Source organism: Vulpes vulpes, chromosome 2 (genome assembly GCF_048418805.1).
Source record: "Vulpes vulpes isolate BD-2025 chromosome 2, VulVul3, whole genome shotgun sequence".
Classification (NCBI taxonomy): domain Eukaryota; kingdom Metazoa; phylum Chordata; class Mammalia; order Carnivora; family Canidae; genus Vulpes; species Vulpes vulpes.
The window spans coordinates 19,362,970-19,432,860 of record NC_132781.1 but is presented as its reverse complement, the minus strand read 5'-3'; the positions used below and the strand labels follow the sequence as shown (position 1 = coordinate 19,432,860).

Genomic DNA, 69,891 nt, shown 5'->3' with positions numbered 1-69,891 from the left:
CAAGGCGGACAGGACTGTCCCTGTGGAGGGGTGAAGATGGGCCAGGAGCTTGAAAAACTGAAATCGCTGTTGTGCGGCACGCAGGGCAGGGGAATGTGGGTGTCACCGTGCTGCAAACGTCCTCCTCCGTGGCTGCAGAGTCCTACTGGGAAATCATTTGGGTGAAATCATACTTTGCCACGGCGGGGTGTGGCTTTCGTCCTCGCCTGGTGGGAGGGGGCCCCAGCAGCCCATCTCCCACCAGGCCTGGGTTCAAGGTGCCACCGCGCCCCCTCCGACGTCCCCACGGCCGCGGCTCCCACTTCGCTGGGAGCTCTGTCGGTGGCGTTTTTCCACGATCATAATTCAAATGAGCTGTTGAAGCGGGTCCATGAAAAAATAGCCGCCGGGCCGCACGCGGGCCTGCGGGGGCGAGGGGAGCGCCGGGGCGGCTGCAGGCGCTCTCCGCGGCGGCCCGGCCCTGAGCTCATTTCCTGGGGCGCGCGCGCCGGGCTATTTCAGCCTGGCGCTGTGCAAACAGGACAATTTACTGCGGCCAAAAGGCGCCCAAATTACAATCGTATCACACACAAATATCCGCCACGCCAGGCCTCCGGAGGCCGGGGAGGGGCGCCCCTCCCAGCGCGGGGGGCCGCGCGGGGTCAGGCGGGTCCGCGGGGCTCAGCCCGGGCTGGAGCGCCCGTCCTGCTGCGACCCTGCCGGCCTGGGCCCGCGAGCAGCGCCCGCTCCCCGCTAGCAGGAAGGGGCCCCCCCGGGGGAACTGGTCTTCTCTGAGCTGCAGTGCAGAACACCTCACCTTTCACAAGGGGGGGGGGCGTTCTCCTTGACTTAGGGCTTCACCTAAGTCACCTTGACTTAGGGCTGCTTCTCTGCAGCAGGGATGAAAACCATCCCTCCATGCAGCCACTGCAACGGCTCAAAATCCTATCTCCTTGCTCAGAAAGCCCCGTGCCTTTCCATCACCTTAGAGAGAAGTCCTGAAGTCCTGAATCCTGAGCCTGACAGTCCAAGCACCCGTGTCCTGGCCCCATTCAGTGTCTCAGGGTTAGCCTGTTAGAGAACACACCAGACCTTTCCCCAATTCCGTGGCTTGGCATTTGTTTTTTCACTTTACCTAAATCTTTCCCTTTTTTCTCTTCCTGTGAGCTCTTACACGTTCTTCAAGAGCCAGCTCACATGTCACCTCCCCCATGAAGCTTTCCTTGTCCTCCCAGCACTGTGCAGAGTATATGGTACTTCTCCTGTCCTTTAATTATTTGCTCCCAGCCTGTGACACACTGTCTCCTTGTTCACAAATATTCTCTCCTCCTCTCTGAAGGAGAATTCTAGTTCCCTGATCCAGTGGCCTCACTCAGGCTTGGCCATGTGACTTGTGCTAGCTAGTCAGTGAAGTGGGACGTGTGAGTCAGTGGGGAGTGGAAGCTTCTAAGGCCAAGTGTGGTTCACCGTGCTCTCTTTTCCCTCTGTGCGGAGGGACGGCAATGCCCCAGCCGGGGGCCTTGCTGCCGGGCACTGGAGCAGAGGAAGTCTGGGGTGCGACAGGAGCTGACACATGACACCCACAAAGCCTGAGAGAGAAATGAACTTGACCATGGTGGTTGATGTCCCTGAGACCCTGGAATCAGCTGTTATTGCGGCACCAACCAGCTGATCTGGACTTCTACAACCTCTGCCTCTCTTTCCAGGCTTTCCCGTCACAAAATCAAGAATCTCCTCTGACTCAGACTACATGACTGCCTCCCCCCCAGCCCAGGTTCTTGGAATGGCTGATAATGGTAATGGCTAAGATTGGCTGAGCGTCGATTGCGTGCTTGCCCTGTGCTGTGCCCCTGCCAGGTGTCAGCCCCTTATCCTCCTCTCAACAGCACACCGTGGGGTGGATGCTCTCACACCGAACTTGCAAAAGAGGAAGGGGCTCCGAGGAATGTTAGGGGCTTGCCTGGGATCGTTGAGTCACGAGAGGGGGGGCTGCGTTTTGAGCTCAAATCCGTCTGATGCCAGAGATCTCGGACTTTCTGCCATTCAAACGGGTGTGTTCTCACTCCAGCCGCACTTCCTGCGGAGGACCTGTGGAGGTGGGGGAGCGTTGGCGGGGCTCTAACTATTGTTGACACCTGCTTCCTCCCCTGGGCTCTGAGCTGCTTGACCCTGAGGGAGATCTTCATCATCTCTGATTTCCTATTCATCCGGTCACCCCACGGAGATTTCTCGAGTGCTCCTCTTTATCCACCTTCTCTGTTGCTCCAGCCACAGACCATTCATTCACAGTTTGGCTGTTTCTGATGGCCCTAGTGGGTATTGCTGCTCCTCTGAAGCCTGGGGTCTCAGCATAGATGCAGGTCGACACGACAGGGCCTGATGCTCCTTTACATCTGTCCAACGCCACCTCTCCAGGCTCCAGGGCAAGTCCTGAGCTAACTTTGGTCTTTCCTAAATCCCAGACTTTCCTTTCGTTGCCACTTTCCTCCTCGTGGAGCCCCCTTCAGGCATTTGATTATCTCCTACATCTTTTTACCTTCTCACCACGGCCTCGAGGGTTTAGGAAAGAATCCTTTATCAGTCATTTACACCTTAGTGAGAATTAATTTAGACCTGTGTGTCTCCTCCCCTAAAGCAGTTACATGTTCAGTCCCCTCTATGATTTACAGAAGGAACATTGGCCTTTTGTTCTTAATGAAATTTCAGGCTCCAGCTTGGCTGGGGAAGGGGAGGTGATAGGACCCCGAAATTGTTCTGCAGAATGAGGCAGCAATCCCTCTCTCCAGAGGCTCTGCTGGCCACACCATCTGTGTTGCTCCTTCACAGGTGGTCTTGGCAGGGGCAAGTCTGGGTTCTTGCCAGCTCCTTACAACAGAACAAGAAATTGTTCTGCTCAGAGGAAACCCTTGAATCAGCATGGCTCAAGACTCAAATGTTCTTCAAAAAGACAAGATCACAAGTGTTGATGAGGATGTGGAGAGAAAGGAATCCCTGTGCACTGTTGATGAGAATGTAATTTGGTGCAGCCACTATGGGAAACAATATGAAGGTTCCTCAAAAAAATTAAAAACAGAGCTACCCTATGACCCAGTAATCCCACTTCTGGATTTATAGCCAATGGAAATGAAATCACTATCTTGAAGAGATATCTTCGTCCCCATGTTTACTGAAAAATTATTCACAATCACCAAGACATGGAAACCACTTGTATCCATCAACAGATAAAGAAAATGTGACGGACACCTGGGTGGCTCAGCGGTTGAGGGTCTGCCTTTGGCTTAGAGTGTGATCCTGGAGTCCCAGGATTGAGTCCCATATTGGGCTTTCTGCATGGAGCCTGCTTCTCCCTCTGCTTATGTCTCTGCTTCTCTCTCTCTGTGTCTCTCATGAATAAATAAACAAAATCTTTTAAAAAAAAGAAAATGTGAAATATTATTCAATAACCAGAAGAAAGAAACCCTGCCATCTGTAAAGGTGGATGGATCTCGAAGGCACTAGGCTAAGTGAGATAAAGTCATTCAGAGAAAGATTGATACTGGATGATATCACTTATGTGTGGAATCTAAATAAGCTGAACTCCTAGAAACAGGGAGTAGAATGGTGGTTACCAGGGCCTGGGGAAATGGGGAAATGTGGATCAAAGGGTACAGACTTCCATTTATGAGATAAGTTCTAGGGGGCATCTAAGGTACAGCATGACTAGAGTTAACAACACTGTATTGTATACTTGGAAGTGACTGAAAGAGTAGGTCTTTTTTCTTTTTTTAAGATTTTTTTAAAAATTTATTCATGAGAGACACAGAGACAGAGGCAGAGGGAGAAGCAGGCTCCCTGCCCTGCAGGGGAGCCTGATGTAGGACTTGATCCTAGGACCCTGGGATCACAACCTGAGCTGAAGGCAAACACTTAACTCACTGAGCCACCCAGGTGCCCCTAAAAGAGTAGGTCTTAACATCACACAAAAAGGTAGTTATGTGAAGTAATGGAGGTGTTAGCTAACTTGATCGTGGTATCGTTTCATAATATATACATGTATCACAACATCATGTTGGACACCTTAAGCTTACACAGTATTATTTGTCAATTATATCTCAACAAAGCTGGAAAAAAGATTGGCTGTATATCTTTAAAGGGAGATTTTGGGGTGCCTGACTGGCTCAGTCGGTAGAGCATATGACTTTTTTTTTTTTTGAGCATATGACTCTTGATCTCAGGGTCATGAGTTCAAGTCTCTCATTGGGTCTAGAGCCTTCTTTAAAAAAATTAAAAAGGGCATCTGGGTGGCATAGTTGGTTTAGCATCTGACTCTTGGTTTCAGCTCAGGTCGTGACCTCAGGATTGTGAGATCGAGCCCCATGTCAGGCTCTGTGCTCACATAGAGTCTGCTTGAGATTCTCTCTCCTTCTCCCTCTGCCCCTCCTGCTTGTGCTCTCTCTCTCTCTCTCTAAAGCAAATTTTAAAAAAACCTTTAAAAATAAATAAATAAATAAATAAATAAATACAAATAAAAAAGAGAGATTGTAAGTGCCCCAGAGAACATCCAACAGAGGGAACTAGGAGTTCAAGTTTATTTCAATACCCCAAAGCTAAAATTTCTTACCTCTTCCTAACTTTAATGGCCTGAGAATTTGGCAGCATCTAGGGGATTTCTCTCCTCTGAAGTCAACTTGGCCACAAAGTCATCCATTCAACCGTCACTGATTAAGTACTATGTGCCAGGGAGAGGGAAAGCAGGAATGAGTAGGGTCTGTCCTCAAGGGGCTCAAAGTCCATGGGAAGGAAGGACCTGGAAACAAATTAGAGCGCAATAGTATGTGAGTGACATAGTAGAGCCATGTGCGTGGCTGGTTGAGAAAATACAAAGCAGGGAACCACCATCATTTCTTCTTCTTTTTTTTTTTTTTACGTTTTTATTTATTCATGAGAGACACAGAGAGAGAGAGGCAGAGACACAGGCAGAGGGAGAAGTAGGCTCGATGTAAGGAGCCTGATGTGGGACTCGATCCCGGGACTCCAGGATCACCTCCTGGGCCAAAGGCAGATGCTCAACCACTGAGCCACCCAGGGATCCCAGAACCCTCACTTCTTATGGAAAGCCCAGGAAAGTATTCAGATGAAGTTTGAATTGAGCTGAGCCTTGAAAGTGGAAAAGGACTTTCTCACAGAGAGAAGATGGAACAGTGTCCCGAATATACAAGGAGTCAAAACGTCAAGGGCTTACCAAGCTCAGATAGGTAACATACATGGATGGGCAAGCAGGAATAAGGCAGCAGGGATTTCTGGAGGTGGTGAACTGGAAGGCCCACATTCTGCCTACAGGTCCTCTCTGCTGGGCAGACAGCCTGGTCTGGATCACCTCCCATTTGCCCCATCTGCCCTGTGCCTTTGTGCAGTGTACAACCCGCACAACCCCACATGGCTGCCCTGACCATCTAAAGATGGCCATCAGCTGCATATTGCCCTGCTGAAGAAGAGAGCTTGGTTTTGCTACATCTTGCTTTGTCAAGAAAAGACAGAAACCCAGATTTTCATGTAGCGTTTTCCAATTTGTCGAACACTGTCGAGGCCAAACAAAATCTAACCTTAGACTGGATCTACCCTAGAGTTCTGGTTTGCAGCTCCAATGGGAACCAATCCCCAGGACACATTTCACCCTTTCTCTTTCCCACGTGCATCACACAACACAGCCTTTTGCTGGGATTTGACAGGGAAAAACACAATGGTTTGATGGTCTCCCTACAAGCTGCTGCAAAGCCCTGACAGAAAAACCAGATTGGCCACTGAACAGGAGGAAACAACGTGAGGCTGCCCAACAGCGGCCACCCCACGAGATTAATGGGTAAAACTTTAATTTATCTAGGCACCTTGCTTTCAGAGAGCCGCCCCTGCCCTCTTGGCTGCCCCTACCCCAAACCCCTCCTGTTTTGCTAATGATAAATGACAAGTAGTGGACATGATTAATTAAACCGCCCCCAGTAGCCAGTGGTAAAACCCATGGCCACAAGCAGAGGAGACATTCAAAGCATTCCCACTGCCCCTGCCCAGGGCACAGGCCCCAGGCTCCTTCCTGCTCTGGCTAGAACAGGCCCCAGTGGCCACGACCTCGCACAAAGGGCCTTCCTAGGAACTGTCTGGGCTCAGCTCTGTCAAATGGAAATCACCAATATGGGCCACACAGTAATTAAACTCCTGGCATTCTTTTGACAAAAAATGTTCCTCTTGGGACATTCCCACAGGCTGCTGAAGGACTGTCGGGGCCCTATAAGCTCCCAGCTGATTACCAAGGGATTTTTGAAGTTAGCCTTGACTGTGGATCAAAAGGGGATGGGAGTTCACGGGGTGCTGGTGGGGATGGGAAGTGCCTTGTAACAGAATTTATCATTTGATCATTTAGCTTGAAGCATCAACCCTTGCTTCTCCAAGATCAAGATGGGCAGAGACAAAAACAGATGTTTGAGGCCCTTTTGTTTATACTTATACTGTTTGTTCACTGACGTAGCCTGAGCACCTACAACAGAGCCTGGCATAGAGTAGCTGTTCAATAAATATTTGTTGACTGAGCAGCTGGAGATGTGCAGATGCCACTTCTTAAAAGCAGCAACAAGGAGCAGTTCCTGATTAAGTCCCTAGAACCAGTGGCTTCTAATTGTTTGTTGCTGCAAGACTGTAAATGTGGTAAGGACAAGGCCAGCATCTTATTCAACTGACTGTCCCCAGAACCAGGGCCTGCACGCAGTGCTTTCGACAGTATCTGTTGACCGTACAACTGGGGGGCAAAGCACATTCCCGGGCTGGTCCAGCAAAGCCCCACTGGGGCCTGACCTGGCTGTCCTTTGGCAGTGTCTTGAGCTGCAGCAGCATTGGCTTCTGTGGTAGCGACAAGGTCAAAAAGGCCAGGAGTCAGAACAACAGCAGACATCACAGCTGGAAAGGCCTGAGGTCCCAGCCTGCCCCTGACTGGACAGCAAAAAGAAATGATTTAGCTACAATTTAGAGACTACTAAAAGATGCAACTTCGTTTTCCTCTATCTTTATTTGAGACCCTCACTCTGCCTGGTAGCAGCAAACAACTTCATCATTGTCAGCTGAACTCCATAATTCCAAATTTAAATTCAGTCTTTCCAGGGTTTTGTCGTGTCCCCCGCCCCCCCAGCTCAGCGCCTTAGTTCCAGGGGCTTCTGTGGCATAGCAGAGATGGGGATAGGGAGTGCTGAGCCAAGGTCATTGGCATCTGTCTTCACCCGTCTCTTGGGCATGGTCACTCTACCTCGTTGGTGTCTGCTGCTACACCCATGTCCTTCTTCCTGTGATCCTCAGTGTCCTCAGTTCCTGTGTATCCTCCTGATCCTGCACAAGAGGCCCTCCAGAACCACTCATCCTTGCCCAGCACCTGCCATGGCCTCCTTGAAAGTGTGGGGAAGACAGCTAACTGCTCGTTACCCACCTTGAGAGATTTGGATTCAGTCAATCTAGAGTGAAGCCCAGGCACGTAAATTTTTGAGTTCCTTCTGGGGCTCTGGCACACAGGGTTCACACCCTAGCATTTGGGTACCACAGCCTTAGAGCATCCTGTCCGGTGTCCTCAGCAGACAGAAGAGGACACTGAAGCCTCGGACTGTGGACATTGCCCTTACTGCTGTCAGCAGCCTCAGCCCTTGGCCCTTGGCAGGCAGATGGGAGGGTCCATATAGGCGCTCAGCCTCTGCCGCTGACCCTCATGACCAGCTGTTTCAGATTCCAGGGGAAATTCTGACTTCCTCTTCTCATTGAAGAGGGGAGCACAAAGTCATGGGCAGGGGAATCAGATTGGATGCTTAGACTACCAGCTCTACTACCCACTAGCAGTGGGACCCAGCAGCTTTGGTCAATAATTGGCAGATCATTAAAAAAAATTAATATATATATATTTAAAGATTTTATTTATTCATGAGAGACACACACAGAGAGGCAGAGACTTAGGCAGAGGGAGAAGCAGGCTCCCTGTGGGGAGCCTGATGCGGGACTCAGTCCCAGGACCCTGGGATCACGCTTGAGCAGAAGGCAGACGCTCAACCACTGACCCACTCAGGCATCCCTAAAAATATATTTTTTACATTTTATACTTTTAATAAAGTCTTTAGCATACTGAAAGAGGAGGGAAAGCTAGGATACTAAAAGATGCAAACAGACAATTAGGCAAATCAGTCATTAGATAAATTGGCTGCAGCTAATGGTTTGGTTCCCATGTCATTTGATGAGTTTCTTGTCATTCCAAACCCCAGTTTCCCCACCTGTAAAATGAAGCTGATTAAACCTATTTCACAGTGTCGTTGTAGGGACGTGGTAAGGTGGTGTGAGTTACGTGCCGGGTAAACATTCAATAAATTCGACTTCCCTCTCTTCCTGAGCATTCGGACCACACAGAGGCCTCCCCTGCTCTTGGCTTTGGCTTTAAGGAGCTTGTGGTCACGGAGAGGATTTCACACTGGAGGTACATGCATTCCAAATTGATACCTAACTGTATATTTTTTGGTGTAAACTATATGTCGGCTCTAACTTTAGCCTGGGGGAGCTTTGTTATTTGTTTCCCTTTCATGAAAGCTATAATAGAGGAAGTGAAAACCTTGCCTTGTACATTCCAATTCCTAAATACACAATTTACAATTTTCGGGGATATTATTTAAGTTTATTTTGATTCTGGAGTCTCACCATCCCCGTGGGTAGCTTATTTAGGTTCCGGGTGGACTCTAGAAGGGCCTGGAATGTCTCAAAGGGAGGGAAGGACGATCTTCATGTTCATTCAATAGCAGAACCTAGGGGCTTTGCAGGATCTTGGAAGCTTCCCCAACACCAGCTGAGGGGTCTTAGTGTGGGGGCTGGATTTCTCATGGCCCGGAGCTTTGGTAGTTAGCTTCTTTCTGGCTTTTCCATTCACTGCTCAAACTGAGGCCAACAAGGGACATGCAGGACCATGGTCTGGCCAGGGGTTCCAGTTTCTTCTCTTCTTTCTGGAGGTGATTATGGGCCTCTCTGTTTGTATCTGTGCCCCATGTGTGAAAGACCTGTGAAATTTGTCGGGTTCTCAGAGGGCTCAGGAGACACCTGAGGAATAAATGACACCAGCCGTGTTGGTCAATGTCTACCTGTATCCCACCCAAGCATTGTCCTTGAGACCAGGCCTCTGGCACTCAATGGTAGGACCCCAAGGAAGGCCCCGGCTTTGCTGAACATCCTCCCAGGGGGACTTTCATTCCTGGCCCTGCGAGGAGTGCTGCCCTTGTGGTGGAGGATGGAATGGGCCAGCATCATGGGATCTCCCTCCCTGTTCTGGCTACAGATAATAAATTCCTATCCTGGAGTTCCACACGAGTATGCTCAAACTTCAGTGTACAAAAGAATCTGTGTGTGCGTGTGTTTGAGAGAGAGAGAAAGTGAGCATGAGAGAGAGAGAGAGAGAGAGAGAGAGAGCATAAGCAGGGGGAGGGGTAAAGGAGAAACAGATTTTCCACTGAGCAGGGAACCCAATGCAGGACTTGATCCCAGGACCCTGAGATCATGACCGGAGCCGAAGGCAGATGCTTAACCAACTGAGCCACCCAGGCACCCTCAAGTGTGTTTTTCAAAGCACCCCCAAGGGATTCTGATGCGGGCAGTCGCTTGGAGAAACTCTGGTAACTACAATTGCTATAAAGCTGTTCCAAGTTGCTGGATGTCTTTGAACTGTCCCAAGTCCAAAAAAAAAGGTGCCTTTAAGAAAGCTGATTGTAAAGCAGAAGACCCACTTCCAAGGAGAGCAGAATTTGTGCACATTATTATTTATTAACGTTATTAACAGGAGCAGCAGCAAATGCTAGGGTAGCACCATTGTGTTACAGACCACAGGCCCACAGGAGGCGCTCTTCACATTTTCATTTTCCAGATGAGGAAACAGGCACAGAGAGAGGTTGAGTGTTGTACACAGGCTCCACAGCTACTCTAGGGCGTCAACGTAAGAGATTGAGGGAGATATAACCCAAGTACATGTAGAAAATGGCAAGAAGCTCTCTTGTGGACCTTGATCGTTTCAGGTTAGGGGCTGGTCATCTGAAAGGCTTGGGACTCTGAACCATGTGATATCAGCCTGACCTCTGGGGAGGGAAGGGGGCTGCAGATTGAGTCCAGTCATGCAGCTGATGGTCTAATCATTAATGCCTACATAATGAACCTCCCATAAAACTCTGGGGATTAGAAAAAAGTTTGGTTGAGTTTCCTGATTGATGAATACATTGATGTGCCAAGAGAATGATACCTCCTGATTCCATGGGGAGAGGACATGGAAGTCCTGTGTGCAGGGCCCTCCTAGACCTCACCTTATGGATATCTTCATTTGTCTTGTCCTGATTTGCATCCTTTATAAAATAAAGCTGTAATTGTAAATAAAGAGCTTTCCTGAGTTCTGTGAGTCACTCTAGCAAATTATCCAATATGAGGGGGTCATGGGAAACTCCAAATGTATAGCCAGTTGGTCAGAAGTTCAGGTGACCTGGAGACCCCAAAACTTGCAACTGCTCTCTGAAGTGAGAGCAGTCTTCTTGGGGCCCTTAACCTGCAGAGTCTAACATTAATCCTGGGTGGTGTTGTATTGCACTGCAGTATCGTTATGCTAGATTCATGAAAGCATGATTCAAGAGCTGGACTTTATTTGCTTGGTGGCTGGGAGTCATAGGTTTATGAGAAGATGATTTTCAGGATTAGTAACTGGGATTCTGGAAGAATAATCCAGCAGAGATTGAGGCTGGCCAGAGTTCTCCCTGAGTCCTAGGCACCCTTGGTCATGTAGTCACAACGAGGATGTGCAAATGTTGGTTACCAACAATGCTTCCTTTCAAAAAATAAAGAGCAGCTACAAAGCAGCCAGCTTATATTGGTAGGGTTGGAATCACTCCAGGTAGGCCAGCCAAGAAGCTGTAGAAAATTCTCACTTGTAGGAGCAGAAGAGCAGTTGGTTCCTCTTGGTTCGTGTTCTGCAGACATCAAAGCTCATTAAGAGTCCAAGATGCAGACCCAGCCCAAGCCTTCTCTTTCAAACACAAGGGATGTAGCCACAGAACTCAGGGTACAGCTTCCCCTTTGGTATTTGGGAAACCTGGAGCCCCTTTTAAGTTTCCTGTGCTCTCCAGCCTGCTTCTTTCCAGCGACAGCTAAACACTGGGAAATTGTATTTCGGTATTTCTTGAATATCCTCTGCAAGCTGGCCATTGCGCTGCATGCTCCCCCTCTCTGGATCTGATTCAGCCTTCACTGAAACCCTACCAGAGGAGATGACTTAATCTCTGGGCCTAGTGAGTGGAGCCACGAAATTCAGATGAATTTTGCAAGACACAAACCTAAATCTATTTTGTGGCTGCTGATACACATTCCAACTTCACCACATCCGCGGTCATTCCAACCACAAACACAAAAGGTGCTATAAATTCATTTCCATGCGGTATTTCATTGTTTCTGGCATCACTCATTTCTTGATAACTCAGCTGGTCCAAATAGCCCATCCAGGTCTGTCATTGATCCCAAGAGCCCCATCGTGGTGTCTTTGATTTACTGATGGTGTTAGGCCTTAATGGCTTACAGCTGTTTCTTTCCACGAACTGTTTTTTTCTTATTGAGTTTGATGAGAAAAAATTTTGAGAGAGATACTAGACAAAAAGTTTAATTGCACTCACAGAAGCAGCAGCCTTTTTGCATTTTTTATTTAATCTTTGTGTTATAATGGTCATCAGAGAAACTAAAAAAAATATGTGCATACAAAGAAGAAAACAAAGCACCCATAATTTCATGGCCTAGAGATAATTGATGTAACATTTTTGGGATATTTTCCATGTCTTTTTTTCCATGCACACAGACACACACCCTAGAACCTACCTGGGATTACCTCTCCATGATTTTTGCCCTTGGTCCCAGCAAGCAGCAGAGGAATCATGTGGAAGCTCGTTGAAAACGCAGAATCTCAAAAAAATTTAAAAAAAAATAAAAATAAAAATAAAAAAAATAAAAAAAAGAAAAGAAAATGCAGAATCTCAGGACTTGCCCCAATCCTACTGCATCAGAATCTGCATTTTAACAAAGGAATTCTGGGTACAGGAAACGTTTACCCCATGCTGTTTGCACTCATTAAAAAAATTCTTCTATAATATGATTTTTAATTGCATAACATTCCATCATGCATATTCGCTTGCCTCTTCTCCTCTTGTCTTCCCTATTATAGGGAACACTCCAGGGAACATCCTTGAATCCCCTTTGCTTCCTATCTCTGATGATGTCACTGGGGCAATTCTTAGAAGTGAAGTTACAGAGGCAAAGGCTATGATACTATAGAATGTTTTTCATACTTCTGGACTGCTCAACAAGATTGCGAATCCGAGAAACCACGGAGAAGCCACACCGATGCAAACACACGAGGCTTGATTTACAAGCTCGAGCTGGCGTCCAGGTATACCCGACACAGAGGAGCAGGGACTTGGACCCCGAGCTCATTCACTCATCAGGAAATGCATCTTTATGGATTTGGAAAGAACTGAGAGACATTATTACCAATAGACCTATTATTTTTTTTTTTTTAAATATGGAACGCTTCACGAATTTGCGTGTCATCCTTGCGCAGGGGCCATGCTAATCTTCTCTGTATTGTTCCAATTTTAGTATATGTGCTGCCGAAGCGAGCACCAATAGACCTATTATTATGTGAAGGATTCTTCCCTGAGATTCTTCCCCTGTTTCAACTGACACTGAAACACTGAACTCTTTGGACGACAAATGTCAAGGAAATAAATGTTATGCTTTGCTAATTTAAAAAAAAAAAAAACTTCTTGAACTTCACTTTCTTGAAGTTCCTCGAAGCTAAGGGTCAAGCCTGTGATCTGCACTCTGCTGGTGAGATGCTCCAGTAAGAGTGATTCGGAGGGGAGCCAGAGAAGGGGGAGGCACCTGGTAAAGTCTGCTCTGTCGGGAGCTGGAAGGGGCAAGTGAGGGCCAACACCTTTCAGGAGTCCAGGCTTCTGGGTCCTAGACCCAGTCTGCAGTGTGATCTGATGTCTGCAGTGGGCTCTTGCCTGGAGCCTTGTCCCCAGGCAGCTTGGTCTCTGGCCTCCTGGGGGTGGGGGGAGACTGCTCCCTCAAATCCTTAAACTGGCTAAGAACCTGGCTGAGGGGTGCCTGTATGGCTCAGTGGTTTACAGTCTGCCTTTGGCCCAGGTCATAATCCCAGGGTCCTGGGATTGAGTCCCACATCAAGCTCCCTGTGGGGAGCCTGCTTCTCCCTCTGCCTATGTCTCTGCCTCTCTCTGTGTGTCTCTCATGAATAAATAAATACATAAATAAAATCTTAAAAAAAAAAAAAACTTGGCTGACCCACATTTTTAAGACTTTTTATTTTTATTTTTTATTTTTTTATTCATAGACACACAGAGAGAAAGGCAGAGACACAGGAGAAGGAGAAGCAGGCTCCATGCAGGGAGCCCAATGTGGGACTTGATCCCTGATCCCGGGTCTCCAGGATCACACCCCAGGCTGCAGGAGGCGCCAAACCGCTGCGCCACTGGGGCTGCCCCATATTTTTAAGACTTTAGATACAAGTGGCTGAAAATTTTGTATACATTCTTTTTTTTCCCCTTTTACTTATTGAAATTTAATAAAACACTGATACAAAGGGCAAACTTAACTCAAAAGTATAAGACCATAGGAACCGCTTTTCCTGCTTTCTGCCATCACCTTCCAGGCTAAGCTTGAGACAGTGGCCTTTTGGCCTAGCACAGCTTTCGCCATGGCCCTCAGCGATGCTGGACGTGCAGAAGCAGATTAAGCATACGATGGCTTTTATTGAACAAGAAGCCAACGAGAAAGCAAAGGAAATAGATGTGAAGGCAGAGGAAGCGTTCAACATTGAGAAAGGTTGTCTTGTGCAAACCCAAAGACTGAAGATTATGGGATACTGTGAGAAGAAAGAAAAGCAGATTGAGCAGCAAAAGAAAATTCAGATGTCTAATTTGATGAATCAAGCAAGGTTCAAAGTCCTCAGAGCAAGAGATGACCTTATTACAGACCTAATAAATGAAGCAAAACAGAGACTCAGCAAAGTGGTAAAAGATACAACCAGGTACCAAGTGCTGCTGGATGGACTGGTCCTCCAGGGTTTGTACCAGTTGTTGGAGCCCCGAATGATTGTTCGTTGCAGGAAACAGGATTTCCCTCTGGTGAAGGCTGCAGTGAAAAGCGATTCCTATGTACAAAATTGTCACCAAAAAAGATGTTGATGTCCAAATTGATCAGGAATGCTACCTGCCTGAGGAAATAGCTGGTGGAGTGGAGATTTATAATGGGGATAGTAAAATAAAGGTTTCCAATACTCTAGAAAGCCACCTGGACCTCATAGCCCAGCAGATGATGCCAGAAGTACGGGGAGCCTTATTTGGTGCAAATGCCAACAGGAAGTTTTTGGACTAAACCTTTGGGAGAGGTAGAGTTCATCCACTGCTCTCCTGCTGTGGCGTGGAAGTTTCTGATATTTGAAGAAACAAGATACCTGTGTGGCTTCCTCTTGCCTGTTCTCATAATCTGTATTTGTCAGTGGATACTCTGTGTAGCTAATGGCCTTATCCTAATTGTTAACGATAGAGAGAAAGTTCCACTTCATATAATCAGGAAGGCTCCTTCTTAGCTTATCTAAAAGTAGCACAACTTTTGTCAGCTTCTGTAGTGTGAAGGTGAGGGTATCAGATGGTGGTCACAGGAGCTTCACCAAGTCTCCACTCTTCCTCCAGTCCTCTGCTTCCAGTTCTTGAGCCTAGAGGTGATGTGTACGGTGTTCTCTGACATGAAGTCTTTGCTCTTAGGCTTAAAGTGCATGGGGGCGTGCATTCCTCCCAGCAGTAGTCGCTTCACCACTAACCTGTTTGGGCCTAGAAGTGTTCCTCATCTGTAAATGTGATTTTTTTAAAGATTTTATTTATTTACTCATGAGAGACACACAGAGAGAGAGGCAGAGACACAGGCAGAGAGAGAAGCAGGCTCTGTGCAGGGAGCCCAACATGGGACTCGATCCCGGGTCTCCAGGATCACGACCTGGGCTGAAGTCGGCGCTAAACTGCTGAGCCACCCAGGCTACCCTGTAAATGTGATTTAAAACCTAAGCCATGAATATGTCTTATTTATTAAAACAAAAGGTTTATGTGGAAAAAAAAAAGACCTTAGGAACCTTTCCATACACTTACACAGAAGCACAACACCCATCTTAGTGTGTAAGCAGCCCAGTTACTAATTTTACAATTATCACGTCCAATAGGTTGGGTTATTATATTAGAGAACCCATTATCCATATTGGATAATAGACACTCAATTATCTCCAGTGTATATATAATGCAGCTTCTACATCAAGTCAAAAGAATTCTCTGAGACCCAGTTCCAGATTATGTCAGATGTTGTGGATTCTGTATTTTAAAATTTATTTTATTAAGATATAACTCATACACAGGGCGCCCAGGTGGCTCAGTCAGTTGGGTGTCAGACTCTTGATTTCTGCTCCAGTCATGATCTCAAGCCCTGCATCCAGCTCTGCGCTGGGCGTGGAGCCTACTTAGTTAAGTTTCTCTCCTCCCCAGCTCTCTGCTCAGCACCTGAGTAGCTCAGTTGGTTAGGTTAAGAGGCCAACTCTTATTTTGGTTCAGGTCATGACCTTGCGGTTGTCAGATTGAGCCCTGTGAGGGGCTCCTGCTCAGTGCAGTGTCTGCTTCTCTGCCTTCCCCTCTGCCCCTCCTCCCCCAAAAGATATAACTCCTATACCACAAAATTCACCATTTTAACGTATACAGTTCAGTAGTTTTTAGAGTATTCCCTGTCCCACATTCCCTGGCAAAACTGATCTCCTTTCTGTCTCTCTGGATTTACCTATTGTGAACGTTTCACATAAACAGAATCATACCAATACATGGCCTTTTGAGTCTGGCTTCTTTCACTTAGCATCATGTTTTCATGGTTTGTCCATTTGTAGGATTATATCAATACTTCATTTCATTTTATGACTGAATAATATTCCATTGTATGGGTTTACCATATTTTGTACATCCATTTATCAATAAACAGACACTGGGCTGTTTCTACTTTTTGACTATTAATAAGGCCACTATAAACACTTGTATACAGGGTTTTTTAAAATATTTTATTTATTCATGAGAGACACACAGAGAGACAGAGGCAGAGACACAGGCAGAGGGAGAAGCAGGCTCCATGCAGGGAGCCCAATGTGGGACTCGATCCCGGGTTTCCAGGATCACGCCCTGGGTTGAAGGCGGCACTAAACCGCTGAGCCACCCAGGCTGCCCAGTGTACAGGTTTTGTATGAACATATCTTTTCAGTTCTTGGGTGTACACCGAGGGGTAGAATTGCTAGGTCCTATAGTAACTCCATGTCTAACTGTATGAGGAGCTGTCAAACTGCTTCCACAGTGGCTGTACCATTTGACACTCCCACCAGCCATGTATGAGGGTTCTAATTTCTCCACATCCTTGACAATACTTATTATTTTCCTTTTTAAAAATTTTGACTTATGGCCATCCCAGTATGTGTGAAATGGTATCTAATTGTGGTTTTGGTTTGTGCTTCCCTAATATTTCGTGATTTTGAGCATCTTTTCATGTGCTTAGTGGCCATTTGTCTATATTCTTTGGAAAAATATCTGTTCAAACTCTTTGCTCATTTTAAAACTGGGTTATTTGTCTTTTCATTGTTGAATATTCGAAGTTTATTATGTATTCTTGATGCTAACCCTATAAAATATGAGTTGCAAATATTTTCCTTGTGGTTTGTCTCTTCACTTTCTTTTTTTTTTTTTTTGTCTCTTCACTTTCTTGATAGTATTTCTTTGATTCACAGAAGTTTTTAATTTTGATGAAGTACAATTTACCTATTTTTTCTTTTTTGTGTATGTGTTTTGGTGTCATCTCTAAGAGATCATTGCCTAATCTAAGGTCGTTGAGATATACAACTATGCTTTCTTCCTTCTAAGAATTTTATCCTTTTAACTCTTTTTTAAAAAAGATTTTATTTATTTGAGAGAGCATAAACGACGGGGAGGGGCAGAGGGACAGGCAGACTCCCCATTGAGCGCAGGGCCAATAAGGCCCAATGTGGGGGTCAATCCCAGGACCCTGAAATCAGAATGTGAGCCAAAGTCAGATGTTTAACCAACTGAGTCACCCAGGTGTCCTTATACTTTTAATTCTTACATTTAGGTCTTCCATCCATTTTCTAGTTAATTTTTGTATATGGTATGAGGTAGGGCTCCAAATTCATTCTTTTGCATGTGGCTATCTAACTATCCCAGCATCATTTGTTGCAGATTATTCTTTTCCGATGAAATGGTCTTGGCACTCTTCTCAAAAAGAATGAAATACTTAGGAATAAACTTAACCAAGGAGGTGAAAAATCTGTACATTGAAAACTACAAAGCATTGCTGAAAGAAATTAAAGAAGACACTAATAAAAAGACATCTTGTATTCATAGATTACAAGACTTAAAATCATTAAGATGTTAACGCTACCCAAAGCAAATCTACAGATTCAGTGCATCCCTTATCAAAATTCCAATGCTTTTTTCTTTTGCCAGTAGAGAACAATCCATCTTAAAATTCATATGGATCTCCCAAATGAGTATGAATAGCCAAAATAATTTTGAGAAAGAAGAACAAAGTTGGAGGTTTCACACTTTCTGATTTCCAAACTTACTACAGAGCTACAGTAATCCAACAATGTGATACTGGCATAAGTCAGACATACAGACCAATGGAATAGAATAGGGGACCCAGAAATAAACTCTTATTTATATGATCAAATGATTTTTGATGAGGGAGCAGGACCATTCAATGAGGAAAGAATAATCTTGTCGACAAATGCTGTTGGGAAAATTGGATATCCATATGCAAAAAAATGGAGTTTGACCCTTACATGAAACCATATACAAAGATTAACTCAAAATGGATTAAAGACTTAAACTATAGTTTAGTAAGAACTAACACTATAAAACTCTTAGAAGAAAACACAGAGGAAAAGCTTCATGACTGGATTTAGCAATGAATTTTTTGGATATGACACCAAAACACCCACGACAAGAAAAAAAAAAATAGGTAAATTGGACTATACCACACTTAAAACTTATGTGAATCAAAGGACACAATCAGCAAAGTTAAAAGGACAATATGCAGATAGGTAAACAAAATAAATGGACAAAATGAATGACCGATGAATGAGTAAATAAAACCTAGTTACAATGGAATATTATTCAGCCTTAAAAAGAGAAATTCTCACATATTCTACGATGTGCATGAATCTTGAGGACATTACATTAAGTGAAATAAGCCAGTCACAAAGGACTGTGTGATTCTGCTCATATGAGGTCCCTAGAGTAGTTGAATTCATAGAAACATAAAGTAGAATCATGGAGCCAGGGGGATGGGGATATGAGAAGTTATTGTTTAATCGATATAGAGTTCCAGTTTTGTAGATGAGAAGAATTCTGGAGATGGACAATGAGTATGGCTGTGCAGCAAAATGTGAATATACTTGATACTTTTGAACTATACATTTAAAAATGGTGAAGATGATGAATTTTATGACGTGTTTTACTACAATTAAAACATTTAAAAAATCAGTTGACCATACATGTATGGGTTTGTAGAAGCTTTTTAAAAATACAATTTAAGGGGACATCTGGGTGGCTCAATGGTTGAGCATCTGCCTTTGGCTCAGGGTGTGATCTTGGGATCCCTGGATGGAGTCCTGCATTGGGTTCCCCACAGGGAGCCTGTTTCTCCCTCTGTCTAAGTCTCCGCCTCTCTCTCTCTGTGTCTCTCATGAATAAATAAATAAATAAATAAATAAATAAATAAATCTTTAATAAAAGATATTTTAAAGACATCTTTTAAATGCACAGAGTACATATTATTTGTTCAAATAAGTGGTCATACCCTGTCAATCTGACCTAGGATGTGGCAACCTCCAACATTTTAGCAGCTTGCCTCAATCCTAGCTGTTCTTTGAGCAATTATGTCTCTCCCATTCCATGCAGTCCTGATGCTACTGGGAGTTGTGGAGTGCTGGCACCCTTCCACGGCTGCCCCAGTTAGAGCAATTGGGCTTGTCCCCCAGGCATCTGGATCTGGAGGGAGAGTCATCAGTGGGGAAGAGCAGTGATTCCTGCCACAAGAATAACACTGCAATGTCAAAGCCTTGTTGGATTTCTGAAAACCACATCCCATCTGCCCTGGCTCTAAGACCTGCAGACAGCCTTTGTGATATTCACTTATCGATTCAGTTCAGCAACATCTACTAATGACCCTTAAATCCTGTGCAAATGTATTTGAAGTGGCCCCGAGGGTTAAACATCTGGCAATTCTCTCCAGCAACAGCATTGCTGTCCCACAGCCTGTGAAAATCCACAGGGATCTTCTGCTCTGCTCGCTATTAAATATTTAGGTATTGCATATTAATGTATACCAGAAACGGCAACCTCTTTCAGCCTGCTTGTAAAGTGGTACCTATCTTCTGGAAAGCTGTCAGGCAATATAAGTCAGAAGCCACAGAAATATCCCCCTCCTGGGAAAATAGATAATCTTAAATACAGAAAAACCCGTTTGGGCAAAGATGTTCAATGTCCACATTGGCATGACTACCTGCCTTGCATCCCCCCAGCCTCTGAGTGGGGGTCATGTGACATGGTCATCTTCTTTCTGGTTAGGGTGGATCTTCAATGTGCCACTCTAATGATTTATGATGTTAAAAGACTCCCTCTCTAATAGGGATGAGGACAGAGAGGGGAAAGAGAGTAACAGGGCCAGAGAATCCCATCCACTATATTTACAATTATAAAAATATTACAAACCATCCAGTGTTTCAAATGCCCTCCTGCACAGCCAAGGGTATAACCAGGGTAGGATCCCAAGGGCTTGGGCTGGGTGGGTAAGGTACTCTAAGCAACAAGGCATCAGATCTGAGAATGGCAAGCCAAGGCCAAGGGCCAATACTAGTTTTTTTTTTTTTCTTCTGTTAGGTATCTTGGCGAGGGGTGGGGAGAATTGTCTGGAGGGCCATGGGTCTATGTCTAATATTCTCAGTGGGTCTCACATTTAGCCTTCTACTATTCTTTTCTTTTTAAAGATTTTATCCATGAGAGATACACACAGAGAGAGGCAGAGACATAGGCAGAGGGAGAGGCAGGCTCCCTGAGAGGAGCCCGATGTGGGACTCCATCTGGGAACTCTAGGATCAGGACCTCAGCCAAAGGCAGATGCTCAATCACTGAGCCACCCAGGCGCCCCTTCTACTATTATTTTCAAATGCAATTGCATGCTTAGTGCTAGACAGCGAGTCTGACAAGACCCAAAGAAGACATTTGTCACTTGGCCTTGATCTTGTTAGTATCCCTGGACAGTTAGTACCCCTGGACAATCAGTACCACCTGTGTGCTGCCTTATGAATTTTTCTTTTCTTGTGAGTTTCATAATCTTGTTTTACCATATTATTATCTAATAAGAACATCCAGCTGTTCAATGTAAATATTAAAATAGCTGGTGATTTTTAATAACCCTCTTGTGGCATATCTTCATTTCATGACATACACTAAGAGTCTCAAAAATGGTAGGGAAATCAGGCTTTTTTAGTCTTTGAGAGGGCATCCTCTCAGCTGTCAGATCTGAGGGTGTGAGTGTGATGCACAAACTGGGAGACAAAGCAGAGTCTGCAGCTGTGGGGCCTCAGGAAGAGGTCAGGAAGGAAGGAACAAGATTGAGAGCACCAGGACTTGGGGCTTGAACAGGGCTGGGTGCATTGAGTGGGGCCTAGCCCTAACCTGGCTCCAGGATAGGACACAGTGGGCTAACAGAGAGGGGCGGGGGTCAGAAGACCACAGCCTACCCTTAAGGAAACCATGGACCATCATCTCAATGGCCCAGGCAGCTTTTACGAATAATGGTTATGAAGCCCCTGCAACAACATGGAAAATGCTTCTGTTAGTATGCAGAAGACATCACTTTGTGGACCTACAACACACACACACACACACACACACACACACACATGCACGTACACACAGAAAACAAGACTAGAAGGAGTTACTCCTAAGTGCAAGCAGGGCTTGTGTTGACTGGGAGGGGTGGAATTGTGGCTGGGTTTATTTGTTCAGTATTTTAAAATAAAATAATGGTGTAAATTAAGGATAACTGAGTCACTATCTCATCCAGTAGCCCTCAGACCCCTTGGGAGAAGCCCAGGGTGTGCCAAATTCCCACAACATGGCCGACAAGGTCTAGGAGGGCTGAGGGTCTTTCTCTCCCTCTCCTGGGGCCCTGAGCCACATCCCTTGGGGGACCAGGCAGGAATTAGGGGCAGATCTTAAAGCTGGCAAGGCCTGGCTGTATGGAAGCCAACATGCTCTGGCTCCTGTCCCAGTTCTAACTCCTTCACTGTCAATCTAAAGCAGCTTTGAGGCTAGTCACCCCCACTGCTCACATGCCCACTCCCCCAGCCAATCAGTCCCAAGGTGCCTCCTGTACAGTGTCTTTCTCACTGATGTGCTGGGAAAAGAATCTACTCCCTGTTCTAGCTCCTTGGGAGACCTGCATGGGAGGTCCTCAGGGCATGGGCTGCTGTGGCGCCCCCCCTCACATGGCCCCCCACCCACCATCCACTCAGCTCTTCCCAGCTGGTTCCTTCTCAGGACTTCTCAGCATTCCTGGGAAGGCAAGGAGACTTTCTTGGGGCCAAGGCATTGCTGAGCCTCTGTGTCCAGGCCAGGCCCCTGGCAGGGCTCCATGCCTAACCTCCAAACTTAGCCTCTGCCTTTTCCCTGGCGGTCCACCTTTAACCCTTTAAGGAACGTGGGAACATTTAAATCCCTTCGGGGCTTTCAGTGAAAACAAATTATGGTCTGTAGGGACTTATAAATATTTTGACAGTAATTATTGTTTTAAAAAACTATGTAAAACTCATTAACTTTTCTGTTAGAAGAAACAGAAGTTTCTTCTATTAAAGAATTAAGTTGGATGAAAGAATCCAACTTAAACTATAAAAAAACAGATTCGGCCCAGAGTCAACCTGGTATGGTGGACTGTCTGCATCAAAATCACTTCATGGTGTTTGGTTAAAAAATGCAGATTCCTGGGCTCAGCTCCAGAGCCACTGAATCAGAATCTCAGGGAGGTGAAGACTGGGAACCTGAACAAGCTCCCCTAGTCATTCTGGAGGACAGCAAACTGGTGGTTGAGTGACTTTTGTGCCAAGGGAGCTGGGTGCTGGCAGCACACACCTCCTGGTCCTCAAGAGACTCTGAAATGTGCGGGTGCAGTGGGCAATGGGGAGCTGCAAAATGGGTTTGTACCAAGTCCTCCGGGAGCACAGGAGAGAGCAGGACTCAGAGAAAGGAAATGGGGGAACAGGTCTCAGGGACCACATCTCAAGGTGGAAGTAGAGTTGACCAGCTAAAGAAGGGAGCAAGAGGGTTCCAGATCCAGGGCACAGCATGAGGGGGTACACAGTGGGGAGGTGTAAAGAGCTCAGGGCCAGGGCCAGAGCGGGGGGTGGAGGTCGGGGGAGGGGAGCAGAGGAGGCCCAGGGAGCTGGGTGGGGCAGCTCTGTGTACTGGCTCACACTGGTTCATTAAGTTGAGAAGAATGCTTCCCAGATCCCCCTTCTCCTTGGGGGTCCAGGGCAGAGTTGCTCAGAAGAGGAACATCTAGGAGATTTGGAAAAGAGAAGCGGAGCAAAACCACGACTCTCAGAGGGTTGTCTCCGTGGGCCCTGGGAGAGACAGAGGTGGGGTGTCCCCGCTGTGCCAGCTTGTCCTTGCGCTCCTCGCTCCTCAGCACCCTGTCCTGCCCGCCGGCCTGGCTGAGTAGCGGCTCCCTTCCCACTTTCCTTGGGCAGCTAGACGTGCTTGGCTTCTCAAATTTCTCTGCCAGCTCCAACTTGTCACTCATGGCAAGACTTTCTCTGATTGTCCAAATCACCTTTCAGAAACATCACTGATGCAGCTCATCCAACATTTGGGTGAGGTCTAATGCTGGTAATAATTCTTTTATGCCCATAAACACTGCTGCCCTGACTGGATCCTTTTCAGTCCTTATCGTGAATCTCTTTTTAGGAGGAGGAAAAACCTTTTCTGTAAGCATTTCCGCCAAACACACAACAGACAACACATACACACACACACACACACAGACAGCTCAGCTCGGGTAGGAGAGGTCCCTCCTATCCTCAGATGTTAGGAGAGAGGTGCCCTCTTCTGAACCACCTGCTGGGAGGAGGAGGAGGAATCCAGTCCTTCTGTGGAGGGGCTTTCTCTGTGTCAGGTCCTCTCCCGAAATCTTGGAGGGCTGTCCTCTGGTGTGTACTGCTGGAAAGCAGTCGGGCCTGCTTGAAGACAAGATCAGACAACTGGTTGCCTAGGGCTCTTTTTCCCCCTAGGGCTTCTAAACTCAAATCAGTTTCCTCCAGGGAGATCAGATCTTCCCAGCCAAGGATTCCAAGGTGAAGATGGTTCAATTTATATCCTTCAAGTCTGGCTGCTTCTGCATGTCCAAGTCACAGGATTTTCAAATCAGGGTCTTTTCTTCTCTGCAACCCTGAACATGACAGCCACCCCTGGTCCTTGTGAATTGGTGATTACAGAGCATCATACCCGGGAACCTGGGTGGCTCAGCGGTTGAGCTACTGCTTTTGGCTCAGGTTGTGATCCTGGGGTCCTGGGATCAAGTCCCACATCAGGCTCCCTGTAGGGACCCTGCTTCTCCCTCTGCTTATGTCTCTGTCTTTCTCTGTGTCTCTCGTGAATAAATAAATAAAATCTTAAAAAAGGGGGGGGGGGGACATCGTACCAAGAGCAAAATGAAGGAAACTACACCTTTCCATGAGAATAAAGCAGAGGATCCTAACCCAGGTAGGGAGGCTCAGAGGGGGACTTCCAGGAGGAAGTGTTGTAACCTAGGCAAGAGCAGCAGATGAGGCAGGAGAGGCTCTCAGGTAAGGAGTGAGCTGCATGAAAGCAAGAGGTGAGGGAGAGCTGGGCTGCAGGGAACTGAGTGGGGCCCAGTGAGGCACCTGGGAGGTGGCTGGGCAACAGGAAGAGAAAGGACTGGAAAGGTGGGAGGTCTGATCGGGTCTGGCCCAGAGCCTGGCTGAGGTGAGGGCTCACCATGCTGGGACCACAGGGTTGAGCAGAGGAGGGGCAGAATGAGATTCTGCTCCTTTGGGAAGACTGGCATGGAGCGGTGAGGCCAGAGGCCAGAGAACCTCAGAGGCAGCTGAGCCAGGGGGTGGCACTGGAGAGAAATGAGTGAACTGGAGTGACATTAGCCAATTGGATGAAGGGAGAACATGTATGTACGTGGTGATCAATGGGTTGTGTGCAGGGGGTTGTGGGGCAGGAGGAGTAATGGGGACCCCGGGTGTCTGGCTGGAGCCCCTGAAGGGCTTCAGGTGCCCAGTTGGTCAGCCAAGCAGAAGCTGCCCTGTGAACAATATTGTTAGTAAAATGAAGCCTCTGGTGAAGGTATGAGAAAGAAAGGAAAATAAGGTGATTGAGGGAAGGGAAGCATCTCACGCATGAAGAGACTAAGAATGAGAAAAAGAAAAGCTCCAAATGTTGTTCAAGGTCTGGGGTCTCTCACCCCTGCTCCAGGAGGAGGGCCTCATGGACCAACAGAGGCTCAAAAGTGGTCAGGATGTGGTATTTAAGTGACACCTGCCATGGTGGGTTAACAGCGGTGGCAGGGCTGGTGGCCACTTCCCCTTGCTGGTTCACAAGCTCAGCAAACATTTGCTGAGGACCTGCTATGTGCCAGGCTCCGTGGTCTTGCCACGGCCACACCAGGGGGAGCAGGCCCTCAGTCCCCGCCTGGTAGGGCTTTGGGTTGAGCAGCAGAAGCAGACGCAACGCGACACTGGTACAAAATGGCAAATCATGATAAGGGTTGGGAAAGAGAATAGTGGAGTCTTGTTTCAGATGGGGAGGTCAGGCCTCTGAGGAGGTGACATCCGAGCTGACATTGGAAGGCAGAGAATTCAGTAAGAGCATTCCTAGGCAGTGGGAATAGCATCGCTCAGCCGCCCTACCCTACCAGTGCTTTCGAGGAATGAAAAGAGAGGCAGTGTGGGTGGAGAGGGGCCAGGGCTGGGTGGGGGTTGGGGATACTGGCCGGAGAGGAGGTGAGGGCTGACTGTGCAGGGTTCCGAGTATTTTAGCAAAGTCTGGACTAAATGATGCCTTGGGGCCCTCATCGCCCCAGGTTTCGAGGACATTCTTCCTGGTTCCCTCCATCACAACAGGCTCTGGAGTCTGTTTCCATCTCCAGCTCTCTCCTGAGAAGAGGGGCCACTCGGGCTCTCTTGAAACAAGTGACCCAGAAGATGCCCCTTGGTGCCCTGCAAACTGCCCAGCAACATTTTTAGAAAAGTCCCCTTTTAAATTCAATTTGTCTTCGCCAAATCGACCAGGGCAAAATAAGTCCCTACAAATAGCGATCACCAGCGAATAAGGAGAGTCATTATCTTAAATTGAGGCTGGTTTCTAAGAAAAAAAAAAAAAAACCAAAAAACAAAAACCAAATGCCACTGGCCAAAACCTCACCCCCACCCACCCCCAGCACAGACGTGAGAGTCCGGGCCGGCCTCTGGGTGAGGGAAGGAAACAGGCAGAGGAAGGAAGGCCAGAGATTAGAGAAACTGACAGATGTAAATAGCCTCAGAGGAGCCACACTGTCCCGGCGCTCCTCCCCAGGGAGCCTTTTGTACCAAGGAATCTGGTTGCCTGAATGAAAAATGATATCATTTATTTCTTTAGTCAGAGCTGAGCTGTTTTCTTCAGACATAGAAATAACTTAACACCGCAACACCAAATTGTTGGCCAAGTGATAGAGATATCTGTAATTTGGGCACTTGGTAACATCCTAGGTAAACAGCCAGGGACTTGGTTTCTTGGGAGGGGCCCTGTTCCCCCACAACAATGCTACAAAGCTCAGAGGGACACAGATGGAAGAAAAGCTTTTGAAAATGTTGTTCCAGAGTTCTCGCCTGCTGTCGAGCTCCAAGGAAGCTGGATTTTTCATCCCTGCTGCTCAAACCATGCTTTGCCAACCAAACACCTATTAATTCAACAAATATTTACTGAGCACTGACTGGCTCAGCCTGTGCAAAGGCACTGGGGCTACCAGTGTGCAAAAGCTGGGGCTCTGCCCTCAAGAGACTCGGTCCAGAGGGGAAGCAGCCACATTCAGCCCGTGTGGCAGCCCCTGTGATGCAGTATGTGTTTGGCACGGTGGTCTGCCCCACAGAGGACGCAGTGTTCGATTTGCCTTGAAAACTTGAAGAGGACTTTCCAGACCAGAGAAGTGGAAAGAGGATGTCCTAGATGGCATGAACAGCAGGTGCAGAGGCACAGAGGCTTTGAAACGACTTGGACTCTTTGGAAATTAAAAGAAATACAATATTTCAGGGAATAAAGTGCTAAAGAGGCCAGTGGTCGATGGTGTGACTGGACAGGTAGGCAGGAACTGGATCATACCTTTGTGAGCTAAGGCGTTTACAGTTTATCCTTTAGGTAATAGGGAGCTGAGGAGGAATCTTGAGCTCTGGGAAGTGGTATGATTAGATTTTTGTATTAGAGCATTCAATCCTTTCTGTCTCGGAGAAACTCTACCATATGTCATATCAGGAAACTCATGCAGGCAACTTCTCTATGGCATTGCTTGTGAAAGTGAAAACCCGGAAAACAAAATAAACATCCAGCAGTAGAAAAATGGATAAACAAACAGTGGTATAATCATAAAATGCAGTAGGGCTCAATAGTTAAAATGATCCAGCATGGCCAGATCTTAAAAGCATAATTTGAGGGGCACCTGGGTAGTCAGTCAGTCAAGTGTCTGCCTTTGGCTTAAGCTGCGAGCTCTGGGTCCTGGGATAGAGAGCCCCATATCAGGCTCCCTGCTTAGTGGGGAGCCTGCTTCTCACTCTCCCTCTGCTTGCAGCTCCCCCTGCTTGTGCTGGCTCTCTCCATCAAATGAATAGATAAAATGGTTTTAAAAATAAAAAAAGCCAAAGATCCACCTGGCAGTGATGTAGAGGATAAAACGGGAGAGACTGAGAAGGGGGCCCAAGCTAGCCTTGCTACATCCACACAGCTCCCCTCCTAATTGGAGGAGAGCTGAGGGCTGATCTGGGGAGCCCCCAAGGGCAATGCACAAGAACATTTTTTCACCTCATTTTCTTGGGCCACTTTTAGCCTCTGGGCAGAGCTTATGTGCAGTTCTGGCCTCTCGTCTGGTATCCCTGTGTTACCCAGATCTGATGTGAAGCATGGTTCACGTCCCCAGATGCTCGTACTGTTCTTAGACACCTGCTAACCAAGGGGAAGAAACAGGAGGCTCTTAGAATACCTGGGGTTGTATGCTCAGAGTAGAGACGGTGTATGTTTGTGTGCACACACACACATGTGCATGCATGCAGACACGTGTGACTGCATGTGTAAAACCGAAGAGCAAGGTGAAAGCCAATCTCCTAGAAAAGGGTTTGGAGTGGATTCTGTGACTTGAGTGTGCTCACTGATGGGAATGTTCAGGGAAGTAAGAATGCATCTTTCCAGGAGAAATTCATTTTTAGATTCATTCAGATCTCCATCCCCTGGTCTAGCGGGAATACGGTAAACACACATGCATCTGCATATACTTATATGCCTGGGCTAGAGCCATGGCAGGAAAGGACAAACCATATGTTTATGTTTGTGCTTCCCGGGCCAAGCTAATCCTCGCTTCCATCCCAGCCTGGATTTTGTGTACATCCAGTAAAGGAAAACTGTGACTTTTCTGCAATTACATATGAATTTCATCACATAGGTGTGTCTTAGAAGGAAGACACCTGCCCGATGCCTTACTTAAACACAGCCTTACTTAAACAGACCTATCATGCTTTTTAAGAACAAAGGCATCCATAGCTACATAATTAATAATATGCAAATTATTCTTCTCTGGGGGCTATCAGTTGGTCTTTAACATACAGAGCCAGGAGAACATACAAATAGAGACTCACTCCCTTTTACACACACACACACACACACACACACACACACACACACCTCCCCACTATAATTATAATTACTATGCTGGTTTCCGATCAGGGGTTAATAGCCTTGGCATGGAGACGCCTGAAAGGCACCCAAGGCAATTAGTGGTATCCCTTCACCACCCCCTACATACTGTCAGAGCCTTTGCACTTTCTGTCCTCTCTCTGGCACATGCATCCCCCAGGTCTCTCTGTGGCTCACTCCCTCACTGCATTTAGGTCTCAGCTCACCTCCTCAGAGAGGCCTGGCCTGGCCACCTCCAAGGCTCTCTGTCTGCTTGCCAGCTATATATTTTTTTTTCCAGAACCTTTCATTCCTGGGCATTATGCTGTGCATTTCTTTAAAGATTTTTTAAAATTTATTTATTCATGAGAGCCACAGAGAGAGAGGCAGAGGCATAGGCAGAGGATGAAGCAGGCTCCCTGTGGATCCCGGGATCATGCCCTGAGCTGAGGGCAGATGCTCATCCACTGAACCACCCACATACTGTGCATTTCTTTGTTTATCTAGCATTCATCTTCCTGCCGGTCCCAGATCATGAGCTTCATGAGGCTCCGTCATCACAATCACAATCCTGAAGCCTAGGGTGGTGCCTGGAGCTCAGCTGGCATTCTGTCCATATTAGCGGGATGAATGAATGAGCACCCCTCTTTTCTTCTCTATGCCTGCCCTCTTCTTTCCACCCCTGCTGCCATCTCTCCAGCCTCCATCTTAAACCTGCTGGCAGGATCAGCTCTCAGGAAGTTGTTAGGCAGGTGAGGTTTGAGGCTCCTCTCCCCATGTCCCTTGCCCAACCTCTCTCCTGAGTATCTCTCTCCCACCTGCACCTGCCCATCACCAGCTCTGGCCTTCCTGGTGGGCAAGACCCAGGCTCAGGCACCTCAGATGATTGTAGGGAAATTGGGAAGTGGGGCCGGAGGGAAGGTTGTAAGAAAGGCAGGGCTGCCAGGTCATAGAGAATAGAAGGTCGTGTGGGGCATCCTTTAGCACCTGGACCCAGCTTCTTGCCTTTCCCACAGAAATCAGCACTGGCATTGTAGGGACTCAGTACCTCCCTCCTCCCTACTGGATGCCTCCTCCCTCCTGCCCTGATCCCACCTGCTATTCCCACCTCTCTCCTTCCTCGCTTCTGCTTCTTTGTGTAATAAACTTGGGCAGAGAGAGCCAGCTATGTACCAGGTCCCACACTGGCATCACCCCAGCCCACCTGGTGTGCACCCCCTTTGCTCCTTTTCTTCCACCGCCTCTCCTCCCTGCCCCTCCTGGTCCTAGCAGCCTGCAAAGCTCAGCTCAGCTGGATGCCCCCTGCTCCCCTGGAGCCTCACACCCCCTCAGGTCTCTACCACTATGGTGGCAAAATACTCCACAGCAGTATTTTCCACTTGACTCCCCAGAAAAGATTAAAAACTTTGAGGGTAGGTGCTGCATCTTAATCTTAGAGACCCAATCTACAAGGACCCAGGCAAACAGCTTCTTTTCCTAGAAGCCAGCTATTCCACTCCCTCTTCCCATGGTCATCCATACACCCCAGTCCATTCTGTCCACCTAATCTCGTGGGAGAAGGAATCCTGGATACATTGAAAACTATGTAACCAGAGTGCGCATTAGGCACCTACTGTATGCTGGGTACTGGGGGTGCCCTGGTGAGCGGCGACAGCCCGAGTCCCTGCTCTCCTGGGTCTTACAATCAGGGGAAGGGGAGAAATTAATCAAACAGTTATATGAATGAATCTATCACTGCGTCACTACTAAGGTGAGCTCTCTGAAGGACTGGAGCATTGCTCTGAAAGATAAAGCATGGTTTGGTTGGTCAGGAAAAGTGGCACTTGGCTGAGACCAGCAGGAAGAACACTCCTTGAGTATCAGGCATGCAGGGAGCCTCCCAGAGGGGCCGGCATCTGAAAAAAAGCATCTGAGTCCCAGCCATTCCACAGAGAGCTGTATCTCTTATACTTGCATCTGTAACACCATGTAATTGATTGCTCGAACAGGATATTTTTGAGGGTAAAAGTGGGAGCTGTTAATAATTTCACTGGGCCAATAGGTGTCAGTGCCTGGACAAATCAGGCACGTGGTTGCATTAATTAAGAGTGACAATCCCCCTGCTTCCTGCCTCTCTAGCGATGACAGGAACTTCAACTGTTGGTCAGAGCTGCCAGAAGGCTGACCTTTCGCCTGCCCTTAGACAAGGGAAAAGACAGAGGATGCTCTCCAGGAACATGGAGGTGGGGAGGGGGACCCAGAGCTAGAAGCAAGGATCAGGAACTAGGGCAGGCCCGTGTCTCAGGGGGTGGGATGTGGGCAGGGGGCACCAGTTTCCTGCTGCAGTGACTCTGAGCTTGGTGTGTGAGCTCTCCACCATCCCCAGCTGCCCAAGTCCTGCCTGCTTTGGGGCAGGCAGGGGAAGTTTGGGTTCTCGTGGCTTCTTTGAGTTTCTTTTGCTCTACCTCCTTGTGTAAAGATGGCCTGATTTGTATCTGGAGTATAGGTAGAGCCTGATGGGTTGTGTGTGCATGTGTGTGTTAAAGGGAGAGAGAGAGAGAGAGAGAGAGATGTTGTTTCCCTCTGCCCCTCTGTCTGACTCCCAAGACTATTAATACAAACCCCAGTCTGGCTGTGCCACCAGAACATGTGCTCCCCACAGCAGAATGCCACCCCTCCCAGCTGAGCCTGTTGTCTGTTCCGTTTCTGATCGGCGCCAGGCTCATAGACCCCATGTAGGTAGAATATAACTTTCCATAAATAACCCCTAGCCTGACCTACAATTTAGGCTTTGGGTTTTTTTCCCCTCGTGGTAATAGGATTATAGCCTGGGCTGATCCCTCCTGGGTCTTGGGGTCCCAGAAAGCAGACCCTAGGTGTATCGGGCTGGGCATTGCTTGGAATTGCCAGTTCCCCCGTGCCTCCTGGCACATGGTGAGGACTTGGAACGTGTCGAGGAATGTGGCGGATGAGTCTCGTGCCTCCACGAACAGCCGCGCAGCTTCAGCCCTGGGACACCTAAGGTGGCACTGTGCCACCTTCTCCACCGGGCGAGCTTCTAAGCAGCACTCACCTCTGTGAAACCTTCCCTAAGCTTTCCTCCTTGCTCCTATCACTATGTGAATTGCCCTGTGCTTGATCCCATAACACTTTGTACAGACAATGTGACCTGATGGCTTGCCCACATGCCCACCAGGTTCTGAGCGGCTTGAGTGGGGGTCAGAGCAGGAACTGCACCCACATCTGGCTGTGGGCAAACATTTAACCCCTTGGTGCCCCAGTTTCCTTAAGTTCGAACACAAGCCTGGCTCCAGAGCCCGTGTCCCCATTCACTGTACCACACGGTCTCTGGGGGCTGGACCTTGTATCCAATTCCTACCTGTTTTCATTCCCAGCTCTGAGACACTCCTCTCGGTGCATAGATTCCCTGCAGGTTCTTGCTGGAGCCTCCTCAGGGCCTGGAGACAGAACACCCACTGACAACTGTCAGAAACTTGCTGGTGATGATAAGGAATTTAGGAGGGTTCGCTGGGAGTTAGAGTGAAAAGTCATCGGGGTTGGGGAGGGTTTTGGGGTGGGGCCCCTAGAGGGGCTGGACTGGATTCAGAGCTTGGAGTCATCTCTCCTTGTGGCCATTGAAGAGTATTTCTTGTGTGTCAGCTGGTGTCCAGCACCGTGAGACATCTTGGTGAGACAAGATTGAGAGAAGGACAAGACTTTGTCCCCTCTTGTAAAGATCTTACATTTTTACCAGGGAGGTGTACAATTCACGTTTGGAGAAACACAGAGCCATTCCCCCCCACACCCCCACCATGAGCTGGAACTGAGTTGTGCTTGGCTTTTGTCTGTCTCAGTACTAAGCAGGGCTCGGCCAGGTGATGCACGTGAGCCATGAATGAATATTGAATGGAAGGCATAGGATCTGAACCCGAAGTAGTGGCACAGACAAAGGGACTGGGGCATCTGAGGAGCCATGAATGAATATTGAATGGAAGGCATAGGATCTGAACCCGAAGTAGTGGCACAGACAAAGGGACTGGGGCATCTGAGGAGAGATTAGCAGGGATTGCAACATCCCCAATAGCTTCAGGCTCAGAGGTGACAAAAACATGAACTCTATAGTAAGAGCAGGAGTCGTTGGGAGTGGTCTGCAGGCATGGGGGTAAACTAAGGCAGGGATGAGTGTAGTAGTAGAGCGTGGTCATTTGGGAGTCAGGAAGGAAGTTTGGTAGAGTGGGGGCAGGGATGGGAATCTAGCAGAGGAAGGCCTCACAGGTCAGGTGGAGACACCAGAACTCATCCTGGGAAGGAGGAGCTACGGAAGGATTGTGAGCAGGGGCGTGGTGCAATGAGAGCAGTGTTTCTGGAAGACAGTGTGGAGGGCAGGAGGCTTAAGGGAGACCAGGCTGAAGTTATCACGATGGCCGCGGTGAAGGAATGAGGTCTAGGTTTGGAAAGGAAGGGACAGACACGACTTTTCAAAGGGAGGACATAATTGTCACCAGGACCACGGCGGCACAGTCAAAGGTGCCTCCAAGGCTGAAGTCCCAGCAACCAAGGAAAGGATGTTAACTTTGACAGAAATGTCCGTGTGTGGTTGTCAAAATGAGACCACATCCTCTCGGAAATGATTCATTGTCTTTATTAACAATGCCTCTGGATTTGGAAAGAACAGACTGGTATTTCATAAAGCAATATTAATGTTGTCATTTCTCTACAAGAAAACTTTTTTGCATAAATAACTTAAGTGAGAAAATAAATATGTAACTTAACTCTTTTTAAGAACCACTGCTTTCATTCTTGTGGACAAATCCCACATGAAAGGATTGCAAAAATGACCAGCCCGGCAGGCTTTCACATGGCATGTGCTTCTGTTTAAAAAAAAAAGGGGGGGGGTTCTTCTTTTTTTTTTTAACAATTAAAAACTACACAGAAAATAAGAGGTGTCTGGAAATGACTTTCAGAAAGATTTTTGGATGACAGCTATTAGGCTCTGCGGTTTTCTCAGCATATGTACAGCACTTGTCATTTTCCCCCAAGTAATATGATTTTAATGTAAGATATGCCATCACAGGTAACAGCACTAAGAAGCGAGTTTCTAGACAGAATTGTGTCTGTGAGTGGAAGGCAGGCGGAGGTGCCTCCAAATGGATCTGCTTGTCTTTGAATGGGTGGTGGCTGCTCCCTTGGGCCTGCAAGCCCAGTGTCCTGGGGTTTAGAGCTTCTCTGTAGAGGTGACTTTAAAAAGTGGCCATGGTGGGGGGTGCTGTTCTTTAGGAACAGGGGGGTGATTTCTGTCCCCACCCATACTTCTCTCCCCACCACCCCCAGCCTTGGGACCTTCTCCTTTGCCTCAATTGGTGGGATTGTTTGTGCATCCTTTGAGATGGAGGGGTGGAGGTAGGCAAGCATCTGGGGAGGCCAGGCTGGAAAGAAACACAGTTTCTTCCAGGAGTTTGTCAGCCATAAAGAAGACTCCCCCCACCACCACCACTCTTGTTTTTCATCTTTGCCTGTCAGATCAGAGGATTACAACTCTGAATTCTGGATGTGACCATGGCAGTAATTCAATCCAACCTCTCCTTTGCCCATTCAAAAGGCACCCAAGGCCTTGGAATCACATGACATTAGATTCCTCGAGATACAAATCGCAGCCCCACCTCCATTCTCCAAAGAAGAAAACCGAGGATAGAATCTGGACAGAAAAGAGCGTGGTCTAAGGTCTTCCAGCAGGTCAGTGGCAGAGTCCGGACTAGGAGCCCTATCTATGAACCCCAGTCCTGTGTTCTTGGCACAACAAGGCGCTAACGGCTCTATGAGGGGCAGAGGAGTGGAGGAGGAATCTTGGCGAACTTTCTTAACCAGTCCCCGGACTCTCCTCATTCCCCACCGCTCCCTTAGAACCCCCGGGCGGTGAAATGCTTGCTTTTCTGCCTCCTCTGAAAAGGGACCAGCAAAGGTGGGCGGCCCCGGTGGGCGGGGCTGCGTGGCTCAGTGTCTGTGACTCTCGGGGCCCTCCCCTGCCCTGCGGGACCCCCTCCGGACGCGGGAGACTGGGGGGGCTCTGCTGGCACCCGGGATCCGCAGCCCGGAAGGTCTCGGCGCCCCTGCCCTGGGTTGCAGGCATTTACAATGAGATACAAACAATCAGACCGCGCGCAGAGGGCAGAAACCGGGGCGCCTGGGCCGGGGCGCGGGTTGGGGAGCGCGGCGCGGCGGGCGGCCTCTAGTAGGCGTTCTCCAGCTCGGCCTGGTTGGCTTTGGCGCCCCGGGCGCGGGGCCGCGGCTTTCGGCCCTTCTGCGGCCGCGCGGCCTCGGGCCCGAAGTCCTTGAGCTCGGACTGGTTGTGGAAGCGGGTGAGTCGCTTGCACTTGCACGAGGCCACCAGGCGCACTTTGCGCGCGCGCGGCGCCGCGCCCCCGGGACACAGCAGCTGCACCCGCTGCGCGCGGTAGCGGTCGGGGATGCAGCGGAAGTCGGGCCCGCTCGGGCGCCACCACTTGCCGCGGCCGATGGCGTTGGGCAGCAGGCGCGCGGGGCCGCACTGGCCCGAGCACACCAGCTCGGTGACCGGCTTGGCGCTGCGGCACGGCCCGTCCGTCACGTAGCGGGTGAAGTGCAGCTCGCGGCAGCTGTACTCGGATGCGTCTGCGGAGAGAGGGCGCGTGAGACCGGCCCGGCTCCCTCCACGCCACCTGCGCACTGCCCGGCATCCCCCCGCCCCCCTCCATCCCCCTCCACCCCCTTCACCCTGGGCCTTTTCCAAACCTGCCTCCAGATGCGTTTGCCCCTGGGGCTGCTGGAAAGACCTCGGGGCCACCCTTTTCCCCTAAAAGTTTGAACCCAAGCGTCTGTTGCGGTTCCAATACCAACTCCATGGCTGTTTGATCTTGGGCAGAGCATTTAACTTCTCTGTGCTTCCCATCCGTGAAATGGTTTGTCCTAAGGACAAGGCAGGAGACGCTGTGGGCACATAGTAAGACTAGGGGTACTGGCTGTTGTTGCATGTTCTGCTTCTTTTTCTTCTTCTCCAAGGGGGCCTTTTTCTCCAGATAGAAGTCACATCTGTGTCACAGAGTGCCTGGTCTAGGCAGACTAGGTACTAGCCACACCCTTTGCATGGCCTTGGCTTCTCCTAAATTCTTTTTCCAGCCACTTGGGAGGGATGGCCAGGGGATAAAGGAGTAGGGGTTAATTGAAGGTAATAAATCAGGGCAGAAGCTGCAGAGGAGAGAGATGCAAGGGGAGGTGGGGAGGAGTCATTAGACTTGAAAAGAGCCAAAGGCTGCTTGTCCAGCCCCCTCATCATCACTGAGGACAAGGAGGCCTAGAGAGGGAAAAGCACTAGCCCAAAAGGCGGAGCTGAGTGTCCTCACGCCACTCTCTTGGGGCCCCAGCACCTCTTAGTTCCCATAAGGGTGGAAAGGTGCCTGAGCACCCTTGTGGGAGGCTGGGCTGTGAGTGGGGGGCAAAGTGCTGCCTTTACTACAATGACTTCCCTACCAGAGGGCACGGAGCTCTGTCTGAAAACCTACAGGCTCAGCTGCCACAAACACTTATTAAGCACCTGCTGTGTACCAGGGATGCTGCTGGGCACATCTCTTGTTTTGTGCCATTTTAATGGATCCCTAATGGTGACACAGGCTTGCTCCTGGGTTGGGGGTAGATTGGATTCTGAGAACCTGGCTTGGTTCCCTGAAGACACCTTGATCAACTGTCCTGCTGTGCGTTTAGACAGGTGGGGGCTTTTTTAAACAGCTGGTCCTCATGTGAGCACCTGTCTATCCCCCAAGAGTTTCATGGGGACAATTCTCATGTGACACAAAGGGATGAGAAATAGTCCTGGGACCAAGAGCAGAGAGAGGGCAGAGAAGGCCAGGCCTCCATTCCCCAGCCCGTAGGGAACAAGCGTCACAGGGGAGATGTGGGTTTGCCTTCCTTCAGTGGCTGACCTTCTGGTTTCTGGGCTGAGCTGGCATCCTCACCCCTGCTCCCAGGCTGCAGGGGCAGGGTGTGGGGGCGGCCTGTTTGCCCAGGGAAGGAGGCTTTTTAGGCTTTCCAAGAATAGTGCCCCTAGGTGAGGCACTTCCTCTGCAGAGGGTGACTTTGTTTTGAGCTTACAGCTAGCTTCCTTGGGGCCCGTGGCCTCTTATGGGAGCCTGGGAGGTGGACATTTTATACTTGGATCCCACACAGCCCATGAAGCAGTCACCTGAGCTCATTCGATCTTGCCCTGGGAGGAGCAGTGTGGTGGTGTGCTCCTGCCCCTCCATTTTTGATGACTTGAGGCCCCAGGCATCCTGGGGCTGCCCCCTTTGCAGAGCCCCACATTCCCAGCTGGTTAGGGGGCAGGAAGGGCGAGAGGGCCTGGGCAGTGGACTCCTCTCCCACCCGGACGATGACTGGAGGGCAGTGAGGCCCTCACTCTGAAGTGTCATTCCGGCCCCCGCCCCCAGCCATTCCTGCCAGCTGCAGAGCCAGCTGTGCACACCTGCCCCCTAGGCTTCTCTGTGCAGACCTGACCAGGAACCCGGATGTGCCCTCCACTAGGGCTGTTGCCTTGCCACCAGGGTCAGCCTCCCTCCCTAGTAATAATGAGGCAAGGCTGGGTCTGGGGTGGGGACCTGGGAACAGATGGTGCCACCTGTATCCACTCCCTGCATAAAGGCTCCTACCCCTGCCTCCAGGGCCCAGATGCAAGCTTCTACCCAGGCCAGAGGCCAAAACTGTGCCTAATACCTTCCATTCTCTCAAGTGCCAGCTCACTGGGCAGAGCAGGTGCGGCAGCAGGTGTGTCCTTTTCCCACCGCTTTGAGGGGATCTGCTCTGGCTCTCGGTCCCAGCACCCCCAACACAATCCCCCTACCCAGAGCTGTCTTGGAATGGGATCAAACCAGGGTCAAATCTTCTACTCACTACCCCATTACTTAGTGTCTGGAGATTTGGTTTCTTCACTTTCCAACTGGGAGTTCACATCATGGGGCTCCCATGTGCTGGATCCCTGGCGTATGGTTCAGGTACAGCCTGCATAGAGTGTCTACACTGGCAGGTGCTCACAGGGGTGGGGCTCCCTTGCCTTGTCTCTTCTCCAGTGGAGCCAGCTGCCACACCGGACTCCTGGGTTCTCAGGAGGGGATTCTTTGAAACTGTCTCCTTTCTGAGGCTCAGAGACTATCCGAGAGTTATAGTCTCCCGGCCTTGGCCTCCTTCCTGCCCCAGCCTCCCGCTGCCAGCCTCATGCCCCCTCACTGGAATGCCAAGGCCATCTTGGCATGCCACCCTCCCCCCAACTCCCTCCATTAGTGCTGGCAGCGGCCAATGGTCTACCCCAGGCTTCAAAACCTCCCAGAGAGAACCCTCCCAAGCCCCTTGTGCTAAAAATGCTCTCCTCTATCCGTACCTTTGGTCTCAAAGGGATGGTGAGGGGGCCGCCCTCCGTTCTCCGCCCGGTTCATGGTCTTGTTGTTGTCCAGCTCTGGCGGAGGCTCGGGGTACTCGCCCAGCTCGGGGATGATTTCTGTGGCATCGTTCTTGAAGGCCTGCCACCCCTGGCCCTCCACTGCACGGAAGGCTGCATGCACCAGCAAGCAGACGAGACACAGAGCAAGAGAGAGCTGCATGGTGCCAGCCAGAGGAGGGCACCCAGCCTTCCAGCAGCACAGGCTCCGGTCCCCAGCCTGGGACCCGTTTGCCTTTTTAAAGCCCCCTCTGCCTGATGCCAACCAATGAGGACAGGCTGGGGCAGGGCTGGTCCCATGTTTCTCTCAGCCCAGGGGGAGGGAACGGGGTGTGCTCATGGCAAGCCCTCCCCGAAGACTTCTCAGGCACAGCAAACTCCCAAATTGCTGCTGGTGCTCCCAGGTGACCTAGAGGGAGGGGGAGTGTGTGTGTGAGGCAAGCCTGCCCTCCAGCACCTCCCACGTGCAGGCGGCTGTGGTTTTTAGATATCAAAATGAGCTCCAGCTCGTAATCTTTACCTCCTTGGGCCCCTTGGGCTTTCTCAAAAACAAACTTCGGACCAGCTTCACGAAGAAAACGAGAGCTCTGAGCCCACAGGGCTGAGCCCAGCCAAGTCCCTTTCTCAGGCCAAGTTCATTTGTTACCCCACCGATAAATGGCCCAAGGGGTATATCTTTGGCCCCCACAGACCCAGGCAGAAGAAGAAGGATGCTTTTTAAGAAATCGCATTGGTCCCAATTCCATGAGGTTAAGCATCGATTATCCTGACACGAAAGCTCCTGTTGGCACCCTCTGGAAGGCAAGAGAGAAAACTGGAGGGCACACAGGGAGGGCGTCTGCTTGGGCGAGGAGGTGAGGATTCTGGTTACAAGGCTAGGATGAGCAAGTCAACGAGCATTGGCGATAGAGTCCAAGGAGGAAATCCTGGGGCTCCTGTGCTTGGTGACAGGTACTTCTTGGCCAAGACACAGCTGCTGCTTGCAAATTAATGTGCCAAAGGCAGTCATTTTCCTGGCCAGGCTGTGGCTAGGAATGGAGAGCGCAAAATCCCTTTTCTTAGCAAAAGCCAAGACCAGCATTTTTAGTGCTGACATCTTTTTCTTCTTCTCCATTTTTTTTTTTTTTGTCTCCCAGCCCATTATATTTTTCAGTTTTGAATCCTACATGGAAAACCTTACGCATGCAAACCTTATGCATGCTATGGGGTGCATTCCATGAAGCCATCCCAGGTCCAGCTAGCCACAAAGAAACCAAAAAGAATCGATGCCTTAACCCCGGAGCAGAACGAGGGGCCTGGGGGAGGGGTAGAGGCATCAAGGAGAAAGGTTCACACCTGAGGTGCAGGAAAAGAAAGGAGAGCAAGCGGAAGCTTTCACTGCAGATGAAGGAGGAGACCCACCCTGCCCCTGGCCCCGAAGGAGGCTGGGAAGAGGGCTGCAGCCCAGGTCCCCTTGGTATTTTCACTGGGCAATGAATCAGCACGCCCCCACCTGCAGAGCCTCTAGGAGGCCTCTGCCACCTGCCTTGACTTGTAAGCGGCTGTGTCCATCTGCAGCCGTCTGTCCCTCCTATCCACCATCCATCACTCCACACATGAATGCAGCTGCTCTGACAGTTTTACAAGCCAGACAGAAGCCCCTGCAGGAAGGGCCCTCTCTGATACCTGTTTCCTAAGTCAGTTTCCTTCGGGGCAGACGAAAACAGCTGTGGCCATTGTTGGAGGTGATCTATCTCTCCCAACAGAGCCCCTGGGTGTTGTGAGAAGCTGGCCCTCTGCGCCCCCTCCCCCAGTCCCTGACCCTCCAGCCTCCTTTTCCCCTCGCTCTGGAATGTAGGCCGTTAACCCGATCGTGGCCGACAATTGCCTTCTCGCCCTGGATTTGGGAGAAGGCAGTTCCGAGGCTCCATCCCTGGAGCTGGCGCGATGGGCGCTGGAGCCCCACCTGCCGTTGGGAGCTGCAGACCCATCCGTCGGACCCGGAGCCCGTGGGGGCCCATCCTCGGAGCACTGCTGCCACCTGCTGGAGACAGAAGGAAGAGCCAGCGGCTGCAGGATGGCGAGCGGTTTTCTTTCATTTCATTGTCTTATTTGAAACTGAAGTCGTGTTAAAAGAAAAAAAGAGAAGAATCCAGTGGATTTGAGCCTCCGAAGGGTGTCCATCCTTTTGAATTATTCTTTGCCAAGATAGAGCCGTGCTCTTCACAGAATGGCTCACGGAGAACGTGCTATGATGCCATCCGCTTTTTCATTTCATGCTAATCCAGCTTTATATTTACTCACTTCAGGAGTTTGACTTTGTTCATAGTTAAACCCCCAGGGTTTTAGCTGACTTCTGTTGTGAGTACTTTAGATTATGCTCCCCTATCCTCAGTAAGGATGTTATGAACTTCGTTGTGCGAAGTCATTTTGTAAACTTTTTGAGATCATTGTAAATTCACATGTACTTGTGAGAAACAAAACAAGGGAAATACCATGTACCGTTTACCCAGTTTCTCTCAATGGTGACATCTTGCAAAACTACAGTACAACAGTAGAACCAGGATATTGACATCGATACAATCCACCAATCTGATTCAGATCTCCCCGGTTTTACTTGCATTCATGTGCACATGCATAAGCTTGTGTGTTTGTCTATGCAGCTTTATCCCATGTGTAAGTTCCAGTATCCATCACAGTCAAGAAAAAGAACAGCCCTGTGACCACAAAGATCCCTTTTGTTGCCTTTTGAAAGCGGCACCTACCTTCTTCCCATGCCCTTCCTCTTCACCCCCAACCCGTGTCGTGCCACTAATCTATCCTCCATTTCCCTATTAGTGTCATTTCAAAAGTGTTATATGGAATCAAATAGGGGCGCCTGGGTGGCGCAGTTGGTTAAAGAAATCTCTCTTAATTGTGGTTCAGGTCATGATCTGAGAATCCTGGGATTGGGCCCCACATTGGGCTCCCTGCTCAGCGGGGTACCTGTTTCTCCTCCCTCTGCCCCTCCCCCAGCTCTCTCATGCTCTCTCTCTCTCTCTCAAATAAGATCTTTTTAAAAAATAAAATAAAATAACTGGAATCAAATAGTATGTAACCTTTTAGGACTGGCTTTTTTCTCTCCACGTGATTCCCTGGAGATTCATCCTGGTTGTTGCATGTATCAACAATGTGTTCCTTTTTACTGCTGCATAATATTCCACAAAATAATTTTTAAAAGAAAACACCTTTAGGGTTATTTCCAGAAGCAAACACTGGGTCTGAGAGGGTGAACAGTTGGCTGAGTGTTGTAGGGTTGTTCTCCAGAAAGCTCGTCCAGCTCCCCACTCCCACCAGTGATGTACAAGTAGACATATGCATAAATCGGCTAGGGCTACCGGAGCAAAATACCTCAACCCGGGTAGCTCAAACAACAGAAATGCATTTTCTCATAGTTCTGGAGGCTGGAACCAGGAGATCAGAGTGTTGGAAAGATTGGTTCCTTGTGAGGACTTTTTTTTATTATTATTGGAGTTCAATTTGCCAACATATAGCATAACACCCAGTGCTCATCCCGCCAAGTGGCCCCCTCAGTGCCCATCACCCAGTCACCCTAACCTCCCACCTACCTCCCCTTCCACTACCCTTTGTTCATTTCCCAGAGTTAGGAGTCTCTCATATTTTGTCACCCTCACTGATATTTTCACTCATTTTCTCTCATTTCCCTTTATTCCCTTTCACTAATTTTTATATTCCCCAAATCAATGAGACCATATAATGTTTGTCCTTCTCCGATTGACTTATTTCACTCAGCATAATACCCTCCAGGTCCATCCACGTCGAAGCAAATGGTGGGTATTTGTCGTTTCTAATGGTTGAGTAACTTTGTGAGGACTTGTGAGGAGAGTCTTGTTTCATGCCTCTGCCCTGGCTTCTGGTGCCTTTACTGGCAATTTTCGGCATTCCTTAACTAGAAAAGCTTCACCCCAATCTCTACCTTCATCCTCACATGTGTTCACCTGTGTGCTTGTCTATGTTCCAATTCCACTTTTTTAAGGACATCAGTTATATTAAATTAAGGCCCACCCTAATGACCTCCTCTTATCTAATTACATCGGCAACAGCCCTACTTCCAAATAAGGTCACGTTCCAATGTACTTACTAGGGGTTAGGATTCAAGATACGAATTTTGGAGGGGCGCAATTTGGCCTAGAATAGCGTGCATCTCCACAAGGTTGCCAACACTGGGTTTGGGCTAAATATTTTTAAATTGCATTTAATAATTTAACAGCTGTATCTAAATTTCTAGCAAGGCTGTTTTTCTGTATGCTGGTTTTCTTTTTTTTTTTTTTTTTTTAATTTTTATTTATTTACGATAGTCACAGAGAGAGAGAGGGGCAGAAACAGAGGCAGAGGGAGAAGCAGGCTCCATGCACCGGGAGCCTGACATGGGATTCGATCCCGGGTCTCCAGGATCGCGCCCTGAGCCAAAGGCAGGCGCTAAACCGCTGTGCCACCCAGGGATCCCTGTATGCTGGTTTTCATTTCTACCACGCTGCCTGTTCATACGTCCACTTGACAAACATTTAATGAAGCAAGACTTCCTGCCAGGAGCTGTGAACTCATACGTGCTCCCCTCCAGGAGCTCCTGTACAGAGGAAGAAAATAGTTCAGCAAAGAAAGTGGTTAGTGCCACTGAGGAAAGGTTCAGATGCATCTTTTTTTTTTTTAAGGGACAAAGTGTTACGAGCCTTCGGAAGGGTAGAACAGTCTCTTCTGCCTGGGGTGGATCTTGGGATCATCACAGGAAGATGTGGCATTTGGACCACACTTTGAAAGGCCAAATTTGGAAAGGAAGTTATGCTCCTTTGAATCCTCAGGATTATAGAATCTTTGATCCACAAGAAGCCTCCAAAGGCATCTCTCTTCTTGGTTCTCAAGCCACCAGGCTATAATTCATGGGAACTGAGGGTTTTCCATATTGGCTGCACTTCTACCCAGGCTTTGCTCCCACAGGTCAGTGGGGGAAATGGAGTATCTGGATTTGGGAGGGTGATCTGATTATAGGCAGTTGTCTGCAATGAGGGACACCCAAATCAGCCTGCCTTTATTCACAGTTGAGAGCTTGTTCCCTGGAGAGCATAGGGTCTTGACACAGGTGGAAAGTGGACCTCTCCTACCTGTTCATTCAGCAGCTTCTCAGGGACAAAGAAGGGAGGAGTCTCAAAGAGCCTTGTCACTCACCCCGTCCTGCTTAGATGGGCTAACACTTTCCCCAGCGCTAACAGGATGGAACTTCCATGTCCTTTCTGGTAACCAGGCCCTTTGAGGGGGGTCCAACTCATCCCAGACCCTCCCCAACTGCCTCTGCCTGGAGGGCCCGTCTGCAAACCCTAAAGAAAAAAATGTTCGTGACAACTGGTTAAAAACTCGGTAAAGGGATCCCTGGGTGGCGCAGCGGTTTGGCACCCGCCTTTGGCCCGGGGCACGATCCTGGAGACCCAGGATCGAATCCCACATCGGGCTCCCGGTGCGTGGAGCCTGCTTCTCCCTCTGCCTGTGTCTCTGCCTCTCTCTCTCTCTCTCTATCGTAGATAAATAAAAATTAAAAAAAAAAAACTCGGTAAAGATGACTCTGCTCAAGGGGGGGATTCTGGGAATAGGGGTAGGAACCTCTGCACTGGGTCTTGCAGTGGCCAAGAGAGACTGGGCTCAGCTCCGAACGCAATAGGAGCAGGGTGAGGTCAGTGCATGGAAAGTTACTAAGAGGAAACAGGAAAGGTAAGGGAGGATTCTGGCTAAACCAACCTAACCAGCCTGATTGCTGCTGAAAGCAGCCCTGGTGATGGCCTTCACTTGCGGGACGATGGGGGTGAAGAACCCAATTAGATATTGGGGATGATGGGATGTGGAGGTTTTGGGGATGATGGGATGTGGAGGTTGCGGGGGGGTGGTTCTGACTAAAATGGGACAATAGGAAGACAAACATGGGAGTCCAAAAGTCGGGGCCTAATTGAAAAAGAGAGAATGAGTAAAGTGTGGCCCAAGAGAAGCTCTGTCCCCCATGTGTTTGGAGACTGACTTCCCTCCTCCAAGCCCAACTGCACCTGCCTTCTGCTTCCCATTCTCTCTCTCTTTTTTTAACACGTATATTTTTTAATTGGAGTTCGATTTGCCACTAAATAGCCCATTGTCCTCTTGAATTCCTTTTCTGCCCTTTCTGCCTCTCAGGGCATGTCCCAGTGCTCCAGACACTGGGTAAATCCACCAGAAGGCCATCTAATTCCTGGGCTTTCACACTAGCTTTCTCAGAACCCCACATTTCCACAGGGATGTCTTATGGTTTTAAAAATATGTGCATTTCGGAGCGACTGGGTGGTCCAGTCAGTTAAGCATCCAACTCTTGATTTCAGGTCAGGTCATGATCTCAGGGTCATGGGATCAAGCCCTGTGTTAGGCTCTGCGCTCAGTGTGGAGTCTGCTTGAGATTCTCACTCCCTCTGCCCCTCCCCCTGCCCACACACGTGAGCGTGCTCTCTCCCTCTCCAACTCTCTAAAATAAATAAAATCTTTAACAAATAAAAAAAAGTACACCTCAGTTATTTAAAAATATAATAAAGGAAAAAAAGAGGTAAACAAACCAGAGGACTCTTAGCAATAGAGAACAAACAGGATTGATGGAGGGATGTGAATGGGGTAGGGTCTAGACAGGTGATGGATACAAAGGAGGGCACTTGTGATGAGTACTGGGTGTTGTATGTAAGAGTTGAATCCCTGAATTTTACTCCAGAAACTAATACTGCACTGTATGTTAACTAAGTAAAATTTAAATAAAAATATAAAAACACACACATTGCTTAAATGTGGTGTGTATATGCTTTTAATGAACTGGAGACCACCCATTCATTGTGTTGCCTCTAGGTTAAGTCATTTTATTTTTTTTAACATTTTATTTATTTATTCATGAGAGACACACAGAGAGAGGCAGAGATGTAGGCAGAGGGAGAAGCAGCTCCTTGTGGGGAGCCGGATGCGGAACTCAATCCCAGGACCCCAGATCACCACCTGTGCCAAAGGCAGGTGCTCAACCACTGAGCCACCCAGGCACCCTAGGATAACTCATTTTAGTGTAGACTTCCAAAACTGAATCTCTGTGCATTTGAACTTCTTATAAGTGGGTCATCAATTCAGAAGCCCATAGCTCATAGATTGTCTTTCAAAAACATAGGCTTGGGCATGCCACCCCTATAAAATTATCCTTTTTTAAAGTAATCTCTACACCCAGTGTGCGGCTCAGACTCATGACCCAGAGATCAAGAGTTGTTCACTCTGATTTGAGCCAGCCAGGCAGCTCCTACTCCCACCCCCATAAAATTATACAAGCAAGCACAGATCAATCCCCCTTAGCTTTGAATATTGGGATGTGCTTGATACTGTGCCACAGTAACAGACAACAGAAATTAACAGGATACAAAGCAGATAAACTGCAACTGTTATTCATAAGTCTTATTTCAACATTGTGTTCTTTATTAAAGCAGCCTGGACCTTTAAAATTAGAGTATACAGAAATCAGTACACCATACACGATGGAATGATAGGTAGCTAGTTAAACGAATGGTGCTGTAAGAAACAAATGTTTATTAAACAAAAAAGCAAAGTGCAGAACATTTTCCATGGATATCTCTATACACACACATATATTTATGTGTACTTACATATTCATGCAATTTTTCTTGAAGGATATACCTGTTAATAGTGGCTTCCTCTGAAAAGAGGGATTAAAAGTCTGGGGTAGGAGACTTACCTTTTGTGGTAAGCCTTTTGTATTGTTTGAATATATATATATATATATACATATATATATATATATATATATATATGTATATATATATATATTTACCTTCTTAATTAAAAGGTTTTTAAAATTACATTTAAAAACACTTTTACCAGTTTCATATGTTAGTGTTCTGCCTCAAAATTCTATGCAAATATATAAAGATTATATTGCCAAAGAGGTTTGACAAATAACGAGTTAGACTAGTTGCCTCTGCTATGGGGAACTGGAGAAGAGGGTTTGTTTTCTTTTGTTTTAAAGATTTTATTTAGGGGTGCCTGGGTGGCTCAGATGGCTCAGCATTTGCCTTTGTTTCTGGTCATGATCTCAGGGTCCAGGGATTGAGCCCCACGTCGGGCTCCCTGCTCAGGAGAGTCTGCTTCTCCCTCTCCCTCTGGGATCCCAATGTGGGACTTGATCCCAGGGCCTGGAGGTCATAACCTGAACTGAAGGCAGATGCTTAAGGCAGACATTTAATGGACTGAGCCACCCAGGTGCCCAAGAAAGAGGTTTTGTTTTTTTTTGTTTTTGTTTTTGTTTTTTTTTTCCTGTCAGGGAGAAAAGGGACCGAACTCTGAGTTTTTTTATTCAGAGAAAAAAAACCAATGCTTATTATAAGGGAGATAAATGCTAATAATAATGGAGTTTAAGACATCTGAGGGCAGGGCTAGGTTTGGGGGCTGCCGGTTTGCAGGATCATTCAAACTCAAAATGCAACCTAATCAGCTTCATGTGAGGCCACCATGAGACTGTCATCCCCAGTATCTCCTTTCTTAGGAATATAAATCTACTTCCCTCAACAGGATGGGGCTCTCTATTCAAGAATATTTCAGTCAATTATCCCTCAAAAAAGCTGCAATTTTTTTTTTTTAGAAATTAAATAAATAAAAAGATTATTCTTGTCATGGGAAATTTCTGGTACTGGCAAGATGTTTAATCAACATCTACCGTGTAAATATAATCATCATGGAACTGAGAACGTGTTCGGGAGGGCTAATTTTTAGATGACGCTATTTTTAAAAGTTAGAAAAAAGCAAACATAAGAGCATAAAAGAAAATCAGCTGTGACAAGAAGGACAAAAAAGGCCACTTCTATGTAATGTAAGACATTTATTTTGGTTACAGTTAGTGTTTTAACACTGATTTGTGATACAACAGACATTAAACTTACTTTCCTTTAAAACCAATTTAATACCTTCCGCTTTTCTATCCAGAAAACTCAATGCTTTCACAATCAAATTGCCCTGAAAGCTGACAGGAGATAAGTTAAGCTTTCAACCACTCTGCTCTCTCAAATGGAGAGGGGCTTATTTCCAAGCAGGATAAAATCTTGACTTGGTGAGACCAGTACTGTTGGCTCTTCAGCGGGTCCTGACACCGGTCTTATGACAAAATCTCCCGAGAGGAAAGCTCCTATCTTCCTATTTTAAGATCAGTGCTTATTTTGATTAAAACATTAGCATCTTAACATTAACTTGTGACACAAAAGGCACCAACATTCCCTTTCAAACCATCACCACGGGTGGAACACAGTGCCACCTGCTGGTCATCATATTACATACCCTATGATTTCCAGGTGGTGGTAAACTCCAGGTGGGGATTCTCCAGAGAACCCTACAGAGCCAAAGGGACCTTAGAGGTCTTCTAGAGGAGTCCCCTTGTTTGACACATGGTGATCTCTGCTCTCCAGATCACTCAGAGTGGCGGGGAAACAGACCAGCCTGTGGAAAGTGTACTGCTTTAGATTTGAGAAGAAAACCATTTGGTGCTCTAATTTCACCTAAGTGGGGGTCTGCTAGTCAACGAAAGGGATCAGGTCAGGGGAGAGGGCAAGGGCACCCTGAGTTCCTATTCCATCACCTCCCAGGGGGTAGAAAGCTGTCCAGAGACAGCTTCCACTCGCAGCTGGGCATGTGCTGGCTCTTACAATAGAATTTTATTTTACTCAAAAATTAGGAGCTAAATCTCATGAAGTAAATACAGGGTTTCTGGGACCAAAGACTACCAAGAAATCCCAAGTTATCAGCATAAAAGTAGTCCCAAAGTAAAGGCAGTAATTCTCCCAAGTGCCTTTCCTCCCTCTTGCCCCCACAAAAAGGACTTCAAGAGGTCCTGGTTAACTAGTCTAAGTAGCTGTGGCAGCTATCCTGGGGGGTGACCACTGCCTAAGTGTGGGAGGGGGAGCCCTAGCCCTAGCCCTAGGGCTCTTCCAGGAGTAGAACAGAAAGCTCCAACTTAGGGATGTTTCCTGGAGGAAGAGCCACATGTTCTAACTGAATCGGAGACCCACACTTTGACTTCCTTTTGTTTGTGTCACCTTCCTACTCACCACAGCCTGGCTGGTTGTACTCCATCCACAAAGCTATCTGGCTTTTGTGCACACGGGCTGGGTCAAGGGCATGTGCAGTGCACCTGGACACTCCCAGGGGCCTCCTTTCTTGAGGAGAGTAGTATGGGACAAGGAATTCAACTTCAAGGAGCAGCAAACTTGGAGCTGGGACAGCCCAGGCACCATGCCTTCAACCAGTTGGAACCCTAGTTTCTTTTTCTTAAAAGGTAACAATACATGAATAAGCTCTACCAACTTGATAGGGTTACTGAAAGGATCAAGTGAGTGTGAGTGGGACAGTTCTCTGGGAACTGTGAAGTGAGGTACACAGGTCAGAGGATGGCCATTTCATTGAGGGGGGTGTATGTGGGCAGTCCGGTATCTGGAAGAGACGACAGATCCTAGTTTGTTCGGGGTGGCTGTGGTCACAGAGGCAGGAGAATGTCCAGGCTGTGCACTGCTGGCCCTGCGGCAAGAGAGGCTATTACACCTCGGAGGGAGGCCCTGCGGCACCCTGCTTCCCCCTGTCTAGCCGGAAGCCCCTGGTCAACTCTGAAAAAGGCACAATCCCCACCTCAACAGGTTAATACTGCCTGAATTTAAATTTAAAAGTGAATTTTACATACTTAACAGAAGTCCTTGGCTTTTCGCTTCTGGTAAGATCCCTTTTGCAAATCCTTGCAAGTGATCCTACCACAAATTCGGGTTTATGGGAGCTTGATACACCCACCAGAACACCACCCTGCAAATATCTGGTGCTCAAAAGAAGTGTTTTATTCTGGAAACTTTTTTAGACCTCTGCGTGCTAAGAGCTGGGGGTATGGCTGAGGACTACCTCTCCGTCAGGGAACCTGAAGATGATAGGAATGCATCACTTTCCATGGTGACAATCATCTAAAGTCCTAATATGACTGGGTTTGAATCAAAACTACTTTCTGACAAATATGCGTGCACGTGTGAGCGTGAGTGCTAGTGCATTCTGACATCATCCTTTTAAAAGTCCTAAAAAGGGTTGTTCCGGTTTCTTTGCTCTGCCACCAGCCAAGTCTCCATTCGGATGCTCCACCGTGTTTCATTTCTGCCTGGCTGAGTCATTTTTGCTCCCAGGGCTCCCAGATCTTTCCTGGCACGGCAGAGCCAAAAGCACTACCTCTAAGTGGGTGGGGTGAGAGCCTGCTCCTCCATCCTCTGGCTGTGCTTCTGAGACACACACCCCCCTACACACCCACACACCCACATTGGAATTGGCTAACTCCCTCCTTCTGTCCTTGAAATAGCAACGGAGACAAAAAGCAGTTAGCACGAGTGGCTTGAGCTCACCAATGCTATAATTCAGGACAAAACCTTTGCAATTCTTCAAATGGTGGGGTTTTTAAATAGGCTGGAACTTCAACACCCTGTTTTCTAAAAAAATAAAATAAAATAAAACCACGCCTGAGGCATCGCTCTTCTGAGAGCAGTCCAGGGGAAATATTCCAAAGCAGCGAATTCTGAACGCAAGCCTTCCATAGGTTCACATTTTAACAAACCTATGGACTTACAGGAGTCCTCCAGGGGAATGTCTGCCCACCTGACGGCCTCTTTGTTTGGGTCTCTTTAATCCTACTGAAATACTTAAGATGCAGTCTCTTCATGGGAATTTCCACCCACTAACAACTGCTGGCCGGGGGACCAGCTTCAGACCTCACAATGCGCCTCTGCCTATGAGCAAAGTGTGGGCAGCAGGGAGGAGCCGGGGGAGACAGGCATGGAGGGGAGAGAGGGGCCTGCATTTGCATAGTTCCCTTACAGGGCTCGAGGTGCTGAGGTCCCCACTCAGGAGGGGACCCCAGGGTGGGGCGTAGGGAGCCAGAGAGGGAGGCAGGGGGGCCACGGACATCAGGAGGGGCCCCACTGGGCATCTCGAGCCTTATCCTTCCACAGACCTCCTGCCTTGGGTCATCCAGGAGGAGCAGGTATGTCACAGGTCTTCCCCCTCCGTGCCCCCACCTCAGGGAGAAGACATCAGAAACTGTAAGCCCGGGACACACCGGAGAGCAAAATGCCTTCCTTAGCAAGCTTCTTTATACGCTCCCCAGGGGGGAAGTGGCCCAGGGCTGTGTTGGGACAGACTTGTGGGCAAGTGCCTGGTGATGCTGGGAGCAGGGTACACTGTGTTTCCTAAACATGGCGGCTTGGGACACCTCGACCAGGGCCTCCCCTGTCTGCCGCTAGAGAAGAGGCAGCGGGAGTGCCCTAGAGTTTCAATTTCCCCTCCTTGACTAGTTTGTCATTGAGCTGGCATAGCTGGGCCAGGAAACCATCGTTGGGGCCGATCTCACGGTTCTGCCTCACGATGCTCAGGGCAGACTTGACATCCATCTTCTGACGCATCATGAGGTACGCGATAACTAGGGTTGGGGAGCGGCTGTAACCTTCCCGGCAGTGGACAAGGACCCGGCCTGAAAGAGACAGGGACGAGGGAGCGTGAGCTGGGGCCATCCCAACACAGCCCGACTCGAGTCAGAACTCTTCCGGGGGAAGCGCAAATGAAAAGTACAAGAGGCCATTGTGTACCCGCCCGGATGGAGAAGACGGAAAACACAAAGCATCAGCGAGGATGTGGAGCAGCAGGACTTCTTCTATCTGTGGCTGTGCAGGGGGCAGTGTACGTGAGCACATGGCTCTGGCGAACCACAGGGCAGTACGTACTCAGGTTGACACATGCAACCCCCAGGGCCCAGCAGGGAGGTGCACGTATGTCCACCAAAGACACGCACCAGAATATTCATAGGGCAGCACTGTTCCTAGTGGCCCCAGCTGGCAGCTCCCAGAGGCCCTTCAATGGCAGGACCGATAAACAGTGTACGACTTACACTTAGAACACGGAGGAGACACACACATAGGACATTTGTGAGTTCATGGAATAGGAGGGCAAGCAGAACTGCTCTGCGCTAACAGAAGTCTCGGTGGTAGTAACAGTGAAATAGGGAGGGAACACACTAGGGGTTTCTAGAGTCCTGGGGGAGAAGATCTATTTCTTGATCTGAGGGCAGATATGAGTGTGTGCAACACACTGATCTGCACACTTGTGATACCAGCATTTCTCCATGTGAATTTTATATTTCAATCAAAAGCAAAACATACAGTGGCTCGGTCCATTAAGCATCTGTCTTCAGCTCAGGTCATGATCCTGGGGTCCTGGGATCAAGCCTGGTGTCAGGCTCCCTGCTCAGTGGGGAGTCTGCTTCTCCCTTTGCTCCTCCCCTGGCTCATGCTCCCCACTGACTCTATCAAATAATTAAATAAAGTAAAAAAAAAAAAGAAAAAAAAAGGAAACAGAAATAATCCAAATGTTCACCAGTAGGTGAACACACAAACTGGGACACATCCATACACTGGAAGGTTCGTCAGCATTAAACAGGAATGAGCTATGGACACATGTAGTGACCAAGATGGAACTCACAGCGATGACACCGGCAGAGGCCAGGCCAAGAAAGCACACCCACTGTGTAATTCCATTTACACAAAAGTCCACAAAATGTACACTCGCGTCTGGTGACAGAAAACAGAGCGGCAGTTGCTTAGAAATGGGAGGCAGAAGGAGCGGAAGGGAGAGGCCACAGAGGCGCCTGGGGCGAGACGGGTGTGCTCACACTCTCGTTTGTGGTCCTGGTTTCACAGGTATACACAGAAGTCAAAATGTCAAACTGCAGGCTTTAAATGTGTGATGTTCAAATGTGCTGAATGTCAATTATAACTCAACAAAGTGGTTTAAAAAGTAAAAGGAACGTGCATGTCAAATACAAACAGGAGGATAAAAATATCAAAACATGTAAATACAAACACCTGCTCACGGCTCCCCAAATGGCCCGCGAGGCTCTACAAAATCTGCACCCCCCGCCCCCCGCCCCTACACTGTCTCCTCTCTCCCTCCATCCCTCCACCAGCCAGCTGGCTTCTCAGCTTGCAAACCTCTCTCCCCAGGTGTTTGCTCTCCCACTCAGCCTCTCTAAAGCCTCAAACCCACTCCCAGCCCTTCTCCTCTCTCATCCCTGACTCCCTGCTTTCGCCCCCCTGCCCCAGGCCAGAAATCTTCACTTGTTTGCTGTCAGCTTCCCCTGAGATGGAAAAGCTCCACAAGGCAGAATTGTCTGTTTTGCTCCCTGCTGCATCCCCAGCATTTGGTGAAAGAGAGCATCAACAAGTCCCAGCACATTTCATTTCCACCAGGGGTCCCCAAGAGCCCCAAGCCTCGGCTTCTCTCTGCCACCACCCACTCAGGCCACAGAGTGTTAGTTCAGGTCCTCATCACCCTCACCTCCACCCTCTTCACATCTCCAAACTGAGCTCTTGATCTACCCTCATCACCACCAATTCACCCTCTACCTAGCAGCAGGAAGGGGCTTTCTATATTCAAATAAAACCTATCACCATTCGCAGGGCTTCTTGTCTCCAAGGTGTGGCTTACAAGGCCAAGTACCCAAGGCCTCCATACGTTCCCATGCTTTTCCCTACCCCTGTGCCTTTCCACAAGTCATTTCCTCTATAGGAAACAAAGTCTCTCTCGGCCACCTGGCAAATTCCTGTCATCCCTTAAAACCCCAGTTCAAATATTTCCTTTTTCAGCATAGGGATTTAGAACCAAAATCTGTGGGGCATCTGGGTGGCTCAGTCGGTTAAGCCTCTGACTCTTGATTTTGGTTCATGTCATGGTCTGAGAGTCCTGAGATGGAGCCCTGTACCAAGCCTCCCCTTTCCCCCTCCCCCTCCCTCACTCATGTGCACATGTGCACACACTCTCTCAAATAAATTTTTTTTTTTTTTTTTTGAGAAAGAGAGAGAGACCATGCAGATGCCGGAGAAGGGTGGTGGTTAGGAGGTGGGGTGGGGAGTGGTAGCAGAGGCAGAGGGAGAGGGAAAGCAGACTCCTTGCTGAGTGCAGAGACTGAGGCAGGGTTCGATTTCCCAAACCTAAGATTATGACCTGAGCCAAAACCAAGAGTGGAATGCTCAACTGACTAAGCCATGCAGGTGCCCCAGAAAATAAATCTTAAAAAAAAAAAATCTTTGAAGTCCTATGAATGTGGGTTTAAATTTTAACTTACTGGTTCTGATGGTTCCATTTGTCAACCTGGCTTGTCTATGATGCTCAGCTCCTTGGTCAAACACTAGTCTACAAGGTATTTTGTGAATGTAATTAACACTGACTATCAGTTGACTTTTAGTAAAGGAGATCACCCTTGATAATGTGTTTAGGCCTCATCCAATCAGTCTTAAGAGCAAAATGTGAGGTTCACTGGAGAAAGAGAAATTCTGCCTCAAGGCTGTAATCAAGAAGCCCTGCCCGAGTTTCCAGCCTACCACTCTACCCCACAGATTTCAGATTTGCCAGATCCTACAATTGTATAAGACAATTCCTTAAAATATCTGTTTATTCTATTGGTTCTTTTCCTTCCTGGCCAATTTACTGGTTATGAACCCTAAGACCCACCTAACCCACCTATGCCTCGATTCATCATCTGTGTTAATAGTATCCATTGCACAGTGTTGTTGGGGGATTGAAGGAAACGTCACATAAAGCCCTTAGGCTAATGCTTGGCATATGTAAGTGCTCAATAAATAACTCCTAGCCAACATCAGAAGTCCTCTGGTGGTGCCCAATATCTTCTACTACAGCAGGTCTGGCTCTGTGGCACTGTTGGCCATGCACAGATCTACCCTCCTCTGCTAGACTGTGTGTGCCTTAAGGGTAAGGACAGTGTGGTATTGATTTTAGGATACCCTACAACCTCTAGTATGCACTTGGTGCTCAATAAATATTTGCTGACTAGCCAAGTGGATGATTATCCACCAATGCCTAAATACTGCCATTATCCTGGAGGAAATCTGCTAGCCCAAAGTCTCTTGTGTTCCCATCACCCTGGCCCCAAAACATGACTCTCTTTCCCCGTGCCTTCCAAGCAGGAAGGGGGAGCCCTCCACTTTCCTGCCCATTCCCTCTCTAGCCAGTATACTGAAAGTATGCAAAGTGGGGCTTTCCCTGCCTCACCACCTGAACATATTTAGCAGTCCAGGGCTCAAAGAGCCAATGGGGAAGAGGAAAGTTTGACTCCCATCCTTCCAGGGCCCACTCAGATGCCATGTCCCCCATAAAAGTGTCCCTTGACCTTCCTGGCTGGAAGTGACTGCTTTCTCCTCTGAGCACTCCTGGCTGTTTCCCCTTCTCCAAAGTGATGGGCATCTGGCTCTCCTGAGCCTCGCACACTGCAGGAGGCCAGTGTGTTTCTGTTGACTCGCTTACCCAGTCAATCCTAGAAGCATGTACACTTGGCATTAGAGCCCATGGAATTCATTTTTGTCACTCACTCAGTAATTATTTGCAGCATGTCTCCTATGTGCCCAATGCTGCATCAGGTGCTGAGGAGACAGAAGGGGACACAGTGGACCCAACTGAGGGCAGGCTTCATGGAAGAGAGAACACTATGCCCAGGGTTAAAGCACAAGGTGGAATTTGCCAGGGGGCAAGATAGGGAGAGGCAGAGAGAACTTTCCAGACTGACAACTCAGCCCAAGCTGCCTCTTGCTGAGGCGAGAGGTCACAAAAAGCCAAGGTATGTTCCCAGTTGTATGGAGAGAGGCAACAAAGTCAGGAAGCTCTAAGTTCCTTAAGCGGATGACCAACCCACATACAAGAAGAGCAAAATCCATCCTCTTAACTGGGCCCCTCGTTCCCATCAACACAGGAACCCAATACAGCCGGAATGGAGGGGGTGACACACACAAGATCATGAAGGACCACAAAGGGCCTGACAATAAAGTCTGCAGATTCCCCGGGCAATAAAACTTCCCTCCTGAGCCCCAGATATGCGATAACCAGCATCTAGTACACATTGTTCACTGGAAATCATTCCAGGGGGAGGCTGTTGGGCACAAGAAGCAGAGACAGGCTAGAATCAGGGGATCAAGGCTGATCATACCTTCATGGGGCTCACTTCCCCTGAGAAGGCCGTGGTGAGGGAGGAAGAGGCCGGGGGGAGGAAGCTTGAAGGTAAAGGCAGGCGCTGAGAGAAACAAGCTAAAAGGGAAAAGGGCAAGTGGCCCAGCCTGCTCAACTGACATTTGCCCTCTGCCTTCTAGGGTTTCCCCCAGGAAGAAACCCTGCCTCCCTGCCTGCCAGCAACTCAGCAGTTCTGCTCAGTCTTAGATTTGGGTGCTGCAGGAAGCATTTAGAAAGTGGCTGGAAGATGTGGCCTGTGGGCCACAGCTTGCTAAGCACCAGCCTAAGCCAGTCATGGCTGCCCTGTTTCCCTGGCCAGGCGTTCATGTAAGCCAATTCAGCCAGTGAGATGTGAGGGGAACCCCACTGAAGGGTTTCTGAGCACCCTTCTACCTTCTTTATTTTTATTTATTTATTTGAGAGAGAGAAAAACCGAGCACGAGCCAGGCAGAGGAACAGAGAAGAGGGAGATACAGACTCCCCACTGAGCAGAGAGCTCCATATAGGGCTCAATCCAGGAACCTGAGATCATGACCTGAGCTGATGGCAGACCCTCAACCAACTGAGCCACCCAGGCACCCTTTTACTTGCTCATTAAAAAAAGGGAAGAAACACAAGGAAGAGATGGCTGCCTGGTCTTTTGCTATGCTTTGTTCTGCTAGGATGTGGTGACTAGGTCTACCACCGCCATCTTGGGACCATGAGGGGAGAACCCTGAGGGTGGCCTGCAAGAGAGAAGGGAAGCACCTCTTCCTGATGTCGCCACCAAGCTGCTGAATCAACCAGCCCCAGAGCTCCCTCACCTCAGGACTTATCATGGAAGATAAAATCATTATTACTGAAGCTATTTGAACTGAGGGCATGGCGGGGAGTGGCTAGAAAGGAACTCTCAGGCAAAGTCCACTCAAACCCAAGGACCCCGGGGCTGCCATGGTGAGAAACATTTATACATCTTGTGTAACATGTGGCCACTTGATAGGTTTTCCAAGAGGAAGGCAGTTGTGGGCCTGTTTTCTAGAAAAAAATCCAGTCAGAGCTGCCTTGCACTGTTTCCTGGGCCACATGTGCCTTACCATTCTTTTGAGCCAGGGCCTGGTCGATGAAGTCTGCAGCCCTTTCAAAGTAGGCGCTGAGGTTGAACTCCTGCGTGTCATTGGCCTTGATGCCCAGGTAGGTAATGCCGGAGTCCTTGTAGAAGTTGGCATTGGTGTTGACGTGCATGAAGGACCTGCCCTCAGCAGCATTCAGAACATGGGTGATGCCTAGTTTCTGCAGCTTGGGGATGTCTTGAGCCACAGACCTGGACAGGAGACAGGAGCAGGGGGATGATTACCTGACCACCTGGCAGCCCCAGAGGGAGGAAGATGGAGAAGATTCTAAGTCTCCTGGCAAAGCGAGGAAGCCTCCACGCTTGGCCCCTGCCAGCTTCCCCTCATCTCGTGACCCACCTCCCTTACTCCAGCCATATCTAATTACCAGCAGCTTCCCCAAATAGCCGGGGTGGTTTCAGCCCCATGCTGTTCCCTCTCTCTGGAATGCCCTTCTTGAGCTTCTCCATGGTCACACACCCTCTCATTTTCCATCAGTATGCCCTGACCGCCCCCTCCATTCCATCTGGCATCATGTTCCCTATACTGTGGTGGTGGTACAGCCTACTGGCTCAAAACGGGCTCTAAAGTCAGACTGCCTGGGTCTGAGTCGAACCCTGAGACTTGCCAGCCAGATAACCTTAAGCAAGCCACTTAACCTTTTGGTGACTCAGTTTCCCTATCTGTCAAATGAGGTTAACAACAATACCTACCCCATGGGCAGAAGGATTAAATGATCTAGCCTACAGACAGAGCTTGACACCATAGTCAGTGCTCTTCTAATGCCTGATTGTGATTATTTGTTCTGATGGGTAGGCTGTGAACTTTTGAGGGAGTAACCAGGTCTGTCTGCCCAGCACTTGCTATTGCACCCGGCTACTGGTGCTGAATGACTATGGGGTGAATCAGTGAGAAAGAATGAAATCAACACATCTTAGGCAGCCTCCTTCCTTGGACTATAAAGTGTGGCGGCCCCTCCAGTCCCCCAGAGGGGCCCTTTCCACCACAGACCACTAGCCACATTTCTGAAGCTCCCCTGGGTGAGTAAGCACTTGGGGACCAAGTGGCGCCAACAGAACTCTGGGGGTTATAAAACATTTGATCTGAATAGTCAAAGGGCTCCTTTATTTCATCTCCCAACAACATCCCAATTCAGACAACAGTTTATACTTTACAAAATGCCTTCTCCGACAGGATCTTGTTTGCCTGTCACAGCAGCCTGCAAGGAAGCCAGGCCTGGGCTTAAGCTTCCAGGACAGTGGAAGGACAGTGCTGAGGCTCACATGGGATGCTTGGGGCAGAGCAAGGAGAAGACCTGATACCAGCCCTGCTCTGTCTTCCCCTCACTCTGCCTGCAGATCCTGAGATCTAGAAAATGAGGCTCATACAGACTCCTCTCCAGGCCCTATGAGCCCTGATTTGGTTCAGGGGCTCCCTATGTGCAGGAGTACCCCCCACACCCCTGGCCAAGTCAAAGCCAGATTCACTAATTGGGCTGGGGATGTGTTTCTCTACAGTGGCCACCGGCACTTTCCACCCTGGCTACCACCAGACATCCACCGCCTCGGTTTCCACTTGGGAAGTAGGGGCAGCTGAATGTGCCAAACTGCCCCAGACAGCAGGTTCTCCAAGGCACCAAGGCCACTTGCTGCTGGGGTGGCTGGACAGAGCACTATCCTCTGAACTTTGCAATTACGGAGCACTTCGGCTAAGGCCCTGGGACTGTTTCAGCTGTTCCTGCTCATGACACTGCACATGGTTGTTAAACAGTGGTTGATTAAAAAAGCAAATAACTCTGAAGGTGAATTTTCATTCAGCTCCCTTCTCTATTTCTAATTCAGCGTTCAACAAATTTACCGTTACCACTACTATCACTATGAATGTGCACTGTAAATGCCGGACACACAGTAGGTGCTCAATACGGTGAATGAATGGATGGAATGGATGAGACAGTCCCCACGAAGGCAGGACCTGCCTTAGGACCCCTTATTGCCCCGCGATGACCCTCATTTTTGTGGCAGCCCTTAGCAGGGTAAGCAGCAGGTCCTAGTACAGGACAGGGGATACAGAATGAACAAGGCATTGTCTCTGTCCTCACAGTCCCTCAACCACCCTGGGCCACCATTTCCTCCTGGGTAAAAGGGGAGAAGGGAGTTAGTTCTGGGTTTCTAACGCAGACCCTGGCCCATGGAACTTAGGGCGTTGGTAAATCAAACCCTATCTGGAAGGCAGGGGAGGGAGCAAGGAAACACCAGCCCAGCTCTCCGGATCCCTCATTGGGAGTATTTCGATTCCTTGATCTCGCCTGCCCAGCCGGGAAAGTTCCACGCCCGATCTGTGACGTCAGCCAGTTGCCATGGCAGCGAAGGCAGACATTCCGCGGTGACCTCACTGCAGAACCAGGCAGATGTCACATGACGTGCGGGCTGGAGACCGGCCGGGTGACAGAGGGCCACCTGTTAAGTGATCCCGGTAGCCCGACCCCGCCCAAGGCCAAGCCCCTAGCGGCTGGCGGCTTCGGGCCGGACGCCCGGGGATCCGGGCCCCCGGCGAGCGGGAGGACGCGCGGGGCCGGGGCGGGGTCTAGCCCCTCCGCCCCACTGCGCGGGGGCGGGCGGCGACTCCAGCCCCTGCCCGGCCCCCGCGGGGCTCCCGGAGGGCGGCCACGCCCCGCACCCCCCCCCCCCCCCCAGCGCCCGCAACGCCCCGACCCCGGCTTTCGGGTGGGCGGGGCGCCCCAGCGGCGACTCACGCGTTGCCCACGTAGATCCTGGGGGTGACCTCGTTGCAAGGCTGGCTCGGCAGGCTGTAGCAGCCGCTGCCGTCCGACAGCAGGTCGTTGAGGTCCTGCACCGAGAGCTCGAACGGGCCCGACATGGCGGCGGCCGGGCCCTGCACGCCGGGGCAGCAGCCTGCGAGGGGAGAGCCGCCGGGTCAGCTGGGCGGGGGCTCCGAGCGGGGACCGCCCCGTCCCGCCCCGGAGGCGGGCCCGCCGGGCGCGGGAAAAGGCGGAGCGCGGGCCGCCCGCGCGCTCGGCTCCCGGCGGGAAGGCGCGCGGCCGCCCTGGGCCTGCCCCGCCCCGCGAGTTTCGGGGGATCCTCGGAAGCCCCCAAGCTGGGGCCTTTTCTGCATCGTTACAAACGGGGAAGTGCAGTAACATTGGACTAAACGCAGGGCGCGATCAACGTTCCCACCGACCGGGGCGCACACAGGTGTCGCCTGGCTCTTCCAGGATTACCGGGACACCCGGATTCCGCCTGGGAGCCCTGACTCTTGCCTGCTGCGGACCAGCGGCACTGACATCACCCGGGTGCTTGTCAGAAATGCGAAACCTCCGCCCCAGCCCTGCCCAACGAGAATGTGCATTTTACAGCCCCCCCTCCCCCGCCCCGCGATCCTTACAAAGGTTAAAGTTTGAGAAGCCCAACTCTGAGGTACATTTCTTCCAGTATTTATTGAGAGCCAGCAGCGTGCTTCAAAGCTTGGGCTCTGTGCAGCCAGCGTGGCATTGACCCTGGAGGATTACTTAACCTCTCTGAGGCGGCTGGGGGGTAAGAAATGAGAACACTAGTACCTAACTCCTAGGGTTGTTTGAAAGATTTAATGTGACACTCAAGGAGAGCGCCCAGCACTGTACAGTGAGGACTCAGTTGGTGCCCTCCCTCTACATCAGCCAATGTGATGAGCACCCACTAGGTGCTACTACGCCTGTACTAGGGTGGAGCGGAATCAGGTTCCTTTGCAGCCCTTCCAGGAGCAACTAACTGCCAGCCCACCATGAGCCACATCAGTGTTGGCAACTCCTCACTTGCTGAAATCCCACTAAAGGCAGAAGACAGTCTCTGTCCTCCCCTACTGCCCATGGCTGTTTACCCCACCCCTCGAAAAAAGCAAATGTCCTAGGAATTCAGGAACCAACCCCTCTCCCCACCCTGAGCCCAGCCCTGCTACTAACTTGCTTCTTGAGCAGCAGAACAGGCTGTTACTTTGGACCTCAGTTTCCTCATCTGCAAAATGAAGAAATTGGATGAGATTATCATTAAAGGTCATCTTTCACCTCCCCCCAAAAGCTCGTGATCTCACACCTCCACAAGATCCATTGTAGTGGAGACTACTTAGCTTGTAGTTGAAGGTATGTAACGAAGGCTAGACTTCTCCATCCCCACCCCCTAACCCCCACCTGGTGTCTTCTCACCCCTCCCAGCACATCACACCTTTTCCCACTGGTGTTGGTGGCATCCACGTGCCAGGCAGGTGGGAGAGATTCTGAGTCTTGCCCTTCATCTTGACGTGGACCTGTGTTAGCTTTCAAACAGAAGCCCGGGGATCGTCAGGCATGCTCTGCTTCTCCTCTTCCTTCCCCAGGACCTGTCCCTGATGTCATAACAGGGTAACTATGACAACCTGTCATGGGGACCGCTAAGTACCTCACAGAGGAGCCTGGGTGCCTCATTTCTTAAATGAGACTAGGAAGAGAAGATGAACAATTCCCTGGATTATCTAGCCTACCCTGTAATTGTCTCTAATCACAGACAGAGCACAACCTTCAGGAAGAAACTGGACTTTGGCCACTACATATTTCACAAGAATAGAATACAAATAGGTATGTGGGCAGTTGGGGCGAGACACCACGATTAGGGGTTCTGGAAGGGTCCACCTTACAGATATTGACAGTAAACCAGCATAGTATGACTTTGTGATGGTTGGTCTTATCTGCTGGGTTGGGTTGGGTCAGGTCAAGAAGACCATCGGCGTCAGTGACAAAATTTACCTTCCACCAGGAGTTCAGTGGATGGAAATGCCCACTCAAACTCTTTAAAACCAAAGTCAGCTAGAGAGGGAGTGGAACTCCAGCTCCCAACAGGCTAGTTGCATTGGGAAAGGATGGGAAAGACTCTTTCATGTGTCTGTTTTACCCATTCTGGCCCTCACCTTCTGTTATTTGTACTAAAAACTCTTCAAAGATGCCAGTTTGGGAAATGTAGCTAACCTAAAATTCCTGAACTGGGGAAAGGTCAATTCAAAATCATCACATTAATGAGTAAGGGCGGTTGTCTAGGACGTGAGCAGGCTTTTTGAGGCAGCTAAGAGGACTTCTGTATGGTAACATAGATCTCTCTTATCCTTCTCTAGTGAAACCAGCTGTTGATACCAAACCGCCAGCAGCGCACACACATCACATTTTAAAACTGAGCAAACTACAGGTACGTGTTGTTGCCATCTGCAGATGTACTTTATTGATTTCTGTCTATGTCCTGAGGAAGTCAGGTTCCCAGAGCCTTATAAACACCCACCATTCCAGAGACTTATTCAGATGCTCTACCCCTTGCACACCACACCCGTTCCTACACTCTGCTCCCAGTCTCCACTGTGGCCCACGATTTCCCCCTTTCCCACCATCCTGGAGAAGGGTGATGCTGAGCATTTGGGTGTTGGACAATGTCACCGTGGTGGAGTGTGGTTTCTTACCAGGGTGAACAAAAGCGGATCGACAAAATCGAATACGAAAACAAGCAACTGTGTCAGAAAATCGCCAATGCCCATCGTGGCCCTGCCAAGGTGGATTGCTGGAACGAATATTTTTCCAAGAGGTAGCATTATTTCTCATCTTTTCATTTTTGGAAAGTCAAAATTGACTTTTCCCTTGTTGGGTTTTAGTGCAAGGATCTCCTGAGCAGGAGGTGTACTTGAGAGATGGTATCTCGATGGGTAGCCAAAGAGACTGGGTTAAGGAGAATGAAAACTATCTAAAACGGAGATCTTTCTCTGGTGATAAAGGGCTAACTTTTATTGCATCTAAGAGACTTTTTTTTTAAAGATTTTATTTATTCATGAGAGACACAGAGAGAGAGGCAGAGACACAGGCAGAGGGAGAAGCAGGCTCCATGCAGGGAACCCGATGTGGGACTCGATCCTGGGTCTCCAGGATCACACCCTGGACTGAAGGCTGCGCTAAACCACCAGGCCACCGGGGCTGCCCTAAGAGACTTTTTTGAAGTCCTATTCAAAGTTGGTCACAAGAAAACACTGCATGCTTTTGTAGAATGGTGACCGTAGCTGGGACTGACACAGCATTCTTTTTTTCTTTTAAAGATTTTATTTATTTATTTATTTGAGAGAGAGACAGAGCACAAGTGGGGTGGAGGAGGAGCAGAGGAAGAGGGAGAAGCAGGCTCCCCACTGAGCAGAGAGCCCATTGCAGGATTTAATCCCAGGACCCTGGGATTATGACCTGAGCTGAAAGCAGATGCTTAACCAAGTGAGCCACCCAGGTGCCCCTGACACAGCATTCTTAAGAGTCAGTTCCTCAAATATTTCCTGAGGAACTACTATGTGCTAAGTCCTATGAATACAAAGATGAAAAGAGATATATATATATATATTTCCTAACATCAAAAAATTCAAGACCTATTAGGGGAGATGTTTATGTAAATAATAATGGAGAATAGCCAGGGCTACAAAAGAAGTGTATGCAGGAAAGAATCTGGTGGATGTGTGTGTGTGTGTGTGTGTGTGTGTGTGTGTGTAGGAGGGAGTGTCAAGATACCTTTCCTATATCCTAATATATCTGAAACAGTTGACAGGTGAGATGAAGTGAAGCAAAATTGTCACCAGCCTTTTGTGATGTGTCCATAGGCAAGACCTTCCCTCATCATATAAACCAGACAGTCTCCGTCCTGGTTTCACATAATAATTCCTAGGGTGCTTTTACAAAATGCCAATGCCCAAGCTGCACCCAGACCAATAAAGTAGAAACTTCTAGTGGACATCAGGGTTGAAAACTGCTGATATAAACCTGCCAATGTTGTGCACACTCCCCAGAGTGTAGTCTAGTTCAACAGATGTATGGGGTCTCACGGCTCAGTGAGAAAGTCTGTTCTCTGCACTTAGCGCAGGTTTATGACATTACTAGTTCCTTCAAGAAGGGAATTTTACTCTTTGACCATCTCAGGATTTTGTGTTTTTCAGTTTAAACAGAGAAACAAGGAACCGAGAACTAGTGAGAATCACCGTGGAAAACCAGGGCATTCTGAAGAGGCTTAGTGATCGCAAACCCCACTATGACCGCAGGTCATCCGAGATGGACTGGCAGGCACGTGGCTACTCTGTGTCTCTTCCTTGCGCACACACAGTTGGTCTGTGTTCAGAGTAGAGGCAGTTGCAGAAGAGCCTCCCTATGCGGCTGAGGGAGAGATCATGAAAAATGCAGTAATTGGTAAAAGAGAAAGCACCCAGAGCAAACAAAGCTAATGACAGGAGCAAACCATCCAGGAGCTAACCCATTTGCTCCTTGGGAGCAAAGCCACCATGCGTCAGTTTCAGAAAATATCTGGTAGCATTCTCCCTCAAGCTTTAGTTCATTAAAAAAAAAAAAAAGACAATGTATAAGCAAAAAGGAGGAAAGGGTACATGATTCAGTGTGTAGTTGATTCCCTTCATTTAGGATGACCTTTCAAGAAGGAAAAAAGAAAAATGCCTTCTGCATTTATTTTATTTTTTTTAAGATTTTATTTATTTATTCATGAGAGACACAGAGAGAGGGAGAGAGGCAGAGACACAGGCAGAGGGAGACGCAGGCTCCATGTAGGGAGCCTGACGCGGGACTCGATCCCAGGTCTCCAGGATCACGCCCTGAGCTGAAGGCAGTGCTAAACCACTGAGCCACCAGGGCTGCCCTATTTTATTTTTTATTAAAAAATTTATTTATTCATGAGAGACACAGAGAGAGGCAGAGGGAGAAGCAGGCTCCCTGCGGGGAGCCTGATGTGAGACTCGATCCCAGGACCCTGGGATCACAACCTGAGCCAAAGGCAGATGCCCAACCACTGAGTCCCCCAGGTTCCCCCTGTGATTTTTTGTTGTTGTTGGTTTTTTAAAACCAACAACAACAAACCAACCATTCCCTGCCTTTGGTCTGTAAGCCTTTTCTAAGCCAGCCTTAGGAGCTAGAACTTCGACTTTAGCACCAGCCCCCTGGCATTGACATAAATCTGATTTTCTCCCTTCAAGAATTCAAGACGCTATATCAGAAATACGACAAGGTATCTTCTCTCCCAAGATGATTAGGTATGTCTTACCACGGCTGCTTCTTATTGGGGAATACAGTGATCATGGTTGATACTGAAGCCCTAAGAACTGTACAGATGGAGCACAAGGGACCCGGTTGAAGGGATGGATTTTGCCCTTCTGTAATATAAGGGAACTTAGAGCTCTCTGTTTCCTCTCTCCATACGAGTAGGAAGTGACTGGCTTTTGTCATCAGCTTTGAGTCTTTACGTGAGTCTAAGGGGAAGTGATTTGTTCCAGGAAGATATAAACAGGAGGTCTCATGGTTTTAATGTTGTGCCAAAGTTCCATTACAGGTCTTTGTCACTATTCAAGTACTGTTGTGTTGGCATTTTGTATTACTTAACATTATTAGTAATGACTAGATTTGTGTGTGTGTGTGTGTGTGTGTGTGTGTGTGTGTGTGTGTGCTGTTCCCGAGGAGAAGGATAAATGGACACTCAGGCTTTCCAAAGAATAGCTCCGTATAATTGATATTTCTCTATTTCTCTTCCTCTCTTCCCCCTGAATACAAGGTTACTCACCATGGAAAAGATACGAGAGAAAGCCCTAGGATTTCTTAGCTACTTAGAATTTCAAGACACTCCTAAGTGGCTGAATGCTCCATCTTAGGATGCTACAATAAAGCTTGGAACATAAAATGAGTAAGTTACATTTAAAGTACCCAAAGGCTTTTAAGTCCCATCCCCAAATGGAGACAGAGTGGGGCAGGCAGAAGGAAAGATGCAAGCATTATTATCCGGGGCTCTGAAAAGAAGTTTCTATGAGACAGAAAAAGAAACAACTTTTTAAAACATACACCATCGCCACCATCCTAGAGGGGAGGAAGGTTGGGGTAAGATGACCCAGCTGCCAAGTGCCACGCACTGTCAAAATGGAGAGCAGAAGCACTTGATAAGAGTAAGGGAACAGAGGCACAGAGAACAAATGCCATTAGGCTCTCTGTGAATATACAACACTGGAAAAGAATGCCTCATTGAAGTTTCTGTGTATTCTGTTCATCTATAGGGAGCAGCAACAGTAAAAGTGTCGTACATATCTCAAAACATATGGCAAGACAATGCTGCATGACTGCTCTGACTGGTCGTGCTGGGTTTGAGCCTAACTTTTTAAACTTTTTATATTGCAAGAGAGCAGATCTTAAGTGTTCTCATTACAAGTAAATAAACTTTTTATTTTAAAATGATTAGATTCACAGGACGTTGCAAATTCACAGGTACATTTGCGAAAATAAATGTACCAGGGCTGGGGAGGGGGCTCCTGCACCCTTCACCCAGCTTCCCCCAAAGTTAGCATCTTGTGTAACTATAATATGATATCAAACCAGGAAGCTGACATTGGTAGAATCCATAGGGTGTATACAAATTTCACCAGTTATACGTGTGTGTGTGTGTGTGTGTGTGTGTGTGTGCGTATAGCTCTATGTAACGTTATCACATGTGTAGTTTTGGGTAACTACAGCCACATTCAAGATTCATAGTTTGTACCATCATCAAAAGATTCCATGGTACCACCTCTACCCCTTTTAGCCACAGCCCCCCTCTTCCAGTAACCACTAATCTGTTTTCCATCTCTGTAATTACATTATTTCATGAGTTACATAAATGGGATCATGTGGTATACATCCATTCTTTTGAGACTGGCTTTTTGTTGTTGTTCCATATAGCCTTGAAGTTCATCCAAGTTGTGTGCATCAAAAGCTCATTCCTTTTTACTCCTAAAGTAGTATTCCATAGTATAAATATACCAGTTTGTTTAACCATTTGCCTGTTGAAAGACATTTGGGTAGTTTCTAGGTTTTTTTTTTTTTTTTTTTGACTATTGTGAATAAAGCAGCTATGAGTATTTGTTACAAGTTTCTGCATGACAATAAGTTTAATTTCTCTGGGATAAATGCCTGAGAGTACAATTGCTGGGTTGTATGGTAAGCCCATTTTATTTTATTTTATTTTTAAATATTTTTTATTTATTTATGAGAGAGAGAGATTCAGACAGACAGGCAAGAGACACAAGCAGAGGGAGAAGCAGGCTCCTCACAGGGAGCCCAATGTGGGACTCCATCCCGGATCTCCAGGATCACGGTCTGGGCCGAAGGCGGTGCTAAACCGCTGAGCCACCCGGGCTGCCCGGTAAGCCGATTTTAAAAGGAACTACAAACCTATTTCCAGAGTGACTGTCCCATTTACATTTCTACCAGCAATGGATGAGTGATCCAGTTTCTTGACATCCTCACCAGCATTTGATATTTCTGATTTTAGCCATTCTGATATGTGCATAGAGACATCTCATGTGCTCTTAATTTGCATTTCTCTAGTGATTAATGAAGTTGAACATCTTTCATAGGTTTATTTGTCATGTGGATATCATCTTGCGTGAAATATCTGAATATCTTTTGCCCGTTTCCTGACTGAACTGTTCATTTTTTAATATTGAATTTTGAGAGTTCTTTATTATATTCTAGACCAAATCCTTTGTTGGAAATGTGATCTGCAAAATATTTTCTTTCAGTTTGTAATCTTTTAGTCCTCTTTTTTTTTAAACATTTATTTATTTATTATTTATGATAGACACAGAGAGAGAGAGGCAGAGACACAGGAGGAGGGAGAAGCAGGCTCCATGCCAGGAGCCTGACACGGGACTAGATCCCGGGACTCCAGGATCGTGCCCTGGGCCAAAGGCAGGCGCTAAACCACTGAGCCACCCAGGGATCCCCCTAGTCCTCTTTTTTTTTACAGATTTTATTTTTTATTCATGAGAGACACAGAGAGAGAGTGGCAGAGACACAGGCAGAGAGAGAAGCAGGCTCCATGCAGGGAGCCCAATGCGAGACTACTCCCAGGACCCCAGGATTACGCCCTGGGCCGAAGGCAGACGCTCAACCACTGAGCCACCCAGGCGTCCGTCTTTTCATCCTCTTAACAGGGTATTTCATAAAGCAAAGTATTTTAATTTTGGTGGCATCCACTTTATCAATGATGAAACTGTTCTGTGTTTTGTCTATATCAACATCAATATCCTGGTTATGACCTTGTGCCATAGTTTTACCATCTGCTTCCCCTGAGGAAACTGGATAAAGGGCACATAGGATCTCTGTTATTTCTTATACCCATGTAAATCTACAATTACCTCAAAATAAGAAGCTTAAAGAGTGAATCAATATGTCCAATTATAAATTCATTATTAACTGGTTCCAGTTTATCTCATTTTGAGGAATCACTTCAATCTAGAATCTTCTAGATACCCAGATTAGAAACCTGGAGGTCATCCTTTACTTCACTATCTCACTTTCTCCTTCCCCCTGACTATGAATTTTCTTCTTTTTAATTTTTTATCTTTTTAAAATATTTTATTTGTTTGTTTTAGAAAGAGAGAGAGAGAACTAGGGGAAAGGACAGAAGGAAAGAAAGAAGCAGATTCCCTGCTGATCAGGGAACCTGACTCAGGGCTCAACCTCAGGACCTGAGCTCATAACCTAAGCTGAAGTCAGACACTTAACTGAGCCATTCAGGCACCCCAGCCCTGACTACATATTTTCAATCCAGCACTCCTACTGCCCAGGGTCTGCATGTGCTACTGTTAGCTTCCCTTCATCTGAGAATGTCTTCATTTTTCTTTCCTTCCTTAAGGATAATTTCATCACATATAGAATTCAAGAGTGATGGTTCTTTGCTTTCAGCACTCTATAAATGTTGCGTGACTTCTTTCTGCCTCCATAGTTTCCTTTATAGGCAATACTAAAATAGAACTTGAATTGGTGTTTCTTCCTGGTTGTTTTTCCCTGTTTTTCAGATTTTTTCTTAGTCTTTATAAAGTTTTTAGAAGATTAATTATGATGTATCTTGTGGATTTATTTGGTCTTAACCTACTTGAAGTTTATTGGCTTCTTGAATCTGTAGGTTTCTGTCTTTCACCAAATTTGGGGAGTCTTCAGCCATTATTCCTTGAATACTTTTCAGTTCCACATTTTCTCTCCTTCTAGGATTCCAATGATCCAAACATTGGCTCTTTTGTTATTGTCCCACAGGTACCTGATCCTTTTCTTTCTTTTTTCTTCCAATCTGTTGTTCAGATTGAGTAAATTTTATTGATCTGTCCTTAAGTAACCTGATTTGATCTTCTGTCATTTCCACTCTATTACTGAGGTCATCCAAGTTTTAACTTTCACAATGATTTTTTATTTCTACAATTTCCATTTGGTTCTTTCTCATAACTTCTATTTCTTTGCTAAGATTTTCCCATTCAAGAGAATTTGCAATTGCTTGTTGAAGCATTTTTATCACAACTGTTTTAAAATCCTTGTGAGATAAATTCTAACATCTGAATCGTATCAATATTGGTATCAATTGAATGTCTTTTCTTTACATTGTTGTCTTCCTGGTTTTGGGTATGATGAGTGGTTTTCTTTTTTTTTTTTCCTTCAGTTTTAGCAATTTTCTTTTTTTTTTTTAGATTTTATTTATTTATTCATGAGGGAGAGAGAGAGAGAGAGAGAGAGAGAGAGAGGGAAATGCAGGCTCCATGCAGGGATCCCGACATGGGACTTGATCCTGGGTCTCCAGAATCAGGCCCTGGGCTGAAGGCGGCACTAAACCGCTGAGCCACCCAGGCTGCCCTGATGAGTGGTTTTCCATTGCATCCTGGACATTTGGGTATTATGTTAGGGATCTTTTAGTTCTATTTACATATTCTATTTTAGCGGATTAGGAATCCTGTTTAGGTTTAGTGTATTATTCTTGGTTCTTTTATGGGTCTTCGTTCCAGTGGAAATTCAGCTTTTTGTTTGTTTGTTTGGTTTTTATTTTGTTCGTTTTTTTTTTTCGTTTTATGATTTTATTAAGACACATAAAACATGCATATAAGCTGTCTATTCATTTTCTTCACTGTGCAGCCTGGCATTGGGATTGGTGACTCTGATGGCCAACTGGGCTACTCTTTCCACAATGGCTTTGAGGTTCTTGGCGAAGACATTGTGAGCACTGTCTGCACAGTGAGATTTGTTGCACATCAACAGCACTTCAGGCTCCTTGACATTGTGGACTAGGAACTTCAGAAGCCACTGGACAGCATATGCTTTGTTTGCTTGCTCCCATAACCAATACTAGGCATCAGGATCTGGTCCTTGAATTTTCTGTGCACCCTCCTCTCAGTGCCTCTGGATTTCTGCTTAATTTTAACATGCTGATCTGATGGGTGCTGGATGAACTTCTTGGTCCTCTTTTTAACCATCTTAGGCTTCACCAGACATCTGAGGGTGGCCATGATGCTGAGGAAGAGATGGTAGTGCTGTTTTCCGAGCCCTTGCAATACTGTTCTGGTCTTTGTTGTTCTTTGTGTGCTGCTAGGATTCCTGCTCAGTCCCTCCTGGCATCTTCTGTGGTGTCAGAAGATGCCTCCCTGGATTGCATGGTGTTGCTGGGCCACCTTCTGCAGAGGTGCAGGCAGACATTGCGGCCACTGTGTGGAGTCAGGGAGACATGGGGCTTTGCTGCTGCTGGGAATGAATTGGGCCACTTGCTGGCATCCTGGTGTGAAACTAAGGTAGGGGCTCCATGTAGGTCTCTGCTGGGCTCCCTGTCCTTTAGCTGAGAAAGCAAGCTTTCCTTTCTTTTTTTTCTTCCCCCCCTCCTTCCTCCTCTATGCCTGTTGGTGGTTGCAGGCCCCTTCAGAGCTTAGACCAGGGTATATAGGAGATGAAAAGAAAACCCAAGAAACTCACCACACTGTTGTTCCTCAAGCCCTGAGGTCCCTAGCAAGCCCACTCATCTTTCTGGGGTTTTAAAAAATATTTTATTTACTTGAGGGAGAGAAAGCAAGAGAGAAAGCAAAAGTACGAGGAGCACAGGGAGAAGGAGAAGCAGACCCCTACCGAGCTCACAGCCTGACTTGGGGCTCATTCCCATGACCCCGAGACCATAACCTGAGCTGAAGGCAGACACTTATTCAACTGAGCCACCCAGGTGCACCACCCCCACCATCATCTTTCTAGCTTTCCGAGTCCTTTTATTGTTGTTTTTAAACTTCCAAAGTTTTTAGTTGTAGTTAGAGAAGAAAAGGAAAATGTGATTCTACACCATCTTGTTCTAAAACCACAAGCCTGCCTTTTTGTTTG

The 69,891-nt window shown here is 48.1% G+C and overlaps 3 protein-coding genes, 1 non-coding gene and 1 pseudogene across 5 annotated transcripts; 2 read left to right on the top strand and 3 right to left on the bottom strand.

Annotated features, from left to right (window-relative positions):
- Positions 1-12,550: 12,550 nt before the first annotated feature.
- LOC112910695 (U6 spliceosomal RNA) lies at positions 12,551-12,657 on the bottom strand. The gene has a single exon (XR_003233292.2). It is a non-coding gene; the product is annotated as a U6 spliceosomal RNA (small nuclear RNA).
- Positions 12,658-13,753: 1,096 nt separating this feature from the next.
- LOC112910661 (V-type proton ATPase subunit E 1 pseudogene) lies at positions 13,754-14,477 on the top strand (annotated as a pseudogene).
- Positions 14,478-32,696: 18,219 nt separating this feature from the next.
- SOST (sclerostin) lies at positions 32,697-37,825 on the bottom strand. Its single transcript, XM_025986939.2, has 2 exons — positions 37,471-37,825; positions 32,697-34,718 (listed from the first exon to the last, which is right to left on the bottom strand). Exons 1-2 carry the CDS (start codon positions 37,688-37,690, stop codon positions 34,297-34,299), a joined length of 642 nt encoding a protein of 213 aa, XP_025842724.1. The 5' UTR covers positions 37,691-37,825; the 3' UTR covers positions 32,697-34,296.
- Positions 37,826-46,412: 8,587 nt separating this feature from the next.
- DUSP3 (dual specificity phosphatase 3) lies at positions 46,413-58,701 on the bottom strand. The gene is made up of 3 exons (XM_072747092.1): positions 58,468-58,701; positions 55,701-55,927; positions 46,413-50,089 (listed from the first exon to the last, which is right to left on the bottom strand). The coding sequence occupies exons 1-3, from the start codon at positions 58,590-58,592 to the stop codon at positions 49,884-49,886; spliced, it is 558 nt and encodes a 185-aa protein (XP_072603193.1). The 5' UTR covers positions 58,593-58,701; the 3' UTR covers positions 46,413-49,883.
- A 1,493-nt stretch (positions 58,702-60,194) lies between these two features.
- CFAP97D1 (CFAP97 domain containing 1) lies at positions 60,195-64,394 on the top strand. 2 transcript variants are annotated; one of them, XM_025986850.1, is made up of 5 exons: positions 60,195-60,318; positions 60,849-60,919; positions 61,188-61,306; positions 63,726-63,782; positions 64,298-64,394. In XM_025986850.1, the coding sequence occupies exons 1-5, from the start codon at positions 60,195-60,197 to the stop codon at positions 64,392-64,394; spliced, it is 468 nt and encodes a 155-aa protein (XP_025842635.1). The 2 variants fall into 2 exon arrangements, with proteins under 2 accessions (XP_025842635.1, XP_025842634.1); XM_025986849.1 differs by lacking the exon at positions 64,298-64,394 and adding an exon at positions 62,685-62,808.
- Positions 64,395-69,891: the final 5,497 nt, after the last annotated feature.

What these genes read in the sequence shown, in the direction of transcription:
- CFAP97D1 (XM_025986849.1), top strand. Translation starts at nt 60,195, where the DNA reads ATGAACAATTCCCTGGATTATCTAGCCTACCCTGTAATTGTCTCTAAT. An exon ending in CAAGAATAGAATACAAATAG is followed by an intron (nt 60,319 to 60,848) that starts GTATGTGGGCAG and finishes ATCCTTCTCTAG; the next exon opens with TGAAACCAGCTGTTGATACC. An exon ending in TAAAACTGAGCAAACTACAG is followed by an intron (nt 60,920 to 61,187) that starts GTACGTGTTGTT and finishes GTTTCTTACCAG; the next exon opens with GGTGAACAAAAGCGGATCGA.
- SOST (XM_025986939.2), bottom strand. Translation starts at nt 37,690, where the DNA reads ATGCAGCTCTCTCTTGCTCTGTGTCTCGTCTGCTTGCTGGTGCATGCA. An exon ending in CCATCCCTTTGAGACCAAAG is followed by an intron (nt 34,719 to 37,470) that starts GTACGGATAGAG and finishes CTCTCTCCGCAG; the next exon opens with ACGCATCCGAGTACAGCTGC.
- DUSP3 (XM_072747092.1), bottom strand. Translation starts at nt 58,592, where the DNA reads ATGTCGGGCCCGTTCGAGCTCTCGGTGCAGGACCTCAACGACCTGCTG. An exon ending in AGGATCTACGTGGGCAACGC is followed by an intron (nt 55,928 to 58,467) that starts GTGAGTCGCCGC and finishes TCTCCTGTCCAG; the next exon opens with GTCTGTGGCTCAAGACATCC. An exon ending in GGCCCTGGCTCAAAAGAATG is followed by an intron (nt 50,090 to 55,700) that starts GTAAGGCACATG and finishes TGTCTCTTTCAG; the next exon opens with GCCGGGTCCTTGTCCACTGC.